General features: G+C 45.9%; 2 protein-coding genes and 1 long non-coding RNA gene across 4 annotated transcripts; all 3 read right to left on the bottom strand.

Annotated features, from left to right (window-relative positions):
• Positions 1 to 23,385: 23,385 nt before the first annotated feature.
• Positions 23,386 to 37,487, bottom strand: LOC118150925 (RNA-binding motif protein, Y chromosome, family 1 member B-like). Its single transcript, XM_078364536.1, has 12 exons — positions 37,350 to 37,487; positions 35,094 to 35,206; positions 33,824 to 33,927; positions 31,299 to 31,476; positions 29,541 to 29,693; positions 27,458 to 27,572; positions 26,482 to 26,592; positions 26,302 to 26,390; positions 25,509 to 25,626; positions 24,539 to 24,649; positions 24,366 to 24,454; positions 23,386 to 23,975 (listed from the first exon to the last, which is right to left on the bottom strand). The coding sequence occupies exons 2-12, from the start codon at positions 35,197 to 35,199 to the stop codon at positions 23,686 to 23,688; spliced, it is 1,464 nt and encodes a 487-aa protein (XP_078220662.1). The 5' UTR covers positions 35,200 to 35,206; positions 37,350 to 37,487; the 3' UTR covers positions 23,386 to 23,685.
• Positions 37,488 to 44,597: 7,110 nt separating this feature from the next.
• Positions 44,598 to 47,572, bottom strand: LOC118142805 (testis-specific Y-encoded protein 3-like). 2 transcript variants are annotated; one of them, XM_078364524.1, is made up of 6 exons: positions 47,208 to 47,572; positions 46,499 to 46,576; positions 46,259 to 46,370; positions 46,006 to 46,124; positions 45,817 to 45,898; positions 44,598 to 44,811 (listed from the first exon to the last, which is right to left on the bottom strand). In XM_078364524.1, the coding sequence occupies exons 1-6, from the start codon at positions 47,472 to 47,474 to the stop codon at positions 44,789 to 44,791; spliced, it is 681 nt and encodes a 226-aa protein (XP_078220650.1). In that variant the 5' UTR covers positions 47,475 to 47,572; the 3' UTR covers positions 44,598 to 44,788. The 2 variants fall into 2 exon arrangements, with proteins under 2 accessions (XP_078220650.1, XP_054107660.2); XM_054251685.2 differs by having other exon boundaries at positions 46,006 to 46,151.
• Positions 47,573 to 51,248: 3,676 nt separating this feature from the next.
• Positions 51,249 to 54,020, bottom strand: LOC128930763 (uncharacterized). Its single transcript, XR_008479097.2, has 3 exons — positions 53,501 to 54,020; positions 52,139 to 52,271; positions 51,249 to 51,612 (listed from the first exon to the last, which is right to left on the bottom strand). It is a non-coding gene; the product is annotated as an uncharacterized LOC128930763 (long non-coding RNA).
• Positions 54,021 to 72,089: the final 18,069 nt, after the last annotated feature.

Consider the following 72,089-nt stretch of genomic DNA (forward strand, 5'->3'; position numbering starts at 1 on the left):
GACTCCCAGGACCCGACTTTCCTGGGGGTCCGGTGGGGCCCTGGCCTTCCCAGGCCCGAGATTTCTCAGCAGGGGACGGCCTGCAGCCCAGACCCACTACCGCCAAGGAAACTCCACCATGCCGGGGTCTCCCTCCAGGAAGGATGCCGGGGATGCTGCCACACAGGAGCTGTGGCTCTTCAGACATCTAAGAACATCCTCAGAGAAAAAGCAAATGCCCTCTTTCCTCGGGACCCCGAGTTTTAAGTCCCATGGTGGACGAACGGCTTTGAAATTATTCGTTTCCAACGCGGGAGCCGTTTTCCTCTATGCCAAAGACACTGTGTTTGCTGAGAGTTTCTGGGTGGGAAACGGAGGTGGTTCTTCTGTAAAAACCGGACTCTGTCTCGGGGACAGGCTAAGTGGGGGGCCCCACTCGCCCCTGCCCCCCAAAAGCGCTCTCCCATCTCTTACCAGAAGCTTAAACTAAATTCTAACTGTGACTTTAAATTCAATTACAGGGAAACAGAGACCGAGAGACAAAGAGACGTAGAGAAAGAGAGACAAGGACAGAGATACAGAGACACAGGAAAAGAGAGAGAGACAGAGATACAGAGGAGGAGGAGAGGGAGAGGGACAGAAAGAAGCAGAGAAAGATGGACACACAGGGACAGACAGAGACACACAGAGACACAGAGAAAAAGATAGACAGCAGAGACAGACATGCAGAGACACACAGAGACACAGGAAATAGAGACATTGGAGACAGACATGCAGAGACACAGAGACAAAGGGAGACAGGGGAGACACATATAGAGAGAAAAAGAGAGAGACAGCAGAGACAGAGATGCAGAGACACACAGAGACAGAAAAAAAGAGAGACAGTGAAGACAGACACACAGAGACACAGAGAAGAAGAGACAGACAGACAGTGGAGACAGACGCAGAGACACACAGAGACACAGAGAAAGACAGTGGAGACAGACCTGCAGAGACACACAGAGACACAGTGGACACAGAGACACAGAGACACAAAGAAAAAGAGAGAGTGGAGACAGACACTCAGAGACACAGAGAAAAAGAGAGACAGCAGAGAAAGACACACAGAGACAGAGAAAAAGAGAGAGATATTGGAGACAGACACACAGAGACACACATAGAGAGAAGAAGACAGAGACAGCAGAGACAGAGATGCAGAGACATACAGAGACAGAAAAAAGAAACAGACAGTGGAGACAGAGACAGAGGATAAAAGAGAGACAGTGGAGACAGCCACAGAAACACAGAGAGAAAGGACAGACAGTGGAGACAGAGATGGAGAGACACACAGAGACACAGGAAAAAGAGAGAGACAGTGGAGACAGACACGCAGAGACACAGAGAAAAAAGAGAGAGACAGTGGAGACAGAGATGCAGAGACCCACAGAGACACAAGAAAATGAGACAGACAGTGGAGTCAGAGACAGAGGATAAAAGAGAGAGACAGTGGAGACAGATACACAGAGACACACATAGAGAGGAAAAGACAGAGACAGCAGAGACAGAGATGCAGAGACACACAGAGACATAGAAAAAAGAGACAGACAGTGGAGACAGAGAAGCAGAGATACACAGAGACACAGGATAAAAGAGAGAGACAGTGGAGACAGCCACAGAGACACAGAGAAAGAGGACAGACAGTAGAGACAGAGATGGAGAGACACACCGAGACACAGGAAAAAAGAGAGAGACAGTGGAGACAGACACGCAGAGATACAGAGAAAAAAGAAACAGTGGAGAAAGAGATGCACACAGACACAGGAAAAAACAGACACAGTGGAGACAGACACACAGAGATACAGAGAAAAAAGAAACAGTGGAGAAAGAGATGCACACAGACACAGGAAAAAACAGACACAGTGGAGACAGACACACAGAGACACAGAGAAAAAAGAGAGAGACAGTGAAGACAAAGATGCAGAGACACACGGAGACACAAGAAAAAAGAGAGAGACAGTGGAGACAGACACACAGAGACACAGAGAAAAAAGAGAGAGATAGTGGAGACAGACATACAGAGACACACAGAGACACAGAGAAAACAGAGACAGTGGAGACAGACACACAGAGACACAGGAGAAAAGAGAGAGATAGTGGAGACAGACACACACAGAGACACAGGGAAAAAAGAGGCAGTGGAGACAGACACACAGAGACACAGGAAAAAAGAGACACAGTGGAGACAGATCCCCCCACCCCCTTCTAACCCTCCCCAAACCCCCCACCCCCTGCTATCCCTCCCCAATCTCCCCATCCCCTGCTATTCCTCCCCAATCCCCCCAACCCCTGCTATCCCTCCCCAGCCCCCCACCCCCTGTTCTCCCTCCCCAGTTCCTTCACCCCCTGGCACCTCTCCCCTAGAACTCCACCTCTCAACAGGCCCCAGTGTGTGATGCTCCCCTCCCGGGGTCTGTGTGTTCTCATTATTCAACTCCCACTTCGGTGTTTGATTTTCTGTTCTTGTGTCAGTTTTCTGAGAATGATGGTTTCCAGCTACCTCCATGTCCCCGCAAAGGACGTGAACTCATTCTTTTTCATGGCTGCATAGTATTCCGTGGCATCTACATGCCCAATTTTCTTTGTCCAGTCTCATCGATGGGCATTCGGGTTGGTTCCATGTCTTTGCTATTGTGAACAGTGCCGCTAGAAACATACGTGGGCACGTGTGTTTATAGTACCATGATATGCAGTCTTCCAGGTCATATACCCAGTCATGGGATTGCCGGATCAAATGGTATCTGTCATTCTAGATCCTTAAGGAATCGACACACTGCATTTTTTAAGAGAAAAGATTAAAATTTACAATCGGTCACATGGAAAAAGATCCTGACAAGTTAATACATATTTAGTCATTATTTATTTTGAAGACAGAGTCTTTTGTTGACAGGAGAATTTACACCGTGGTAAATTGGTTTCCCCAGAGCAAGGGCAGAGAAAAAGAGAATGAGAGAGAGGATTAAAAGACAGATTGAGGCAGAGAGACGAGAGAGAGAGAGAGGCAGAGACTGAGGGAGAGTAGCTGAGACAGACATTGAGAATGAGACGGACAGAGACTGAGTGAGAGAAAGGTTAACACGGAGATTGAGAGAAAAGTTGATAGACGAGAGAGAGAGAGAGAGAAGAGGAGCAGGGGATAACTGGACGCCATGCCGACACGTTTCTTTAGAGGTGGGATCTCACTGTGTTGCCCAGGCTGGTCTTGAACTGCTGGCCTCAAGGAATCCTCTCACCTCTCCTGACTAGCTGGGAACACAGGAGTGCACCACCAGGCCGAGATATATATACTTATTTATGTAATGTGTATTTATTAACATATTTATATGTATTTATATAATACATATATAATATAGTTCATATTATATAATACAACATATAGTATAATATATTTTAAATATTTTTATATAAATATATATTTACATATATTTAAATTTCTATATTATATATATATATATTTATATATTATATATATTTATATTTATATATAATATATTTATATATATAAAATATAATATTTATATAAATATATATTTTTTTCCGTAGAGATAGGGTCTTGCTATGTTGCCCAAGCAGGAATTAAACTCCCGACGTCAAGCAACTGTCTCACCTTTCCTAACTAGCTGGGACCACTGGCATGCACCACCCAACCCAGATACAAACAGTTATTTATATAATGTGAATTTATTAACATATTTACATGTATTTATTTATATAAGAATTATATAAATATACTTATATACTTATACAATATACTTATAATATATATACTTATATAATATATGTGATATAATATAACATATAATATATATATTATATATTATACAATACAAATATACTATATATAGTATATGTATTTATAATATATACTATAATATATATTGTATATATAATATATATTACTATACAATATATTATGTGTAACGCATTATAAACTATACATATATATACAATATATGTCATATAATATATATAACATTTATAATATGTCACATGATATATGTAATATATATTATATATTATATAATATATGAAATATCATATAATATATCATAAATTATGTATGGTTTAATGTATTTACGTTATATTATATATGGTATATTGTATATTATATTATATTATATACGATATAATATATATGATTTAATGTAGCATAACGATATATTATATATGATCCAGTATTTTATATATGATATATCATATTATATGCAATTTAATATATTATATTTGATTTAATATATGATATATTATATATGATTTAATATGTTATATATATGTTATATATGATTTAACATATTATGTATAATATACTATATATAATTTAATATAATATGCTATTTATGATTTAATACATTATATATGATTTAATATATTATATCTAATTTATTATATATGATATATTATATAAAATGTAATATGTTATATATTTGTTATCTATAATTTAATATATTATATATAATATACATATATAATTGAATACATTATATGATATATTATATATAATTTAATGTTATGTATGTGTTATATATTATTTAATATATTATATATTATATATAATTTAATATATCATATATTATATGTTATATCATGTATAATGTAATATGTTTTATATGATATGTTATATATGATTTCATATAATATAGGATATATTAAATCATATATAACATATCATATGTTAAATTATATATGATTTAATATAACATATAGAATCATATTATATTATATATATACTTTTTTTTTGTAGAGTTAAGGTGTTGCTATGTTGCCAGGTGGTCTTGAACTCCTGACCTGGAATCACAGGTGCACACTACGATCCCCATATACCTATGTATATATGTATGTCATATATATTTATTGCTATAATTATACGCATTAGGTCCTTTGATATCATGATCATATGTGATATAATTTTGCTTGATTTCGAGAGGCAGAGGTTGCAGTGAGCCGAGATCACGCCACTGCACTCCAGCCTGGGTGACAGAGCAAGACTCCCTTTCAGAAAATATTAGTGCGGCCGGGCGCGGGGGCTCACGCCTGTCATCCCAGCACTTTGGGAGGCCGAGGCGGGCGGATCAGGACGTCAAGAGATCGAGACCATCCTTGTCAACATGGTGAAACGCTGTCTCTACTAAAAATACAAAAAGTCAGCCAGGTGTGATTGCATGTGCCTGTAGTACCAGCTACTCAGGAGACTGAGGTGAAAGGATCGCTTGAACCCGGGAGGCGGAGGCTGCAGTGAGCTGAGGTGGCACCACTGCACTCCAGGCTGAAGGACAGAGCGAGACTCTAATCTCAAAGTGAATAAATAAGACCAAGACTGGGCCTTAAAATACGTAAATAAAGCAATAATTTTATTTATTTTTGAGACAGAGTCTCACTCCGTCACCAGGCACCAGGCTAAAGTGCAATGGTGCGATCTTGGCTCACCGTAACTTCCACCTCCTGGGTTCAGGCAATTCTCCTGCCTCAGCCTGCCCAGTAGCTGGGATTACAGGCATGAGTCACCATGCCCAGCTAATTTTTTGTATTTTTAGTAAAGACGGGTTTCACCATGTCGGCCAGGATGGTCTCGATCTCTTCACGTCATGGTCTGCCCGCCTTGGCCTCCCAAAGTGTTGGGACAGTCATGAGCCACCGCGCCCCGGCCCAGCAATAGTATGAATAACTTAAACATTGTAGGTTTTCTTCTGTTCACAGAGTCTGCCTCACCCTCATGGTGAACTTTAGGATATCTTTATCAGCCCACAAGAAGCCGAGTTCCCATCATCAGACACCCCCTCCCCATTTCCCCCATCGTGGTCCCCCATCCCGCCCATCCTAAGCAACCACTGATCCATCTTATTTTATCCTGAAATATTTCCCTGTTGGAAATAGACACTCGGTGCTGCAAAGAAAAAATCAGGCCTGAGACAAAGGAAGTTTCAGCAATGCAGTTTTTACCTCCTGGGCTGCAGGGAGGAGACCCTCACTAGCCATCGTGCCATGAGAGTACAATGAACCAAGGAAAACGCATACATATATCCCCGACACACGTGGGGTCGTCCTTCCTACCGTGCCTGAGCTCCGTGGGCCAGAGCCAGACTCACCGTGTAAACTAAAACCTGACTGGCTGACAACTTAAAACTTTTCTAATCAGGTGACAGCCACGGAGAGCTGGGACCCGCCTGTGAGCACGTCCAGCTCTGATATCTCAGTGAAAGTACAAGGATGTGGAATGTCTTACGTGCCTGTGAGCTCGGCATGTCTAACAGCCATGTAGGATTACTATGGAATACTAAGCAGCCATAAAAAGGATGAGCTCGGCGTGTCTAACAGCTACATAGGATGGGGCCTCACAGAGAGTTATTGGCACAGTTATGATTTTTTTTCAATTGTACTTTAGGTTCTGGGGTACATGTGCAGATCATGCAGGATTGTTGCATAGGTACACACATGGCTAGGTGGTTTGCTGCCTCCATCCCCCTCAACTATATCTGCCATTTCTCCCCATGTTATCCCTCCCCAAACTCCCCACCGCCAGCTACCCATTGCCTAGCCCGCTCACCACAACAGACCCCAGTGTGTGATGCTCCCGTCCCTGTGTCCATGTGTTCTCATTTTTCAACACCCACCTATGAGTGAGAACATGAGGTGTTTGCTTTTCTGTTCTTGTGTCCGTTTGCTGAGAATGATGGTCTCCAGATTCATCCATGTCCATACAAAGGACACGAACTCATCCTTTTTCATGGCTGCATAGTATTCCACGCTGTTCCTGTGCCACATTTTCCCTGTCCTGTCTATCATCGATGGGCGTTTGGGTCGGTTCCAGGTCTTTGCTCTTGTCAACAGTGCCGCAATGAACATACATTATTTCATTTTCTGTTCTTGTGTCAGTTTGCTGAGAATGATTGTTTCCAGGCTCATACACGTCCCTACAAAGGACATGAACTTAGGATTTTTTCCACTTCCGACATGGCTCAGGAGTGGGTCGGGACCGCCTGTGCTGTGACATTCTGTCTTTTAATTCCAGGTAACACACACACACACACACACACACACACACACACAGACAGCCCGTCATCCCCAGCACGGCACTTAACAGTTGGCCTTATTCTATCACCTCCGACACAATCAATTAAAGAGGCAGAATTGCAGAGATGCGGGTTTCATGCGCTCTGTCCTGGAGGTGAGTGAATTGGGTCTCAGAACCGGAGACACTCTCCTGAGAGCACCCACGGGCCACCTGCTGCCAGGAGGATTTACGTCACTTAATGGGGTCTTCCATTAGGCCTTTTTTCCCTGTAATTACCCTCCTTGACGCTTTCTGCATATTCTCCGGGGCACGTTTGACAGCGTAACACACCCTCCGATTTTTCCATCATTCCTGCACATCGCTCGACCCCCATTCTCCTGGGACTTTACAATTCCCACAAAATCTCAGCCACACATAATTCCCAGGAAGTATCATGTCCATTCGGCCGATTAATTACCTTTCTCTCTGGCAACTGGGTCACCGGAGAAGCTTAAATAGGGGGCTTCTGGGGTCAGGGTGGCAGGAGGGGACACATATTCCATCCGAAGAGAATTCCTCTCCCGGCTGCTCCCTGCAACAGCCTGTTGATTTTGGCTTACGCAGAGGACAGGACTTTCTCTCAGACACATGGGAGAGCTTTTCTGGGTGAAGGAGGAGAGAAATTCTCTTTATTTCATACTTCCTCAGCCCCCAAGAGACACTCAAACTGGGAAGATCAAGAATAGAACTAGAGGCAGGGCGCGGTGGCTCAGGACTGTCATCCCAGCACTTTCGGAGGCCGAGGAGGGCGGATCACAGGGTCAGGAGATCGAGACCAGTCTGCCCAACATGGTGAAACCCCGTCTCTACTAAAAATACAAAAAATTAGCTGGGCACGGTGACGTGTGTCTGTTACCCCAGGTACTCGGGAGGCTGAGGCAGGAGAATTGCCTGAACCCGGGAGGCGGAGGTTGCAGTGAGCCGAGATTGAGCCACTGTACTCCAGCCTGGGCAGCACAGCAAGACCCCATCTCAAAAATTAAAAAAAAAAATAAAAGCAAAGGCATACATAAGAAATGCTTCTATCCAGACCAGAGCCTACGGACATGGCTAAACTATTTACCCCAAATTGGAGCAAAGTCACTTTCTCATCAGTAGCATCAGAGTCAGCTTCCTCAGAATTTTAACAAGTACAATAATTTAAATAACCAGCAAATGTGCAGCAGTCAATGTCTCTAAACACACGAGAGGTTGGGTGGCCAGGGGGATACGGGAGGACATTTCTTTGTTATCCTTATTCTTTTTTTTTTTTTTTTGAGACAAAGTTTCGCTCTTGTTACCCAGGCTGGAGTGCAATGGCGCGATCGCGGTTCACCGCAACCTCCACCTCCCTGGTTCAGGCAATTCTCCTGCCTCAGCCTCCCGAGTAGCTGGAATTACAGGCACGTATCATCATGCCCAGCTGATTTTTTGTATTTAGTAGAGATGAGGTTTCACCTTGCTGGGCAGACTGGTCTCGAACTCCTGACCCTGTGATCCGCCCTCCTCGGCCTCCGAAAGTGCTGAGATTACAGGCCTGAGCCACCGCGCCCGTACCATCCCCGTTACTTCTTAAATTCTATTTCTATTCTATTCTATATATTTATTTATTTATTTGAGACAATGTTTTGCTCTTGTTACCCATGCTAGAGTGCAATGGCATGATCTTCGCTCACCGCAACCTCCGCCTCCTGGGTTCAGGCAATTCTCCTGCCTCAGCCTCCCGAGTAGCTGAGATTACAGGCACCTGCCACCATCCCCGGTTAATTTCTTGTATTTTTAGTAGAGACTAGGGTTTCTCCATGTTGGCCAGGCTGGTCTCGAACTCCCAACCTCAGGTGATCCTCCCGCCTCGGCCTCTCAAAGTGCTGGGATGACAAGCGTTAGCCACAGAAACATCTGAGTCGCTGTCTGAGGGCTCTGCCTGACCCCTGGGGACTGGGACCCACCTCTCTGTAGACCTACCTCCCCGCAGCACATGACCCAGCCCTCCCCCACGACCCCCTTTTCAATATCTTCCCAGTGTGGATGAACTGCAGAGATAATCGCCAAGAGCAGAGTCGGAGGGTTGGGGGAGGACGGGGGAGAGAGAATGAGACAGAGAGAGAGAGAGAGAGAGAGAGAGAAAGAGAGAGAGAGAGAGAGAGAGAATCAAGACTCAAAATTACCTATCACTGCTGGCTTGTGACAGGTGACCTGCATCTGCTAATTAATTCCACACTCGGGCCAGACACGGATTTATTTTTCCTCTGTCTCTCTCTCTCCACAGCAAAGACCTGGGTGTCTCTTCATCCTGTTTCTAGGACGTCCTGGAAAATTCCAGAAGCGGGAGGCTTCGACCCCTTATCTCCAAGCACCTGTGGACTCCCTAAGTTCACCAGGGAATTCAGACGGGGTTTCACCATGTCATCCAGGCTGGTCTCGAACTCCCGACCTCAGGCGATCCACTTGCCTCAGCCTCCCAAGTAGCTGGAGTTAGAGGTACATTCCACAGCACCTGGCTAATTTTCTTTTCTTTTCCTTTTAGTAGAGACGGGGTTTCACCACATCATCCAGGCTGGTCTGGAACTCCCGACCTCAGCCGATCCCCCTGCCTCAACCTCCCAAAGTGCTGGGATGGCAGATGGGAGCCACCTTCCCTGCCCACCTGCCCAGATTCCGGCTGCATCCTGCCAAAGCTGCCAGACAAAGGGCCCCACCGTAAATAAATAAAAAATAACGCTTGGTGGAGACCGCCCCTCTACAAGGATGTCGGCTGCATCCCAGGGACAGGTTTCCAGGGTAACTGTTTTCCTTACCTGCCAGGGGGTGGGTCTGGGCTGGACCAGCTTGTGCTGAGGCTGAACACCCCGTGCCCAGGATACCCTCCCACATCAGCTGTGCCTCCTGAAATGTGTCAGAAAACATTACATCAGGAGGGAAAGGCCGGTGTTTGTGGATTCCCACAGATTTCTAGATAATCAGGTCCTCAGTGGCAGCCTGATAGCAGAGACGGGTGGAAGAGTGTGATTGTTGGGGGGTGCGGGTGTGGTGGTCAGTGACCTGGGCTTGGTGGGGAGAGGAGGAGGCTGAGATTCCCACACACACGTGGAAGGATTATTGGGCTAAAAAAATGCAAAATTAGCCGAGTGTGCGGATGGGCGCCTGTAATGCCAGCTTCTCGGGAGGCTGAGGCTGGAGAATCGCTTGAACCCGGGAGGCAGAGGTCGCAGTGAGCTGAGATCGTGGCACTGCACTCCAGCCTGGACAACACAGTGAGGTGCTGTCTGAAAATAAATAGGTAAATACATAAATAAAGAGATAGATAGACACATAGAGAAATAGGTAGGTAGATTTTTACATGGATACATACATATATACATAGACACGAAGATAGATAGATAGATGGATAGATAGATAGATAGATAGATAGACACATAGATAGATGACAGATAGATAAATAGACAGACACATAGATAGATACATACATACATATATAGATATGTAGATAGATGATAGACATATAGATGAACAGATAGATACATAAATACATAGACAAACATATAGATAGATACATAGACAGATACATATGTACATACATAGACATGTAGATAGATGATAGATACATAGATAGACACGTAGATGGACAGATATATACACAGATAGGTAGATAGACACATAGATAGATGATAGATAGATAAATAGACAGACACATAGATAGATACATACATACATATATAGACATGTAGATAGATGATAGACATATAGATGAACAGATAGATACATAGATAAATACATAGACAAACATATAGATAGATACAGAGACAGATACATATGTACATACATAGACGTGTAGATAGATGATCGATACATAGATAGATACACAGATGCATAGATAGATAGGCACGTAGATAGATAGATACATAGATAGATAAATAGACACATGGATAGATACATAGATAGGTGGATAGATAGATAGATACATACATACATATATAGACACGTATGTATATATACACATATGTATATAGATAGACACATTGATAGATAGATAGATAGATAGATAGATAGATAGATAGATAGATACATACATACATACATACATACATACATACATACATACATAGATGGATGGATTCCTTTTAGTTGATTTTTATTGCAGGTGGAATGTCTATGAATTGAGGTTCTCTAATTTCTTTTTAAATTTATTTATTATACTTCGAGTTCTGGGGCACATGTGCAGAGCATGCAGAATTGTTACACAGGTAGACACATGCCAGGGTGGTTTGCTGCACCCATCAACGCGTCATCTACATTAGATAGGTCTCCTAATGCTGCCCCTCCACAATCCCCCCACAGCCTGCTGTCCCTTTCCTAGCCCCCCACCCCCTGCTGTACCTCCCCTAGCTCCCCACCCCCTGCTATCCCTTCCCTAGCTCCCCACCCCCTGCTATCCCTCCGCTAGCTCCCCACCCCCTGCTCTCCCTCCCCAATCTCCCCAACCCTGCTGCCCTTCCCCAATCTCCCCACCCCTGCTACCCCTCCCCTCCCTGTGTCCATGTGTTCTAATTGTCCAATGCCTACTTATGAGTGAGAACATGTGGTGTTTGGTTTTCTGTTCTTGTGTCCATTTGTTGAGAATGATGGTTTCCAGCTGCATCCATGTCCCTGCAAAGGACAGGAACTCATCCTTTTTCATGGCTGCATAGTATTCCATGGTGTGTATGTGCCACATTTTCCCAGTCCAGTCTATCATCGATGGGCATTTGGGTTGGTTCCAGGTCTTTGCTATTGTAAACAGTGCTGCAATGAACATGCGTGTGCACGTTTTGTAACCTTGACCCTCTGCTGACCTGTAAACCATGCTGGAGGTGAAAAAGTGTCGAATGTCAAATACCGGCTCAGGAGGACGAGAGTTATGTAGGAACCTTTATAACAAATACACGTCTACTGGGCCTGGTGGCTCCGTAATCCCAGTCCTTTTGGAAACCGAGGCAGGAGGATCGCTTGAGGCCAGGAGTTGGAGACCAGCCTCACCAACAGCAGAAAACCCCCATCTCTATAAAAAAAGAAAAATACAAAACTGATTGGTCCAACGCACTTGGGAGGCTGAGGCAGGAGGATCGCTTGAGCCTGGGAGGTGGAGGTTGCGGTGAGCTCAGATTGCACCACTGAACTCCAGCCTGGGCGACAGAGCAAGACCTTGTTGAAATAAACATTTTTTTGTTTCTTCTTGAGATGAAGTCTCATGCTGTCACCCAGGCTGGAGCACACTGGTGTGATCTCGGCTCACTGCAGCCTCCACCTCCCGGGTTCAAGCAATTCTCCCGCCTCAGCCTCCTGAATACCTAAGAGCACAGGCACGCACCAACTCACCCAGGTAATTTTTGTATTTTTAGAAGAGACAGGGTTTCACTGTGTTGGCCAGGCTGGTCTTGAACTCCTGACCTTGTGATCCGCCCGCCTTAGCCTCCCAAAGTGCTGGGATCACAGGCTGCAGTCACCTCGCCCGGCCAGAAATAAATAAATGAATTGAACGAACACTCCTCTGTCATCACTCTCACACCCCAAAGAGCCTGTCTCTAGGGCCGGGCGCGGTGGCTCACGCCTGGTATCCCAGTACTTTGGGAGGCTGAGGTGGGTGGATCACGAAGTCAAGAGATGAGATTGAGACCATCCCGGTCAACACGGTGAAACCCCATCTCTACTAAAAATACAAAAAATTATCTGTGCAGGGTGGCGCGTGCCTGTAATCCCAGCTACTGGGGAGACTGAGGCAGGAGAATTGCCTGAACCCAGGAGGCAGAGGGTGCGGTGAGTTTAGATCACGCCATTGCACTCCAGCGTGGGTGACAAGAGTGAAACTCCGTCTCAAAAAAGAAAAAACTGTATGATCATAAATTCCAGCTATAGAGTTCGACCGTCCACCAGGACCGGCTAATTTTTGTATTTTTAGTAGAGACCGGGTTTCACCATGTTGGCCAGGCTGGTCTCGAACTCCCGACCTCAGGGGATCCTCTGGCCTCGGCCTCCCAAAGTGCTGGGATGACTCTATTTCCATGTAACGTCCGATTCACAGGTGCTCAGTGGGATTTGTGTTTTCCGGGGCCACCGGGGTGAATGGTCCCAGGTGTCCTCCCCCCCAAAAACACACCTGGATGGTCCTACCCGATTTCAACACCATGAAATAACAGACTCACTGCTGGCAACTCGACCCACCCTTCACCACCACGGTCCTGCCAGGATGATGATTTTTCCAGAGGCACCCTGGGCACCATCTGTGCGCACTGTTTTGGGGCGCAGGCTGCCAGGGCGAGACCAAGGACACGCAGGTCTCCATCCTGGTGACATCTTGGCCCGAAAGTGCAGTGAGGACTCAGGGCACAGTTCTCTTGGATTCCAGAGGCGGGTGGTAAGGTGGAGGGGGGGGTCAAAGGCATTTCCTGTCAACACAGCAGGTGGCCATGGGCGCGTGGCGTACAAGGCATGGTTCTTAGGGGAGTCTGCCTGGCTCAGACCCTGAGTTCTGCTTTTGGGGATGTCCTGCCTCCCGTGAGAAGTTGGCCCCAGTGAGAACAAGTGGGGAAGGATGGGGGTGCCATTAGTTGGCCGGAGGCGGGGGCCACAGAGAGTACAGGGACAGGGCGGTCCGGGGGTCCAGACCCCTCCAGGACCCCGATGCATGGTCTGCTGGTTTGCGGGGAGGGGGGAACGGAGTGTAACGGCCCAGGGCTCCTTCTGACCCGGGTCAGCAAACATGGTTTCCATTACCCCGGAGCTTGTCAGAAAGAAGCAATTTCCTCTCCACTGCGGCGTCTATGCTGGGACGGCGGGTCCTGCCCTGTCTCTGGCTTTTCTCATCCCCTCGCCGTCTGCTGCATTTTCCTCTTTGTGTCTCTGAATCTCTCCTGTTCTCCTTCTGTTCTTCTTTTTCTCTCCCTCTTTCGCTTTTCTCCCTCTGACTCTGTCTGTGTTCCCTTCTCCTTCCTTCTCTGTCTTTGTTCTTTTTCTTTTTTCTTTCTTTCTCTCTCTCTGTCTTCTCTCTGACTCTCTCTCTGTCTGTCTTTGTCTCTCTCTGTCTCTTTCTCTCTCTGTGTGTGTCTCTCTCTTCTCTCCTGTCTCTTTCTCTTTCTGTTTCTCTGTCTGTCTGTCTCTGTCTCTGTCTCTCTCTCTTTCTCTCTTTATCTCTCTCTGTCTCTCTCTCTTTCTCTCTTTCTGTCTCTCTCTTCCTCTCTTTCTCTCTCTCTTCCTGTCTCGCTCTCTTCTTTCTCTCTCTCTCTTTCTCTTTCTCTCCTTACCTCTTTCTGTCTTCTCCTTTCTCTATTTCCATTTCTGTTTTTATCTGTATCTCTACCTGTATCTCCATTTCTATTATTATTTCTGTCTCTAAGTTGACCTTCTCTATCTCTGACTCTGTATCTATCTCTATCTCTATTATTATTTCTAATGAAGGTCCTTGACACTTGTGAATTAGACACTTTTAAACATCCAGAAATATATATTTATGTTTACGTGACTCATACAAATATTTAATAGATAAAAGTAGTTTAAAATTGTTCAATACAAAAACGTACATGGTACTCAGAGAGGAGACCCTCTCCACTCCTCCAGCTTCCTGGCCTCAACCTCCTCCTTCTGCCCTCTGGATGGAATGGAGGGTGAGAGAATAAATAAAATTCCAAACAGTTGGTAAAACGACTCCCTTTATAGTTCACAGAGTCTCTGCTATACGTAAGCATTGAAAGATTTGCAAATGAATGTTATCTGTCATGGCTGAAGCCCAGCACTGGGTCACCACCACCACCACATCTGCACGGTCCAGTCTCCATCCTGGAAACACCCCTGCCAACTAATAATTTGCTGGTCTTTTCTCTCTAAGCCCCCTCCCCTGCGTGTTCATGCTCAAGCTGCATATGAATTAGGAAATCAGTGAAGCCAAAAGTTTGTAAGGTTGGATATTCAGTAAATACCCCGTGACATAGTTTCCACTTTAGCGTTGTAAGCCTGTAAAGGAGGAGACAAGCTACTTCTCGAGGAGTTTAGTGAATGAGGCTGTAGCGCCCCACAGCTCCCAGCCAAATAAAAAGCCCCTTCCTTTTTCAGTTCAATGTTCAAGAGGCTTCATCCTCATAACTCCTGCTTCATTTTGGTACCCTGACCTTACAGGAGGCAGAAGAGGACACGCAGACACAGAGGAGAGGGTCCTGTGGAGATGGAGGCAGAGAATGAAGTGATGGGGCCACAAGCCTTCTGAGTAGCTGGGAGTACAGGTGTGTAGTCCCACAGGTACTAGGACTAGAGGCTCTTTCTACTATCTTTTTGTTTTTTTCTTTTTTAAGAAATGTGGTTGTTGCTATATTCCTTAAGCTTCTTTTGGACTCCTGGCTTTAAGATCTTTCTGTCATGGCCCTGCAAAGTGCTGGAATTAGGCGAGAGCCAGTGCATCCGGCTAGAGCCTCATATTTTTTGGTAGTATCAGCGTGGTTTGCTTCTCAAAGCAAACCCCACTTTCAGAAGAAAACCCCACTGGAGAGGTGTTACATTTCTGATAGAGTCAGCTTTGAAAGGTCCATTTGTCTCTTACTTCGCTTCCTGATATGTGGAAGGGCAGCAAATCCTGTCCGTAAAATTTACACTTACTGAAGCCTGCCACATGAAGGTAACAGAGCACATGATGACCTCTTTGTACGGTGCATCTGAAAGAAAACTCAAAAATGTGTCTGGGTGTTGGGGCTGACACCTGTAGTCCCAGCAGGTTGAGAGGACGGGGCAGGTGGATTATTGAGGTCAGGTGTTCGAGGCCAGCCAGCACCCCTGGACAAACCCTGTGTCCAATAAAAATACAAACATTAGAGGCCGGGTGTGTTGGATCCCTCTTGTAACCCCAGCACTTTGGGAGGCTGAGGTGGGTGGATCACCGGAGGTCAGGAGTTTGAGACAAGGCTGACCAACAAGGTGAAACCCTGTCTCTACTAAAAATACAAAAATTAGCCGGCCGTAGTGGTGAGTCCCTGTAATTCCGGCTCCTTCACACGCTGAGGCAGGAGAACGCTTGAAGCAGGGAAGAAGATGTTGCAGTGAGCCGAGATTGTATCTCACAGGTTATTTTCTGTTTCCCATTCTATTAAATTCTTATGAACGAATTTCACATGGAGATGATTTAGGAAAAATACTCCTATGGTCAGGTTATCATAGACACTTTTTGTATAAACCACGTCTCCCTTGTCTCTGAAAATAACATGCAGTGGAGCGAGCTAGCAAGCTCACTGCAGACTGGTCCTCATCTCCTTAAGCTACATCCCAAAAAGTAGGAGGTACACTGACGCACAATGTCAGGCAGCACCGGGTGGGCTTCCAGCCTCCTGGAACAGGGCAGGTGGGGAAGGATAGCCCAGAGGCAGGTCCAGAGTGTCAGGACAGTGAGGGGGTAATGGGTGCGGGATACGGAGGGAAACTGAGGCCAGAATCCTCTAGAGAGGAGGGCAGCTGGCTTGCCAGTGCCGTGAGAGCAGATGGTCCAGGCCAGGAGACAAGGACAGCACTCGCAAGGGAGAACAGCAGTGCCAAGGATGCTTCATGGCCAGCAGAGAGTCCAAGGGCACATTTCGCTGAGAAAGGAGTAATGGGAGTCCACATGCCCATGCCAGCCCCTGAACCAGCCCTGTTCCCTGTGCCTGTTTCCAGCAAACTCACCACAAAAACGCAAGTGACTCAGGACACAGGTTTACCGTGCACAAGGCTGCTGTCCTCTGTCGGTGCTGCACAAAAAGCAGTGTAGGCCCAGAACAGTGTCAGCTCCCTCTGTTGCGCCCATGTGAGCCCAGTGGGGAGCACCGGACACAGCCCTGCAGTCCCTGCAACCCACAGCGGTTCCCTCCTGGGGAAATGCCTACCCCTCAGGGAGACCAGGAGAAGAGGACACGGCACACCCAGTCAGCAGCAGAGCCTGTCTGGCACACAGCAATGCAGGGGCCACCTGCAGGTCAGGAATGCTGAGGAAGCAGCAGCCTTACAACAGACAACACCACCCCTGCTACCTGCTGTCCACTTCTTCTGCACCCTGCCCCTGGTCAGTGCAGGCTCTCTCAGCCTGGCTCCATCAGCCCCCAAAACCACCACAGCCATGACGGTGTGCCCCCAACACAGGGCAGAGGCAGAGGACCAGCATGGGAAGGTGCCAGGCCAAAGGGCTGGAGGATAGCCCTGCCCCACACTCTCCAGCTCTTGCAAAGCTCCAGGGTGTTTGCTGGCACGCCCACCACCCAATCATCTGGAGGCTCCTTGGCCAGAGGCAGACTGTGCAGCACACCCAGATGTCAACCTGCATCAGAAACCATGATGAATTCCTGCACAGCTGCATGCTGGGTTTGCAGGTCCAGTAGGGGGAGCCTGTTTCTGGGGGAGGGGTCCGAGCTCTGGGTCCCATTGAGGTCCCCCTGGTTGGATGGCGGGCGGGTTCAGCGGGAGAGCTGGGAATGGGGGAACACATGCTTCGCTCTGGCTAGTGGGCCACCTCAGCCCAGCTTGGTGGGCGAAATGGGCCCTTTGAGTCCCACCTCTTTATCTTCCTTGGCCAGGTAGGTGGAGAAACTCAACCACCCCAGGTGCCGGCGCCAGAACAAAGTTTTCCATTTGTCACAACCTTTCCTTCCACAGGGAAGTAATCATTAAGGAGTATGGCATTGGCAACCATGGTAATGAGTGCCTCCGGCCTGGTAGGGGAGGTGGTGTGAGGGAGGTCAGGCCTCCCATGAGCCTTGCCGACTCCTCTCCCTCCTGGATACAAGGTATCTGGTTCCACTTCAGTCCAGTGCTTCTTGGGTCATGAAGCTCAAGCCCCCACCTGCAGGCAGGACATCGCCTGTGTGAGCTTCTTCAGCTGTTTGGCTGACTGTGACTGCCCAGGGTCTGGAGGGATTTCTCAGGTGGGGCCACCGTGAGGCATCATGGGAAAGCACCTTGCTGGTTGGTCACTCTTTGGCCCCTGGGGAATTGGCTTTCCACCATGACCCCACCTGTCCTGGACCCATTTCTGCAGTCCCCCAAATCATCAGTCAGGGCCTTGGGCTCAATCCCCTACTGCACTACCTGAGGCATTTAGACCCTCAGAGAGAGGCAACAGGGAGGAGGCCAGGTGAGCTCCCCAGGGCTCTGCTCTGAGAGGCCAAAAAATGGGTCAAAGAGAACTATGACTAAGGTGACCTTTATGTCAATCAGCTAAACACTAATAATACAAAAATCTTTGGGGAATGGTGGTGCACTCTCATCATCCTGACTCCTCAGGAGGCTGAGGCAGGAGAATCTCTAGAACCCAAAGGACTGAGAAAGCAGAGAGCCAATATCATGACACTGCACTCCAACCTGAAGTGAGACTACATCTCAAAATAAATAAAGACGTGAGAAGAAAGAAAGAAAGAGAAAGGAAGGAAGGAAGGAAGGAAGGAAGGAAGGAAGGAAGGAAGGAAGGAAGGAGAAAGAAAGAAAGAAAGAAAGAAAGAAAGAAAGAAAGAAAGAAAGAAAGAAAGAAAGAAAGAAAGAAACTGGGTCACAAAGAATTGGAGCCAAGCAAGGTGACCATTATCTAAACCTGTCCTTGAATTGGTCCTGGGGGTTCATTCTTGTAGACTCATCAAATGGAGAGGCCGTCGCAGGTGGATCACCTGAGGTGAGGATTTCAAGACCAGCATGGACACCATGGTGAAACCTCATCTGTACTAAGAAAAAAAAAAAATTACCTGGGTGTGGTGGTGGGCACCTGTGATCTCAGCTGCCCAGGAGACTGAGGCATCAGAATCACCTGATCTTGAAAGGCAGAGACTGCAGTGAGCCGAGATTGGGCCACTGCACTCCTGCCTGGATGACACAGCCAGACACTGTCCCAAACTAACAAACGAAAAACGTGAGTGGCTAGAATTTATTCTCAGAGTCATGGTACCTGAACTTATGCCCCTCTGAACGCTGAGCAGATGGAAATACCATAGTGGAAGGTGCCTGTAATCCCAGATACTCTGAAGGCTGAGGTGAGAGAATCCCTTGAGCCCAGGAGATTCAGGCTGCAGTGAGCCGAGATTGCACTACTGCACTCCAGCCTGCATGACAGAGTGAGACCCCGCCTCAAAAAATAAATTAATTAATTAAAATTCCATTTGAGGGAGAAGTTAATTAAAGTCCACACTTCAGCTTTGAAATTACTTCAAAATCCTTTTTATTTTATGATTTGGGACAGTGTCTGGCTCTGTCACCCAAGCTGGTGTGCAGTGCCTTTATCTAGGCTCTCTGCAAATCCACTGCCTCCTAAAGAAGATTCTCTTGCTTCTGCCTGTAGAGTAGCTGTCATTATTCGTTCCTGGCAACACACACGGTTAATTTCTGTAGTCTTTTAGGAGAAATGCGGTTTCGCCACGTTGAGCAGGTTGGCCTCGAACTCCTGACCTCAAGTAATCTGGCTGCCTTGGCCTCCCAAAGTGCTGGGATTATAGGTGTGAGCCACTGCGCCCGGCCTCCAGTTGGCATATCTTGCTGTTAGGTTTGAGCCTGAATGAGCCCAATTTGACAATAAAGGATGGCAGTATCTCTTTCCAGATGCAGAGAGTGTCACAAATGAATTGAAATTGATCTTCAGTATTCTAGGCAGTCGAATGTATTCTGGTTTTCAATTTTGACTAATCTGGTACGTTTGACTAATCTTTTTGTTTTTTAGATAAAATCGCAATTGCACATCTCACGAGTGCCAAAGAAAATGCATGTTTAATATTTTCCAACAAATTATGACATTTTTGTGGTAGAAGTATCATGTACCAGAAAATCAAACCTTTGTAAAATCTCAAATGCATATTATAGTTAGCATACATGCCCATTGCTGTCCAGTCATGAGGTAATTGACGTTGATTCAAGTTCAGTCTCTAAGAATGTGTAACAGCTGTTCAGCGGGTTTTACTTTTTCAGGTAATTGTATTTATTTATTTATTTTTGGAGACAGAAGGTTCTCACTCTCACCCAGGCAGAAGTGCATTGGTGTGAACTGAAGCCTCATTGCAGCCTCAGACTCCCGGACCGAAACAATTCTCTTGCCACAGCCTCCTGAGTACCTGGGAGTACAGGTGTGTAGTCTCACAGGTACTAGGACTAGACGCTATGTCTAATTTTCTTTGATTGTTATTGGTTTTATTTTTTAAAGAAAGGTGGTTGTTGCTATATTGCTTAGGCTTCTTTTGAACTTCTGGCTTTGAGATCTTTCGGTCTCGGCCCCCCAGAGTGCCGGAATCAGGCGAGAGCCAGTGCATCTGGCTAGAACTTCCTATTTTTTTGGTAATATCAGCGTGGTTTGCTTCTCAAAGCAAACCCCACTTTCAGAAGGAAACCCCCACTGGAGAGGTGTTACACATTGTTGGAGAGTCAGCTTTGAAAGGTCCATTTATCTCTTCCTTCAACTTACAGATATGCGGAAATGCAGCAAATCCTGTCCGTATAATTTACACTTACTGATGACTTCCAAGTGAAGGTATCAGAGCACATGATGAGTTCCTTGTACAGTGCATCTGAAAAAAAACTCAAAAATGTGGTTGGGTGAGTTAGCTGATGACTGTAGTCCCAGGAGGTTGGGAGGCAGAGGCAGGTGGATTATTGGGGTCAGGCGTTCGAGGCCAGCCAGGACCCCGAGAAGAAACCCTGTCTCCTCTAAAAATACAAACATTAGAGGCCGGGTGCGTTGGATCACTCTTGTAACCCCAGCACTTTGGGAGGCTGAGGTGGATGGATCGCCTGAGGTCAGGAGTTTGAGACAAGGCTGACCAACATGGTGAAAGCCTGTCTCTCCTAAAAATACAAAAATTAGCCGGCCGTAGTGGTGAGTCCCTGTAATTCCGGCTACTTCACACGCTGAGGCAGGAGAACGCTTGAAGCAGGGAAGAAGATGTTGCAGTGAGCCGAGATTGTATCTCACAGGTTATTTTCTGTTTCCCATTCTATTAAATTCCTATGAACGAATTTCACATGGAGATGGTTTAGGAAAAATACTCCTATGGTCAGAGTATCATAGACAGTTTTTGTTTAAAACGTGTCTCCCTGGCCTCTGAAAATAACCTGCAGTGGAGCGGGCTAGTAAGCTCACTGCAGACTGGTCCTCATCTCTTTAAGATATCCTGCTGCCTTAGCATCCAAAAAAGAGGAGGTACACTGATGCACAATTAAATGCAGCCATTTCTGCCTATTTCCTAGAGACTCTATTTGTCCATGTCGCCCAGCCTTTGTCTCAAATGCCTCAGGTGAAGCGCAATGCCTGCCTCAGCCTTGCAAAGTGCTGCCATTAAGGACCCGAGTTACCACACCTGGACAGACACTATATCTTGATTTGCCACTGTGAAGACACACAAGACTAGGGAGTTTTATCATTTTATTTAATCTTCAGATTTCTACGCTGTATGTGAACGAAAATGCAACATCATAACATGAATAACCCACCCGAAGGTCAAAGGTGCTAACTTCTCTCTTCTGAAATTATTTGCACATTTTTACCCTAAAAAACAAATCTGGTCCAATTTTCTCATGAAAATACTTCCTTCCACAGATTAGTTTGTTACCTCTAAACGCTACGGATTATAAGAGTTCTCTTTCAATGGAAAACTAAAGAGCACTCACGTAAGCATTCTTACATGTTTAGTAGTTATTTGTATCTTTGAATAGCATATTCATCCATTAATTAGATTTTTATTCATTATATATTCCATTTCGTCAGGCGGTGTGATCCAGTAAATTAATTGGTTTACCTACTGGGGTCCAAATCTTTTTATCTGATAGCATCATTGGGTTTCTCCACCACCATTTTTATTTTGATTACCAGATAATTTCTTGAACCTTTAAGCAATCTGGACTCTGAAACTTTATGCCGATTTATTGTACACTTAACTGTCCCAAAGTGACGACTTTTAAAGCACTCCTGTCCATAGTAAATTAAACCCGATAGGCTGAGCATAGGGGAAAGCTGACAGGCTTTGCATGCTGGCTTATGCCTGTATTAATAGCACTTTGGGAGACAGAAGAGGGTGGATCCTGATTGAAGGGAAGACCATTCCCAACAGGGTGAAATGGTCTCTGTACAAATTACAAAATACTAGCCAGCTGACAGACACCTGAAATCCCACTTACTAAAGATGCAGAGGGAGAAACATAGCTTGAAAACAATACGTGGAGATGGCAATGAGCTAAGTTCAAGCCACTGCACCCTAGCTTCAGTGACAATGCTAGTCTGCGTCACAAAAGAAATATATGAACAAGTCAATAAAATAAAAATAACTTCACAAAACACCAGCCCTTCTGGATCATACGTATTTGTGAGAATGTATTGCTACACACTTATTTATAACCATTGCAAGTATTTCAAGAAATAATTAATGTTAGTTCATGAAAGACATTGATTTTCCAATTTTTCGGAACGATTAATATCTTTAAGCTATGTATTTAGGAAATTTAGCTGGCTCACTTTTGAGTAAGGTGGAAATAGTTTTTCATAACCATTGTGCCCTCTAGTCACAGAATGCTACAAGAAGAATGTTCTGGGTACCTTCAACTTCAGCAACAAAACCCACCTAATGCTTTCCTTTATCCTTTAGTATCCCTTAAAGGGCAAATCGTTTAGTTTGAGATTAGTTCAGTAGTCTTTCTGAAGCCTTCTGAAAATTAACCTTTTGATGTGTCCAATGTGTTGGGGTTACAGGAGTGAGCCACCTGGCCTGGCCAAAACCGCTACATTTTTCTTTGAGACACATTCTCACCCTGTCCCCCAGGTGGAAGTGCAGCAGTGTAATCCTAGCTCACTGCAACGTCCGCCTCCTGAGTTCAAGCAGTTCTCCTGACTCGGCCTCCAGAGTAGCTGCGACTACAGCCATGTGCCACCATGCCTGCCTAATTTTCTGTATTTTTATTAGAGACTGGCTTTCACTCTGTAAGCGAGGATGGTTTCAATCCCCTGATCTTGTGGTCCACTTGCTTAGGCCTCCCAAAGAGGTGGGCCGCCTGCTGAGTTCAAGCAGTTCTCCTGACTCAGCCTCCAGAGTAGCTGCGACTACAGCCGTGTGCCACCATGCCTGCCTAGTTTTCTGTATTTTTATTAGAGACTGGCTTTCACCCTGTAAGCGAGGATGGTTTCAATCTCCTGACCTTGTGGTCCACTTGCTTAGGCCTCCCAAAGTGCTGGGAATACAGGGATAAACTAAAGAAACACAGCCCAGGTAGGAAACCTGTACACATTCCAACGGAATCTGGACAGAGATGCCTATTCTTGTTTCAGCTTAGGTGCAAACAAATGAAGAAATCTCTCAACACCGCAGTTTACTCTCCTCCGTCATTTGCGTTTAAGCATGTGTAGCAATAAAATCAGGCATTTTATATTACATGGAAAATTTTATTCCGGAAATGTTAAAACGGACATTACATCAAAGCAGAATAGTTTTCAATTCAGTTGGCACTAACAGTTGTAAAATTACTTGCAAAAAATAAGCTTTTAGCTTAATACCTCAAAAACATTCATGAAGGAAGTATCTCCCCTTCCTCCCCAAAACAACCTATTTCTTATAGTGATACTCAGGTAATAATGCAGAAACCACATATTGATTTGCCATTCAACAGCAATGTCTGGTATGCAATAATCATGATTTTTAGCAGCACCTTCAGTCTCCTTTTTCAGATCGCCTTCCCCCATCCTCTCCCTTAGGTGTCCCATCTCTTGAGCTCCCATGTGCTTCAGGAGAAGCACGGTTCATTCTCTCCACAGACGGTGGACACGTTGGTTCTTTTCTGCCACAATGCTCAGCATCAGTGGAAGAGAAATCACCATGGCTCCTTGAGTACTTCTCCCGACTTCTGCCATACCTATCTCGCGCATTGTTATCATCAGGGAAACTGCTTCCACCATAAGTCTTCCGAGGCCCCTGTGCAGGTGCTGCACCACGAGACGTCCCTGTGGGGTTAATAAAATTACGGAACTTATGTTAAAATACATGTAAACATTTTTACTGGCATCACTAAAGCATGAATCAGATAAAGTACTATTTGGAAACATTAGCATTCATCTGTCTTTATTGACAGGAGACTCTTTATTTCTGCATTGTTCACAAGGCTCTACTGAAAAGAGCCGTAAGAGCAGTATTTCCAAGTTCAAGGAATTTCATTCTGAACCGGCCCTCAATTAAAACTGAGGTTTTAAGCTTCGTACCGTTCTCTAAGCTTTCTACTGTTCAGAACGCTCAATATTTAAACATGTTGTACGTTTCCTTTATACTTTCTCGTTTAAAAACTCTGGTCTATTCAATATAATTCTGTAACTGGAAAATCAAACGTGGAGTCTTACTATGTATCTGATATGACGCTCTGTTAGAACTGCTACTACGACGTTCAAAATGATCTCTACCACCATGCCTTCCGTGGCCATCATGATCACTAGATTAAACAAAAAAAGTTTGACACTGTCAGAATGAACAATTTAAGACATCTATTGGACAAAACCGAAAAATGTTATAATACCTGTATCCTCTAGTGGAACCTTTATCCTGTCTAGAAGGAGCGTGATCACGGTATGCATTGTGTCTACTCATCGAAGCATATTCCATGGTGTCTCGGAAACTTGGATTATTTCTGATTGCAAAAGTTGAAGAACAAATTTTAAGTTGTCAACTTCTAGTATCAAAAACACAACTTATCTACAGGTTAAATACAATAAAGGCCAGACATATATAAAGGCCTAGTCACTTCTCCAAGTACAACATGCGAATACCCAAAAGACAGGTGGAACTGATACCCATAATTGGTTATTCTCAAAATGCATTTCAAAACCCAAGAGATATCGTATTTCAGCCATACTAAAATGGCTATACATTTTAAAATGCTAGGAACACCAAGACTGTCAGAGAATGCAGATAAACTGGAATCCTGATACAATGCTTGCCGGAACGGAAAATGATGCTGCTACTACGGAGAAATGTGGTGGGGCCTCAAAACAAAAAAATTAACATCAGACCAAGAATTATCCCTCGTACATACCCAGCACTGAGTAAGTGTACTAAGACAAACGTGTGTATAAAAGTAGTGTGGAGGAAACACACAAACAAAAGAATGGCTTAACAGCCTGTGAAACAAGGGAAGTGCTATGATGTGAATGAAAGTTCAGGACATGAGGCAGAAAGAAAAGAGATACCAAAGTCGAGTCGTGTTTGAGCCCAATACCATGAAGCAGGCAGAACAGGTCAGTTCACGAACAAAACAGACTGGAGTTTTTTAGCAGCTGAGGGAAAACAGAAGATGAAAGGGACTGCTTAACTGGCAAGGGAGTTGCAGTGCGGAGTGATGAAGAGGTTCTGGAACTAGAGGGAGGTGGCTGTCGCACAACACAGCATGTAATAAATGCCACTTAATGGTTTACCTAAAAGTGTTCAATTTCCTTACGTGAATTTCATCACTAAAACCACAACACACTAGTTTTTCATTTTTCTGTTACCTAGTCTTAGTTGCATAACCATCATCTTTTCCTGACACACGGTCACGTCTCCAGGAAGAGACTGACATTCCGCGTGAAGGGCCTCCTCCGTAAAACTCTCTTCCACGTGATGGGGGACCTGCAAATTTAACATGATTAAACGTTACGGAAACAGCAGAGAACCTGAAACACTATTACCTGTTCACTGAGACAACTGTTATATTTCTTCAAGGAATCAATTCTTCTTTCCCTAAGTCGCCAGAAATGCATGACATCATGAATACTTTTTACGGCTCTGAATTATCCCTTGATTCCTACAAGGCCAGTTCTTACAAACTTAAGCCACACGCTAATACTTGGGTAGAGGTTCACTTTCTATGGCTTATAACTATTAGTTATCATTTTCCTTCTCATATGAATCGCCCACGTCTATTAATGACACAGGCAAAACACGTAAAACCATCAACGTCTTCGCTGATTGTAAACATTCCACGTTCGTGCTTTCTCGGCTCAAGAAAGGAAATTTACCCATGTTGTTCAGTGCATCTCACTCACACACATACTGCAACCCTCGAATGGCTGCATGCTATGATTCCAACTGAATGCTCTCCTTGGTCTCTACGTGGTTGCCCCTATCTTAAAGGTGGAAAAACTAAAATGTACTACTGCAGTTTCGTAAAACTCTCTAAGCCTTCTACTGTTCAAAACTCTCGGTGTTTAAACATGTTATATTTTTCCTTTATCCTTTCCCTTTTACAGACTCAGGTCTATTCAATATGATTCTGTAATTGAAAAATCAAACGTGGAGACTTACTATATGTCTGATATGACGCTCCGTTAGGACTGCTACCAGGACGTTCAAAATGATCTCTACCACCATGCCTTCCGTAGCCATCATGACCACTAAATTAAAAAAAAAAAAAAAAAAGATTGACACTGTCAGAATGAAAAATTTAAGAAATCTGTTGGACAAAAGCGAAAAATGTTATAATACCTATATCCTCTGGTGGGACCTTTATCCTGTCTAGAACGAGCGTGATCACGGTATGCACGGTGTCTGCGAATCGAAGCATATTCCTTGGTGTCTCGGAAACTTGGATTACTTCTGATTGCATAAGTTGAAGAAACAAATTTTAAGTTGTCAGCTTCTAGTATCAAAAACATAACTTATTTGCAGCTTAAATGAAATAAAGGCCAGACATATACAAAGGCCTGGGCACTTCTCTAAATGCAACATGGAAATACCCAAAAGACAGGTGGAACTGACACTCATCAATAGTTATTGAGAAAATTCACTTGAAATTCCAAGTATGAGATCATATTTCAGCCATACTAAAATGGCTATACATTTCAAAATGCTCGGAACACCAAGACTGTGAGCGAATGCGGATAAACTGGAATCCTGATACAATGCTTGCCGGAACGGAAAATGATGCAGCTACTACGGAGTGCATCAGTGGTGGGGCCTCAAAACAGAAAAGATTAACAGTAGACCAAGAATTATCACTGGTACATACCCGGCACTGAGTAAGTGTACTCAAACAAACGTTTGCATAAGAATAGTGTGGCGGAAACACGCAAACAAAAGAATGGGTTAACAGCTTGTGAAACAACTGAAGTGCTATGTATGATGTGAATGAAACTTCAGGACATGAGGCAGAAAGAAAACAGATACAAAAGTCGAGTCGTGTTTCAGCCCATGACCACGAAGCAGGCAGAACACGTCAGTTCACAAACAAAACAGACTGGAGTTTATTAGCAGCTGAGGGAAAACAGAAGATGACAGGGACTGCTTAACTGGCAAGGGAGTTGCAGTGCGGAGCGATGAAGAGGTTTTGGAACTAGACGGAGGTGGTTGTTGCACAACACAGCATGTAAACCACTCGACGGTTTACCTTAAAATGTTCAATTTCCTTACGTGAATTTCATCACTAAAACCGCAACAGACTAGTTTTTCATTTTTCCTTTACCTATTCTTAGTTGCATAACCACCATGTTTTGGTGACATACGGTCACGTCTCCAGGAAGAGACTGACATTCCGTGTGAAGGACCTCGGTAATTCCCTCTTCCACGTGATGGGGAACCTGCAAATTTAACATGATTAAATGTCATGTAACCAGCACAAAACCTGAAACACTGTTACTTGGTTTCTATGACAACTGTTACAAGATATTTCTCCAATGACTCAGTTCTTCTTTCTCTAGGTCGCCAGAAATTCATGACACCATGAATACCTTCTTACGGCTGTGAATTATCTCTTCATTCCTGCAAGGCCAGTTCTTACACACTTAAGCCCTACACTAATACTGAGGTAAAGATTCACTTTCAATGGCTTATAACCCTTAGTTATTATTTTCCTTCTCACACGAATCGCCTACGTCTAGTAATGACACAGGCAAAACCTGTAAAACCATCAAAGTCTTCGCTGATTGTAAAGTTTCCACGTTTGTGCTTTCTCGGCTCAAGAAAGGAAACTTACCCATGTTGGTCAGTGTATCTCACTCGCACAAACACTGCAACCCTCGAATGGCTGCATGGTATGATTCCACCTAAGTGTTCTCCTTGCTGTCTAAGTGACTGTCCCCATCATAGAGGTTGAAAAATTAAAATGTACTAGTGCAGGTTTTCTAATGATGGCCAAGAATTCTTCTCCTGGCAATAAGCAGTACTATTACAGTGCTAATTACATCATTATGCTGCTCTCAAAATAGAAAAAGCCTCTTTAATATACTCTTCATGTGCAGATTCTTAGAGGTCAGCCTTCTACCTATGATGTGTCCGGTGGCTAAAGTTTTAAAGAAAATGTGCTGACTTGTGCATGTTGAGGTCGGCAGATACCTAACTTCACTGATCCTCCACTACAAAAGATAAAGTTGAAAATGCAATGTTTTCATTTTCTCCATATTATCATGGAGGGCTAAGAGTAAGAATTTTAATGTGTTCTGCCTAAAATTCTCTGCTGAGAGCTGTTACTTTGCTTAATGAGTTCTTTGCTGAGAGCTGTTACTTTATTGTCTGGTTTTCTTCTGTTCGCTCTGAAAACTTACACTTCTCCTTCGCACAACTATTACTTCTATTCAACCCTACTGCTTGCCTCACGTTGCTTAGTTCGGAAATCTCCCCTCAAACAACTTCAAGTCCTACACTAAGTATCTTGTGTTAATGTTTAAACATCCCTGTACCGTCTTAATTGACAGCCCTTCCTATATTTCACAACTCTGCATTTCTGTGACATCCACATAGCTCAAAATGTCGGACGTGCTCTTGTCCAACATGCATGTCTGAGGATGCTCTTAGCATCCTAAAAACCGGTCAGAATGCCTCTCACATAAGCATTGCTGGGGTCTCAGAATCTGGATGGCCAGGCACAATGGCTCACAGCGTGGGCCAGTGTGGGAGACTGAGGCAAGTCGACTGCTTGAGCTCAGGGATTTAATGTCAACTAGGACAAGGTAGTGAGATCCTGTCTCTACCAAAATATGTATTTAAAAAACAATTTCATAGGTGTGCTGGTGCATGCCACTAGCTGCAGCAACAGCAGGCAGCTTATGGAGAGTAACCGCTTGAGACCCAGAATGTGAGGCATCAATGAGCCATCATCTGGCCAGTGCACTCTGGCCTGGTGAAGGCAGTACTTCAACCCAACAAAGAAACTGAACATACAATTTGGACATCGGAACACCAGTGGTCCAATGCAAAGGAACCTAGGAAATGGAAGAATTGATAGAATTAAGAAGATGACCTCAAAGTATACTACCAGGAACTTCAAGAAAAATTAAAAGGCATTCTCTAGCGAATACAGCGTTAAAAGGAGTGTTGCCCTCACTGTAATCCCTTTTTTATGTGACATTTGAAGCTCAAGTGTTTCTTCACCATAAAGCTGTAACTTAGGCAGTGAGATGGAAAGTGTTATATCAAAGTGTTCAAACAGTAAATATGCCAATGTATGTGTCACATCTGTTTTGTTTCTCGAACTTTAAGTTAAGCCTTCAGTTCAAAGGGCTCATTTTCAGTCATACAAAAATGACGGAATTCCATCAGGTGGCATTTACCTCGACCTCCCATCCCACTATTGCTTCTAGCCACAGTAAAAGGAGCAGATCTTTTAGGATGAGGACCTCCGCTCGCTGAAGATGGACGGCTCTCGACTGGAAAAGTTCCCCTGAAAGAACTCACGTTGAGATCACGAGTGGATTCACCACCATCTGTATTTCAAAGAAAATCTTGTCAGTTCAGTAACACCAACATTTCTTAAATGGCTGAGCAGGAGATACTTCTAAATCTTCCCTACGTATTGTAATCTTAAACATTCACGTTGGTCTATGCTAAGGAATGTAGAATTGGTATACCAAATCAGTGCAGTTTCAAAATATCAAAATCCATTTAAACATCTATAAAATAAACACTCAAGGAACACTGTATATTGGTGTGAGAAAGACAAGTGGGATAAGTGGAGAGGGAGCTCACAGCAGAAGCCTATTGCCTAAATACAAAAATATAATCAAACAAAAAAAAAGTTAGGAGATCAACGATAAATTACTGTTCATATCCTTCTGATATTATGAAACCATTTTCAAATCATATAATAAACATAAACCTAACTACACTCAAGGAATCTCAGTTATATATACAACGATACAGTGACACCTCAGAAAGATATGTCATCTGCAAATTTATGAACGTAACACAGAATTCTTATAGTTCTTTATAACATACCACTTTTACTCTTAGCCCATGATCAGTTTTAATAATCTTTAAGAATCACGTATTAAATAATAATATTCTTTTACGTATCTACAAACAAGTGTGAGGCATATTCCAATTCCTTGGTGGTGTCACATGTAAAAATATACACGTTCTCATGCATGCACAGTATTAATAATCTTCACCCTCGAGATTAATTGCAATCAAAAATGACAAAAAGACCTGCCTCTTAAAATGAAGTGAACACCGCAGTTTCAAATTTAGAAAATATCTCTCCCATATATTACATGGCTAGCAATTAAAATTCCAAACTAAATATTAGATCTTTGATGGTTGGTTAATTGATAAAACAAGTTAACCAACAGGTATTTTCTCAATACATGGTTTCTTTTTCTAAGTAAAAATTAAGCCCTCTGTCCTACTGAGTAAACCAATCTTAAATACCATTTTCAGAAGCTCTTCCTCCAGCAAAGAAAGACACATACGTATCTGTGAAGCCACGGTTTCTGGCATTTCTGAGTCACAGAATCATTTGAGACGTTGCAGTTCTATACTCCATGAATGGAAAATGCTTTATGGCAGGCCTATTTACACATTCTCCGTATCAAAACCGAAACGGTTCTGTATTGTGTACATGTTTACACACACACACGCGCGCGCGCGCACGCACACTCACACACACAAACAAATATTGTTAAGTAAGTCCTCTACTGCGCAGTTACTAATGTCCCATTGGAAGGGCTTCTAGGTTTCATGGTATTTGGATAACACAACCCACATGAAATTCTGAGACCCAAAATAAGAAACTCTAAAGTACAACTAATGGAAACGTGTTGAGTGGAAAATCTGTGGAGAACATGTAATCAAGATTCATAAACTCCATTCAATTTGAAACGTGTCTTACTTCGATGCAAAGTAATTCGGAGTTTAGAACCAGTTTCAGATATTAGTTTAATCATTCCACTTTTAGTATTCATCAATAATGTTGCTCATTAACAGTTAGTTTTCTGTTCATAAAGGATATAAATAAATTTCAGAAATTTCCACGTTTTCAAGCTTTTTGTCTTTCAGTCCTGTGCTTCCGACTTTATATTTTATAACGTTACCCAAGCGTTCTCCACGTGAGGGATGCCGACGTCTCGTCTGTCCTCTACTTCCACTTGCAGATCTCTGCTCTCCTGTGGGTCTCCTCTTTCTTGAAAAACGCAGTGTTCCCTGCCTGCCACCACTTTGAAAAAACGGTTCCTTGGCTTGTTCTACTTTCATTGTTTTTCCATCCACAAACTGAAAGGATTAAGTATACCATCAGCAACAGTGCCACATTTGAACTAATCATATTTTACAGACGTTTTTACATCAACTGTATTAACATTCTAGATGTCGTCTCCTAAACAAACACAAACTTTCTTTTTCCTGAAATGCCCACATTGCGAACACTGCAAAACCTGCAACAATCACTGGGACCATGCATTCTGTTAAGAAATGAACACCAATTCCATTATTCGATTCCCTCGAAAAGGCCTCCGCTACTAAAAACTGCACCTAGAAAAGTTAAACCATGACAAATTGTACGGGACAATGTCGCCCATCTCTTCTTCACAATACAGAATCTCTTTCACCTTTGCACTCACATCACATATTTAAAAGCCTCGGTGTCTGGAGCCCATACGAAAGGATGTGTCATTTGAAAACATAAGGTTATTTATTCAAAGTGATCAGTCACATTATACATTATGAATACTTTCTTGATCCTGCTGCTGTCAATCACACAAAATGTCCCAATATGATTTACAGTTCTGTATCTACTCTAGTTCTTTCTCAATAAACGTGATCCCTGTTTAGTCTCATTCATATTTTCTGCCTTACTCATTTCTTACTTTGCCTAGAGGTGTCCTTAAAACAAGACCCTTAATGTAGTACTTCATGCTATTTCTGAGAAATGGTTTACTGTCCTAATTAAATTCACAAAAACTTTCTTCAGTTCCATCTTTTCTGTAGGCCCAAGTAATGTTTGACCGAGTTCTGCTAATAACTCTATTTGAACGTTACATGGCTTTTGTTATTTGGGAAAAGATCTTAAACTCCGTCCAAGACTTGCTGCATCCAAATCAGCAGTTCTTCCTATCTTGAGACATCTTGTGTTATTTCTCGGCCCAGAATAATTTCCCCAGTTTTGCGCATGGTTGCTTCCTTCCCAGTGTTCCAAGTCAGACACAATTTCTTAAACTGCAAGCTCCCTGTGAAAACTCTATAGGATCTTCTTTATTTCCCTTCTCAACGTTTGTCTGCATATGACATTTATATTAACTTTTCCATTATAAAATATGTGAGACAGGTAATTTGGAAAAGATATCTACACAGATGAACTCTGCTTGAGCACGAAACCTGGGGGGAAATACCAAAATATTACGATACCTAGGTCAAAACTGTCCCCATACCAAGCATGAAACCACGAACCGAAGCAACTATCAGGTTGTACCACACCTTAAAATATGAGAGGATATGGGTGAATAAAGATAAGTTAGTGATCAAGTGATTAATACCTAATACAGTGAGCACAAAATTTCTGTAACAGACACTGAGGGAGAACACAGGAAACCTAACTTGTTCTTAAAGGATAAACTGCCATTTGCGCAACATTTACGTGGAAGAGTAATACTCAAGAGGTCCAGGAAAACATACTGGGAATGGCATCCATATAGCAGGAACTAAAAACCGATTGGGATAACGTTGTAAAATAAAAAAGCTCCAGGGCATCTCCAAGGGAATGATCCTGAATGCAACGTAAAGGAATTCAGTAGGTAAGAGACTTGCATAAAAGTTTAAAGCTGTAACAAATACAGAGTCCCTAGAATTTAAGACTCCACAGGACGTGATGCACTGTTCGGACCGAAGCAAGTGCTGGAACACACTGGAAGAGTTAGCAACAAGGTATGCATGTTACCTAGTGACGAGGTATGCATGTCACCCCGGTTACAGAAGGAAAAAAAAAAAAGTTCTCAGGAGAAGGGCGCAAGGATGGGCAAACATGTCAGTTGCTTGTTGTGTTATCCGGCTTCAATGTTCTCGCATTATTTTCTATTTTCAAGTACCTAACACTTCCTTAAATGTAACGGTCTTGTTTAAATGAACTTTCTCAAGAATGTATTTTCAGAAAATGGCAGAGAATCGTTACTTCTTGTGAGAGTCTGTCTAGACGTCGATCTACAAAAGACTTATATTTTCTACGTCTGTCTAGATGTCGATCCACCGTTTCTCTGTGCTATAGACGTTTCCCTACGAGTTGGACGTGTGATTCCTTTAGCAGCCATTTAATAAACTTGACTGATGTTTCTTATTTTCGTCAGAGTTCCTTCTAAGTTTTAAAGCTGTTCAAAAGCTTTCAAACCCTATTTACACTCAGACTGAAATAAAAACATAGAAACTGGATTACCATAACGCAATTTATATAATGTTCCTTCCAATATCCTTCCAACTACACTTGCATTGATATGTCCAAGAAAGAGGATAGCTAATCCATTTCCATTCATACGTCATTATATTATTTTCAAAGTGTACTGGTACTGAAAAGACCTAGATATGCTGTTAATTGAAGAACAGGCTTAGAATAGCACTAATAAGGGAAACTTACCTTTCCATTCCACTCGCTGGCAGCAAGTTCAGCATCTGCAGGGTTCTCAAAAGTAATGAACCCGAAGCCTCTGCACTTCATGCTTCCATCTTTCTTCAAGAGAACTAAAATATATGAAAACCTTTTCATTTATAGAATGGACCTACTACGATAGTACTAACTATCTGAATGTTACATCAAGAAACAAGAAAATTCCAATTCACATCCTTCCTGTGATTCTTCACACTGAGTCACCCCTATCAACAGCCTATTTTCTTCCATTTTCCTAACTGACTCCATCTTAGCTGTGAGCCTGACATGCTCCATTTAGCTTCTCCCTCCCTGCCTCGGCCCCCTAGAGGTGCATTCCTAGGTCACACTGCATTCAAAGCTACTCCCAGTACCTGTAACCACTGTAACCACATCCTGTTTGGCAAGTCTACCTGCTACTCTCAATACCCTCCTCGGGGTTTGAGCCTATGAAAAGTTCCCCCTGCTACCTCCTCCATGCTTGGATGCAAATACCCTTAGCAACCAACCATCCTGGGAACCTCCTGCCCCCTGGGTACCAGGTTCCTTATCTAACTTGCTTGTTCTGCGTCTGTAAAATTCTGCTTCAGCTAGGCTCCACCTCCCCTACCTAACGCAAGGTATAAAGGGAAATCAAGCCCCTTCGTCTGGCCTGAGAGATTATCAGGGTGAGCTGTCTCTCAGACAAATAATGGGCTCTTAATTTGGAACTCAGAGTCTCCTTCTCCTTCTCCCTCCTCATCCTCCCCCTCCCCCTCCCCCTCCTCCTCCTTCTTCTTCTTCTTCTTCTTCTTTTTGAGACTGAGTGTCTCTCCTTACACAGGCCGAAGTGCAATGGCCCCATCTGGGCTCACCACAACCTCCCCCTCCTGGGTTCAGGCAATTCCACTGCCTCAGCCTCCTGAGTAGCTGGGATTACAGACATGTGCCACCGTGCCCAGCTAATTTTTGTATTTTTAGTAGAGACGGGGTTTCACCGTGTTGACTAGGATGGTCTCGATCTCTTGACCTCGTGATCCACCCGCCTCGGCCTCCCAAAGTGCTGGGATTACAGGCGTGAGCCACCGCGCCCCACTGGCCGTACTATGCAGGTGAACTTTACCACAGACCCTTCACCTGCTGCCATGAGAATATCCTGAATACCGAATAGAAACTTCAAAACAAGAGCTTAAAAACAAACAGAAAATTATGTAAACAATTACAGATATTAAGTATATGTTTACTTTGGGGACAAAACCTGTATGTTGGTTTTAAGTGTTACCTTCAGAAACAGGACCATGTCTCTCAAATACTGCTTTTAGCGTCTCTTCCGTGGCTTCTCTAGTGAGCCCACCAACGAACAGCTGGCCAAGGCAACCTGCTTCCATAATTTTGCTGTAAATGGTAAAAAAATAAATCTATATTTAGATAACAATAACAAGGTGAAAATATTAAATATTTTTACATCCTGTGTTGAAAACTGATGTGAAATTCCCTTAACGGGGCTGTCCTATTTTAATGTATCTTACTTCCTATACCGGTAACATAAAGAGCACAAGGGGGAATGGCTTCATGGCTTAATGGTACATTTCACTGCATACCTGAGAAAATCTCTTTAGTAAAACCAGAAAAGGGAAGCTATTCTAATTTTACAAAGTGGAAATACACAGGATTCCCCAATTTAAATAGTTTTCGTTGAAAATTGTAGCTTTTATGAAGTACAATCGTTGTAAAGAGGTAAGATTCCTGATGCCAATGTGCACTGCTCCCTGCAGCCTCCTCTGGCCAGCCTCAAGTGATCCTGTCACATGTCAGCTTCCCAAGTAGCTGGGACTACAGTGGCCTGCTACCAGAGGTGGGGTGTGCGTGTGTGCGTGTGTGTTTTCAACATAGATCCAGGTGGCCCCATGTAGCTAACAGAGCTGTGTAGGTGTGTTTGTGTGTGTATGTGTGCAGGGGTGTGTGCAGGGATGTGTGTGTGTGTGTGTGTGTGTGTGTGCACGCGCGCGCGTGTGTGTCTTTAAATAGACCCAGGTTGTCCCATGCTGACCACCTTTGAATCTTCTGGGCTCAAGTGATATGCCAGCAAGAAGCTACCAAGGTGATGGTTTCTTTAAGGGGGAACTGCCACAGGAAACCACCTGATATCTTGATAAATGATTTAATGACACGCTTAACCTACATGCTTTCTTCGGGGAGAACATTTTAAATATTGTACAATCTTTTGGTGATTGGAAATATACACGAGATCGGGTATCTACAAACTCTGGCTTTCTGCCATAAATATCTTTGGCCTTTCAGGGACCGGGCTGCAAATTAAGGGGTGAAGCACTCTAAGTCTCTGAGCCCCGCCTCCGTGAGGTCGGCAGAGGCTAGGAGCAGTACTCTGGCCGGGAGTACTGCTCCACTTTTACAAAGTGGAAATACACAGGATTCCCCAATTTAAATAGTTTGTAAAAAGGCACGCGAGAAATCTCAGTGGCCATCTCCTTATGAGAAGGTAGCATCTGAGAATGACGTGAGGTGCCACAGCTGCATGACACCATCCACCCTATCACCATGCTGTCACACACTGCACTCCATTCCACCCCGCTGCCGCCAAAACTGCCCCATCACGCCGTTCTGAGCAGAAGCCCCGCCGCACCCCGTGCCCCTTGGCAAGCGGCCGACTCTCCGCTCGGCAGCATGTCCACTCGCCGCCTTCTTCCCCCTACCAACCCCTCGTCTGTGAAAAAGCTGCCTTCCTCCAAACCGGTCCCTGGTGCCTGAATGGCAACAGGTTATAGGACCCCCGTTATGTTACTCAGGCTACTCTCCAACTCGTGACCTCGTCATTCTTACATCTTCACTTCCGAAAATGTTGGGATTACAGGAGTAGGTCAGTTTGCCAGGTTAATACAAAACCTTAAGCACATCTCTTTGTTTCCGTTTTCGGCTATCTACCGCCATTTATCTCCCTTACAAACACGTCTTCCATTTAAATTACTTACGGTAGCAGAGATACATGAAAAGCCTTTCAAATACTGTCATCGATTACACGTTTAAAAGAGGCAAATTTAAACTGATTATTCATGGTTCCAGACTTGTACATACCCGAGAGTAATGCAATTTATGTGAAAATTTGCTAAGTCCTGTGAAGAAAATCAGAAATTTGCAATGTGCTAGGTAAAAGTACAGGTTGTTTGTTTGTTTGTTTTTCTGATCACAGTGCTTAAGTACACTGCCTGTGCATTTGACTTATGACCGCATTCACAGAGAATAACCGTTTCCATAAAAAGTGCACGGGACAACAATGGCGCCCGAGGTCCGTCTCCCACACCTTGCCCCCACATCGGACTTGTCCAACCGTAAAGGGAAGAATCCTCAAGAAACATCAATGAGTTTAACCAACATGAGTTTCTCACGAGCACTAAGGACGACCCCCTCTCTACCGTCTCCTCCCATATTTCAACACCCACACACTGAAAACCACAGCAGCCCCTTTCACTGAAGACGTCCGAACACCTCGCTGCGTTTGTATTCTTGCCGAGAGACCAACCTGAGCGGAGAAACAAAACCACAGGTGCTTCTCAGTAGGACAAACAGCCTCTGGGTCACCGGGCCCTCAGGGTGCTGGCACCTGGCTCTGGAACGCCTCTAGCCCCGCTGCCGTGTGAGACGCCTGGAACCGGACTGCGCGGGAAAGAGCCCCCGGCAGCCCAGCGGAAGAAGCGGAAACTGCGCCTCTCCGCAGCAGCCAATCAGTGCGACGGTGGGTGGGACGCGGTGGGGCGCGGTGGGGCGGGGCGGGGCCGCATCCGGGTGTCCTGCAGCTCCACCCTCCTCGGGCAAGCCACGTGTGACGAGCTGTCAGAGTTTCCGCCCAGTGGCGCTGGGTTCACGCGCAGGCCTGGCGGGCAGGGAGCCCTTTGGAATTGCGGGCATGGAAGTCCCACGGCCTAACTGCCATCATGAGTGTGGCAGGCCACTGACCCACAGCCAACACATGAAACATCTCACTTCATTAGGCAGGCCAGGCAGATGGTACTGAATGTTGCAATTCCAGAGGAGAGGGGGAGGGACCAGCGCGGGCTGCCGGGGCAAGGGCGGCAGCGGAGCAGGCTTGGGGGAAGTGGGGCGGGGCAGGCCCCTGGGAGGAAAGCCGCCTGGAACCTCGTTGGGGTGGAGTTTGTCTGCACCCCTGGCAGGTCTAGGCGAGTGCCATGCTTCCTCCCTAAGGATGCTGGACTCCTGGAAGCATTCCGCTCGTGCTGGGTCCTAAGCACACCTGAGGCCAGCTGCCAGGGTCACCCATGGATGCACTGTGTACACACTGTGGCATGCAAGATACTGCATTACCGACCCAGAGGTTCCCGCCAGCGGGCAACAGCAGCGTGCACTTCTGCCATCAGGGCTTTGCAAGTCCAGGGCCTGGCCCTGTGTACTCTGGGCTGCTGGGCATAGCTGATCCCGCTGTGGCCCAGGACCCCGAGGTGCGTGCGTGGGACTGCAGCCCAGTGGGGCCTCCCAGGTGCCCTGGGTCCACGTAGATTTAGCAATGGTTTCTCAGTCCATGTGTTTTTCAAGGACTGCTCCCCACAGTGTAGGGGTTCCCTGGCGTGTGTCCAGCAGCAGAGGCAGGTGTCTTTGGGATGCCAGAGGAGGCCATTGTGTTCAGCCTGCAGGTATGGGAGGGTGACTAGTGTACAGAGTCAGGGGGCGGCCTTGTGGTGGGAGGTGCTGCTGGCGGTGGACGACGTAATGGCGGTAGTGGATGTGGTGGCTGTCAAAGGCGGAGGCTGACATGCGGCAGCAGGAGGGCCAGTGGGCACAGCATGGCCCCGGCCCCAGCACTCCTGGGCCAGATGCAAACTCGCTGAAGCCACTTGACTTGAAGATGTGCTCTGGGGATTTTGGACCAGAGCAGTCTCCTTGCAACTGCCCATGTGGGATGGCTGGCAGCAGAGGGTGAGCTCAGGCTTCCCAAGGCAGGCTTTGGTGGGGCCAGGCCAAAGGTGCAAGAGTTCCGGGTTGGGGGGCGGCGGGGGGGGAACCAGAGGGGGGCCATTGCTAGAGTCCGGTAGGTAGGATGGCAGCTTGTTTTTGCCCGCCTGAGAGCACAGGGTAGGGACGGGGAGCCAAGCTCATCCCTAACAAGGGGGAGTAGCCTCATCAGGAAGCCTTCACCCCCAGCCGAAAGTTCAAGGACACATTTCTCTGGCAAAGCCCCTGGAGGAAAGGAAGTCTGGTTGCCTATGGCAACCTCTCAACTACCCCTGCTCCCCATGCCTGTTTCCAGTATGCTCACCTCAGAAAGCCAAGGTAGTCCAGACTGTTCATGCTGCACGGGGCTGCTGTCCTCTGCAAGGCAGGCACCGGCACCCCGCACGCATTTTATTCCCTCCGGCACACTTTTTCTGTGCTGCACCTAAAGGGGTGCAGGCCCTGAACACGTGTGACCTCCGTTGCACTCCTCAGGGAGGCCGGGAGAACAGGACACTGCACGCCCGGACAGCAGCAACACCCGTGCAGCTCAGGAACCCTTAGGAAGCAGCTACCTCACACCAGGCCACCGCGCCCACTCACTTTTTCTGTGCCTGGCTGCCTGTTAGTATAGGCTTTCTCGGTCATGCTCCACCTGCCCCCAAGACCACCACAGCCACATCAGTGCCCCAACTCCGGACAGTGAGAGAGGACCACCACGAAAGGGTTCCAGGTCAGAGTTCTGGGGATAGCCCTGCCCTACACTCTTGGTGCTCCGGCAAAGTTGGAGCACCAACCTTGGACGCACCAACAAAACTTCTGTTTTGTGGCACGCCCAGCCAATCGTATGGAAGCTCCTTAACTCCAGGCAGATTGTGCAGCCCACCCAGATCCTGATGCTTCCCGCATCAGGAAGCACAATGAAGTCTTGCTTAGCTACATGATGCATTTGCAGGTCAGGCAATGGGGACTGGGTCTTGGTGAGGGCTCATGTGTCTGGGTCAGGGTGGGGTCCCCCTGAGGCCCCAGCATATGTCAGGGGAGAGCTGGGAAGGCGAAACACATGTGCCACCTCAGTCCAACTAGATGGTATGGTCCCTTTGAGTCTGTCCCCTTTCTCCTCAGCCATGCAGGCTGAGGAACTCAGACATCTCCAGTAATGGGCCACAGGATGAGGGGTTTTCTTCTCCTTACAGCCTTTACCTCCACAGTGAAGTGATCATTAAGGATTATCCTGTTGCACTTTCAGTAAGGAGTGCCTCCCGGCATGGTATAGGAGGTGGTATGTGGCAGGATATGCCTGGCATGGGCCATCCCGACTCCTCTTTCTCCAGGGTACAGGGTTTCTCATTCCACTGCAGTCCAGTGGTTCCGGGGTCATGGAGGTAAAGCCCCCAGCTGTAGGCGGAATACCGCCTACCTCAGCTTCGTCAGCTGGTTGGTGCACCATGACTGCCCAGGGTCGGGCAGGATTGCTGAGGTGGGGCCACTGTGGGGATCCTGGGAGAGGACCTTGCCGATTAATCCCAGGCCTCTGGAGAATTGGCTTCGAACCACGGCCCGATCTGTCCCCCAAAATTTCCCCAGTAGCCCAGATCATCAGCCAGGGCCTGTGTCTCAATCCACTGCAGTACCACCCAAGGGAGTTTGGCCATCTGAGATGGAACAGAAAAAAATGTCAGGTGAGCAGTCCAGGTCTCAGGGCGCATCTGAGGTCAGAAGTTTGAGACCAGGCTGACCAACACGGTGAAACCCCATCTCTACTACAGATAGAAAACTTAGCCGGCCGTAGTGGTGGGTGCCTGTAATCACAGCTACTTGGCAGGCTGAGGCAGGAGAATCGCTTGAACCAGGGAAGCAGAGGTTGCAGTGACATGAGATCCTGCCATTGTACTCCAGCCTGGGTGGCAGAGTGAGACTCCATCTCAAATATACAAACATATATATATAATATGTATAAAATATACTATATATAAAATATACTATATATTATATGTTAGTATATATATATATATACTAAATATATATATAATATATATAAAATATACTAAACAAATATATAATATATATAAAATATACTATATATAAAATATACTCAATATATAAAACATATGTATATATGTTTTAAATGTTGGGCAATGTTCACTGTTGCCAGCTAAATGCTATCCTTTTCCACAAAGAAAGCATCTTTTCCTGTCAATAGCAATATAATTTTTCAACATTGTGGTAGAGCACAGATAATGTGATGCCTATCATTTCAGCCAGTTTACAGTCCAAGTCACTGGTAATAAGTACCTTGAAATAATTATGCAACCATCATCACCATCGCCTTCCATCTTCCCAATCAGAAACTCCGTCCACAGTAAGCACCAATTTCCAGGCCGGGCAAGGAGGCTCAGGCCTGTAACCCCAGCAGATCAGGAGGTCAAGAGGTCAAGACCATTCTGGCCAACAGGTGAAACCCTGTCTCTACTAAAATGCGAAAATCAGCTGAGCGTGGTGGCACGCACCTGTAATTCCAAGCTACTCGTGAGGCTGAGGCAGAGAATTGCCAATTTCCAGGCCGGGAGACGGAGGCTGCACTGAGCCAAGATGGAGCCACTGTACTCCAGTCTGGGTGACAGGGCGAGACTGCCTCTCAAACAAAGAGAAAGAAAGAAAAGAAGAGAAACACCAATTCCCCATTCCACCTTCCTAGTCCCTGCCACTCAAGAGTTCTAGTTTCTGTCTCTGTGAAATCTGTGGCTGTTCTAGACATTTTAGATAAATGAAGTCATATGCTATGTGGCCTTTCATGTCTGTCGTCTCTCACTGAGCCTGCTGTCTTCAAGGTTCATCCACACTGCCACCTGTGTTTGAGCCTCATCCCTTTTCCTGGCTGTATAGTATTCCACGATGGAATGTGCACAGAGCCCATTCCATTCACCTGTTCATCCATGGATTGACACGTGGCCTACTTCCATCTTTGGGCCGTTGTCAATCATGCTGCTATGTATGTGGGTGTAGCAGTGTGCTCTGTCTTTCTAGGAAAGCCTGGAGAAATACGTGCACACATGACACCATGTCCTTTGCGAAGACGTCTGTGGAGCTGGAAACCCTCATTCTCGGCAAACTAACACAGGAACGGAAAGCCAAACACCGCATGTTCTCACTCCTAAGTGGGAGCTGAAAGATGAGAACACATGGGCACAGGGACAACAATATCACACACCAGCACCTCTCAGGGTAAGTAGTGGGAGGAAGAGCATCAGGAGCCATAGCTAAATCGTGGTGGCCTTAATACCTAGGTGATGGTTTGGCAGCTGCACCAAACCGCCGTGACACACTTTTACCTATGTAACCAAGCTGCACACATGTCCGTGTTCCCCAGAGCTTAAAATACATTCTTTTTTAGATGGGGTTTCAGCCTTGCTGCCCAGGCGGAGTGCAGTGCTGTGATCTCGGCTCACCTCAACGTCCTCCTCCAAGGTTTCAAGTGATTCTCCTGCCTCAGCCTTCCGAGTACCTGGGATTTCAGGCATGCACCACCACGCCTGGCCAATTTTCTGTTTTTAGTAGAGATTGGGTTTCTCCGTGTTGGTCAGTCTGGCCTCGAACTACAGATCTCGGCTGATCTACACACCTTGGCCTCCCAAAGTGTTGGGATTGAAGGTGTGGGCAGCACACTGGCCAAAGTAATATTTTCCAAAAGTTTACATAGCACCAAGAAAAGATGTCTGATTGTTTTTATTAGACCGATGGTACAGTTGAGCACTTTCTCTGATAAGACATTATGACTTCGGGACCCATGTGAAATCACTAGACTGAATTGCAAGCAGGAGTCGAAGAAGGCCAGTCAGCTGCATTCACTTTGAGGGGTGGCCAATATGCCTGAGGCACCAGGCCCTGGCACTCCCGTCCACAGGGACAGTTGCTGGTTTACTCTCTTCCCTGGGGCAAGGTCTTCCCCTACCACCACTTTACAACAGACCAATCCCAAAACAAGTCCTGGGATTTACTTATGATCTTCTCGTTACGTAGCTCCCTCCTAGAAAAATCATGGCAAGACCCTTTCCTCACTTTTTTCTCAGGCACTAAGGTTGGGGCAAGACCCTTCGTGATGTCCTGGTAACAGGCAAGTCCCTAGACATTTCCCAGTCTGAGCTGCCCTGAGTGTAAACACCAATCTGCTGCCGACTCCCACCGTCGGGCTACTCTATTGTGCAGGAGTGTCCTTTGACCAGCACAGGGAAGCATAGAGGACAGCTTGAGGGAGCCAAAGAGTTCCCGCTGTTTACAGAGTAAGTTGCTGAGAAAACCCGTTTCTCCTGCCTTGGTGGGTCATGGGGACAGCAGTCAGAGGAGGCCAACGCTCTCACTCAGGAGCCTCAGCTGTCTGCATGGGAACAGGGGCAAAACTGGGCTATGGATTTTCAAAGCTCAACTGCTGATACCCAGCAGGAGGTCCGTAATGCATATGGAAGGCAGCACAAAAACTGCAAGAACTTTGACTGTTCAAACCCTCTTCCCTGAGACAGCACAGCTCTTCTCACAGAAGCTGTGGTGACCAGAGTCCGTACGGCACAGGAACCTTAGCACTCCCTTAGTGCCTCGCCAACGCGGATGCTCCTGTTGGAACTGTTTTATCTGAGATCGGAGAAGCAAGTTCTGGACCCACCACTGAAATCCCCCTCCCCCTCTGCGGCAGAGACAACTCCTTGTCCTGTGCATGGACGCAGATGTTCCTGGCTACCAGTCACTCACTCCGGAATGAAGGCTGTTATGTTTTGTCCTCCTGCGTGAGGCCTGTAACACATGATCTGCCACTTCGGGTTCCTTCTCTTTACATTATTAACCTTCTGCAAAGTACGCTGGAAAAAAAAAAGCATGCCCACAGAAAGTAAAAGGGCCCTGGGCTCCAGAAACAATATACAGTGCCCTGCATTAGCGAGAAGAGATCCTCACTATAGTTGGCAAGGAACAAAATGCACCCGCAATGTGTTAGTTACAAACAATATTGACTCCTGACCTAATAATCTTGGAGAAAAGCTTAATCCATCTGAAGATGTAAACATCAACAACACTGTCCATATCCTGGGTCATCAAGGGACAGAGAGTCCATGCATGGACCCGCTGGCATTCTTGTATTTCATGGATCCACCCCCATTACCCTCACCTCTGCATGTCTGTGTTTTCCCTTAGTCATCTATGCTGGAAAAAAAAAAAAACAAACAAACAGAAATTAAAAAGAGAAAGGCATATCCCAAATGCCTTCCCACATGCGTCTGTATCCTTTCTCACAGTCCCTACACACACCTCACATGCGCATTTCTTACCATGTTGCTGGGACCCGAGAGGATGATTGTCCCAGAAAATCACCAGAGAGGTGATTATGCATTCACCAATAAAACAAGAACATGTGAACTCAACGCACAAGTGAACTTCAAGATTCCCATCATCCTTGTCTAGCTTAATGTGTCTTATGATACCCCAAACAAAGGACTGTGGAGGTACCTCCGCCCAGCAAACTGGGCCCTGGATATCTTGGTGCGCACTATCCCCTTTCCTTGAACCACTGCTGCTTTTGCAGCACAAAGCAAGCCTCCAACTGCACTTCCTTTGCTTTCTTTTGCCTCTCCAACTCTGGCTTCTAGGAAGAATCCCAAAATGCGCCACACCCAGTCACTCTATAACTTTAGCGGCCCGTCTCCACTGCAGATGATGCAGAGAATGAAACACATGGAATCCACTGGGTACACACACACACACACACACACACACACACACAGACCCACACAACCCTCCCCCCCCGCCCACAGACACACACACACAAGAGTCACACGTCCTTGACAGTGTTTATTTTCACTCCATGAAATCCAAGTTTACCCCCTCTTCCTATCTGCATTTTTCTATGACAGGATCTGTCTTTCTTTTGCTTCCTGTGCATAAGACCATGTTGAGTACTGACATCCTGAATAATGTAGTAACTTTTCAGGAGTTCTGCCGTTTCAGGTGAAGTCCGACACACCATCATATTCAACCCGAAAAATGGGAGTCCCCTAAAGAAACACAACTGCGTGTCAAAATGCATTTCCTCTGAGCAATAGTTTTAAATGCTTTAATTTTAGGGCCCGCCCAGAAAAGACTACCCCTTCCCCGTTTGTGATCTCCTAAACTTCCTCCTACCATATGTTACCAGCTGTTCTCTGTCATACCTGCCCCACTGCCAGCATTTTCTCCCTGTGACGGAAGTCAGCTAACAACAGTGACTGGGTGTGGCGCAATCTGGGATTCTTCCAAGAGGACAGAGTTGGAGAGGCAAAAGAAAGCAAAGACAGTGCAGCTGGAGGCTTGCTTTGTGCTGCAGAAGCAGCAGTGGTTCAAGGAAAGGGGATAATGTGCACTAAGATATCCAGGGCCCAGTGTGCTGGGATGAGGTACCTCCACAGTCCTTTGTTTGGGGTATCATAAGACACATTAAGCACATTAAGCTAGACAAGGATGATGGAAATCTTGACGTTCACTTATGCGTTGAGTTCACATGTTCTTCTTTTATAGGTGAATGCATAATCACCTCTCTGGTGATTTTCTGGGACAGTAAGAGCACACAGAAATCTGATCGGGCTATAGTATAAGAACAGCAGTCTAAACAGTCATTGTGGTTTGTGGCAAGGAGGCATATCCAGGGAGCCCAATCTTAAGGGGCTGGTAGGATGACTGCCAGTGGGGTTGGCAGCCATGGAAACAAGTGCCACAAATTGAAGGTAATGATTCAGCTTCACTTCTCAGTGAGTCTGGACAGCGACTATGCTTGGCTGGGCTTAAGACTCCCCAGCTCTAACCTGCCTTGCAGTGCCGTCTCTGATGTGCCTCTTTGAGCCCAAATGCCCTGGATGTACTGGATTCTGTCACTCTCTGTCTCCCTGTCGAGGTATTCCTACGTGTATGAAAGGAGCCTCAATTTCTACATTTCCGAATGCAGCGTCCAGGCTCCCTGCATACAGGCATGTCCACCTTCCTCATCCTGAGGATCAGTCAGCTCTAGCTCCAACTGAACGGCTTACCTGAAATCTCTGTTCCCTCTTCGGGTGGCCTGGTCCTCGTGTAGTATTGCAGGGGATTGCGCCACAGGTCCTTACTTAGGATCTATCACAGGAATCAATTGGGAAAGGCCTCATCAGGGCTGAGACTGGTGAGCCAAGCAGCTGGGAACACACCGGGGTCATTCCTGATGTTTTCCAGCGAGGACCCACCTCAGCGATCCTGTTAGATCCTGCGAAGTTGTGGTCAGAAAACCAGTTGAAGAAGTTAAGGCTGCTGTTCTGGTGTCTGCGGCGGTAGGCCACACGTTCATAACGCTGATGCCACTGAACTGGAGTGGAATGAGAAGGCCTGTATTCTACAGAGAGGGGATTTTGTGGGAAGTGGGCTGGATCACGTTGGCAATGATCCATCCACCTACCCACCACCTTCCTTCCACTGCCCCTCCTGGGAGCCACCAGTCACCTGTGAGGTTCACGAGATACTCCTTGGTAACCACGTTATTCTGGAAGTAGGGGTTGCTCCGAAAGAACAACATGATCTTGCAGACGTGAATAGGTTGCTTTGTTTCTTTCACCTGTCAGGACAAAGTGGAGAAAGCTTACGTATCTTTCCAGGTGAGGTGCCCACTGTTGCTGACAGCAAGGAGTTGCTTCCCTTCCCCCTCCCCACTAAACCTTCTAGCCTCAGTCCTCGTGGCCTCACCTCCAAGTTGATCATGTAGCTAAGCATGCGTACATCTTGGTCAGTGATCAGGGCTGACATCTGGGGGTGGTTTGCAATCTGAATTAGGTCAAAGAGCCTTTACAGGGATGGAAGGAAGAGGTACAAGCAACAGGGAAGCAGGTCTAAGAGCCAGAAGGAACACGGAAGAAGCTCTAAGGCTGGGGTACGGGATTTCTGAGATCTGCTTCAGTGTGTGACCTTCATTTCCCCACCCCCTGCCCGGAATTAAGGCCTCGTGGGTTCTCGGAGCGTGTATAATTCTGAGGCTGACTGGGGCAATCTGCAGAGGGCTGCTGGCGTCTCAGGAGGGGCAGAGCCAGCTTATACCCGAAAATGTCCTGTCCCAGATCTGACTGGCAAGGGGGAGCGATCACACTCCCTTATCAGTAGCTTGATTCTCCGAAAAAGAAACTCTGCTGGGGAGAACTCGCTTCTGCTCTTCAAAAGGATGACTCAACCACCTGCTGCTCGGCATCTCGAAGGGTTTCTGTGCCGCCCGCAGGCAGGAAAACAGTACCTGCGACCGCTCCGGCCTTCTAAAGCCAGACTTTCACGCCGCAACTCGCATCTCGCAACTCACCGTTGTTTCCAGAATAGACATATCCATGCTGAGCTGCCCCTAAGTTATTTACAGTTCCCCTAGAGCATCTTTCAACCGGACGAACAGAAAAAGTGCTGAAAAGGATACGACATTGGCCCAGAAGCCGGGGATGCCCCGGATGATGGCGCCTCTGCGATCCAGGTGGGGCTTGCGCCTGCGCTCCAGCTTTTCCCTCTGCTGAGAAAAGGCCCTCCTGGCTCGGGCGTTAACAGGCTCCAGCTCCACCTGAACAGCCCGGAGCTCGTCCAGTGCGGACTCTGGCGTCAGGGGCCCAGGCCCCGGCTGTGCCCCTTTGTCCTGCCGCTCCCGCTCGACATCGGCTTCCTCCTCGGCCGCCGCTTCCACTTCCGCCATTATGTCGTCCTCCACCACCAGCACCGCCTCCTCCTCCTCCTCCCTCAAGGCGTCCTACTTGCTCTGCTTCCCTTACTGGAGCCTGCGGGTGGCTTGGCGGACGCCCAGGGCGCATGCGCGGGACTTCCAGGCGCCGCCGGGCCCCCCGCCGCCAACCCGTTACTCTGCCGCGCTTACGGGAGCCTGGGCGTGGCTTGGCGGACCCCCAGCGCGCATGCGCAGGACTTTCCGGGCGAACCCGTGGCCAACTGCCTCCAAATGGGTGGCCGAGCTGGAAGCAGGCTGTAGGCCTCTCCCGGCGGCCAGTCAGTGCCAGGGCGGTGGGCGTGTCCATGGAAGCCACGCCCCCGGCTGGGCCTGCAGCCGCAGCCTCCTCGGGTAAGCCTGGGTGAGAAGCCCTGGGAGCTCGCGGCAGGCGGCGGTGTGTGCGGGCACACGCGGGCTGCCCGCCCTTTGGAATTGTGGGCATGGAAGCCCTGTGCCCTAACTGCCATCATGAGTGTGGCAGGCCATTGATCCACAGGGAACACATGAAGCATCTCAGTTCGTTCGGCAGGCCAGGTAGATGGTACTGAGTATTCCAAGATCCAAGATCGAGAGGAGAGAGAGAGGCACCAGCGCTGGCTGCTGGGGCGAGGGCTGCGGAGAGGCTTGAGGAAGTGGGGCGGGGCAGGCGCCTGGAAGGAAAGTTGCCTAATATCTTGCTGGAGTGGAATTTGTCTGCTCCAGAGGTGGAAACTCTCGCTCGGACTCCTGCAGGTCTAGGCGCATACAGGCTCCGAGTACCTTGCTTCCTCCCTGAGGATGCTGGACTCGCAGGAGCATTCCAAAGCACCTGGCGTCCAGTGCCCTGGACACACCTTGTGGACCCAGAGGCTACCGCAAGCGCAGCAGCGGCCGTGGTACCTGCTGGCTGGGCTCTGTAAGACCAGGGCCTCCGCCTCCTGCTCCTGGGCCCCGGTTGGGGACCTGGCTCCTGTTGGGGACCTGGGCCCCACGGCAAGTGCCTAGGGCAGCCAGCCGGGTGGGGCTCCCCAGGAACCCTGGGTCCAGGTAGGCACGGCACGGGGTTCTCAGCAGGGGAGTCTAGGGCTGCCGGGGTCTTGGGGAGGACGCCGCAGGGCATGGTCTGTGAGCGCCCCCAGGAGGGGCCGAGTTCAGGCTGGAGGCTCTGCAAGGGTGGGCGGCTGGGGCGAGGAGCTAGGAGGCAGCCGTGCGGGAGGAGGCAGTGCTGGTGGTGGACGACGTGGTGGTGGACGACGTAATGGTGGACGTGGACGCGGTGGCCGAGGAGGGGGCTAACACCGAGGAGCGGCAGCAGGTGGACCAGCGGGCCCAGCCTAGCCCTGGCCCCAGCAAGCACTGGCTGGCAACGGACTCGCCGGAGGTCCTTCAATCGGAGCTGGGCTCCGTTAATGCCCCAGATGGCAGGGCATCTCCGGCTTCTGGGGAGACCCATATCCTTGCAGGTTTCAAGACTCGGGTTCCTGGGACACGGGGCTGCCCTCCTCTGCAAGGCAGGCACCAGCTCCCCAGACACGCTCTCCTCCCTTTTGCTGGCCCTGCCCCCAAAGGGGTGTCGTAGGCCCCTTGGGAGCATAGATAACCTCCGCCGCACCCACGAGAGCCCCTTGGGGAGCACCAGGCACAGCCCTGCAGCCCCTTCTACCCTCAGCGGTTTCCTCATGGGGAGTCATCCACCCCTCAGGGAGTTCGGGAGAGGAGAACACCATACAGCCAGAGAGCATCAGACCCTGTTCAGCAGCCAGCACACGAGGGCCTCGTGCGGCTCCGGAATCCTGAGGAAGCAGCCGCCTCATACCACCCAGCCCGCCCCCTAACCTCCTGACCACTTCTTCCGTGGGTGGCCCCTGGACAGCGTAGGCTTTCTCGGCCTCGTTCCACCCACGCCCAAGTCCACCACAGCCGTGAAGTGCCCCCACGCCGGACACAGTCAGAGGACCACCAAGAAAGGGTGCCAGGCCCAAGGTCTGCCGGAGACCCCTGCCCCACACTCTCTGCCCTCTTGCAGAGTTCCACTGTGTTTTATGGGACATTCACTCAATCATCTGGAGGCTCTTTGAGCAGAGGCAGATTGTGCAGCACAGCCAGATATTTCCCCCCCAGATCGCAAGCCACCATACAGTCTGGCTTACTTGCTTAGCTACATGATGGATTTGCAGGTCAGGCTGGGAAGCCTAGGTCTGGGGGAGAGGTCAGGACTCAGGGGTCGGCCTGGATCCGGGTGCGGGGGTGGGGTTTCTGGGGGGAGGGGCGAGCTGGGTGGAGGAAATGCCTGCTTCTCTCCAGCAGCTGGCAGGCCGCTTCAGCCCAGGTAGCTGAAATGGTCTCTTTGTGGCCCTACTCCTTCTCCCTTCGTCACCAGGCAGGTGGAGGAACTCAGCCATCCCAGGTACCAGCAGCAGGATGAAGTTCTCCTTTCCTCACAACCTTTACTTCGTCCGTGCGGTGATCATTAAGGAGTATCCCCTTGGTGTCCTAGGTAAGTAGTGCCTCCAGGCTCCCCAGGGGAAGTGGTGCGTGAGAGGCTAGGCCTGGCATGAGCCTTCCCCACTCCCCTCTCTCCAGGATACAGGGTGGTTGATTCCACTGCACTCCAGTGGCTCTAGGTTCATGAGGGTGAAGCCCCCATCTGCAGGCAGGCGGGACACCAACAACCTGAGCTTCTTCAGCTGCTTGGCTGATAATATGATAATATAGGGAAATAGACTCAAGAAAAGTTTTGAGTGACCTGCAGATTCCTTTAGAGTACTTACTTGTACATTTTTAACTTCTTTCCCCTGTGGCTCTGTTTATTATTTGTGATGTATATTTGTTTTCTTACTTGCCTCTTGTGGAATGTTTGTTTCAAAGGATTTTTTTAAAATTTTCCTGTTGGATATGTGAGTTTGCCTGTGAGCACTTTTTCGTGAACAGAATATGAACTTATGTTTATTTTTTCAGATGGAGTCTCACTCTGTTGCTCAGGCTGGCTGGAGTGTAGTGGTGTGATCTCAGCTCACTGCAACGTCCCCCTCCCAGCTTCAAGCAATTCCCCTGCCTCAGCCCGCTGAGGAGCTGGGATTACGGGTGCGTGCCACCATGCCCAGCTAATTTTTGTCATTTTAGTCAAGATGGGGTTTCACTATGTTTGGCAGGCTGGTCTCGAACCCCTGACCTCAAGTGATCCACCCACCTGGGCCTCCCAAAATGCCGGGATTTAAAGGCATGAGCCACCATGCCCGGCCTCATTTGTTTGTTTACGTATTTTAACTCTTGTTCTGTATTCTTCACGTACACATATTGTAGAGTGATTGTAATATTTTATCTATTGACTCACTACTTTAGTAGGATTTGAAAAGCAATGTTTTCATTCACTGAATACAGTGCTGCAAATAGGTTGAACCTTGCTTGGGTAGCACTGTCATTCTTTCCTTCATAAATTCTTCAGGAACTCTGATACTATTTTCCCCCACCTGAGGAGAACGTGCAGATATGAAAATTCGTGTGAGTGAGTAGGTGTGAAAATATAATCTGAAAGACCAGTGAAGTTCAGAAGTACAATTTCGCAGTGTTTGCATTTTTAATTCACATCGTTTTGAAAACGCTATTTGCAGAGAAATGAAATCCTGTATTCACGTTCATGTTAAAGACACACTCGTGAATCGTTTTCAAGAATGAAATGGAAACAATCCAAGGCCATGCGTTAGTTTAGGAAGTAATAACACGGCAGTTGTTATGAAGAAACACCATATTTATTGAATGTATGTTTAGAGAGATTTTAGAAGGCTTAAGTCAATATTTTAGCTTTTGTTGCTCTGGGGTTTTATCAGACTGTGACCAGACTGTAGCGTGACTAGTTATAGTCGCTAGGCTACCAAAGTCTCTGGGCTGCAGTAATTATTGCTGAAGAAAGTGGCAATGAGTTTGGCTGTTTAAGGAGAGTAGATGAATGAGCAGTTTCTACCCGAGGCCTGGCTTACTGGGTGGCCTTCTTTTGCTGACGTAGATAAGATCCAGGGAGCTGTGGACTCACTATAGTAGCTAGGGCTTTGAGACTGGCGAAGCCTATTTGCCTCCAACTGCCATAGCCAGTTATTGGCCTGCACATAATGGCACTTCCTGGACTCACCGACTCCTGTGAATTCAAACACAGAATTTGGATTTAAACTCTATCCCAACTTCTAAAACTTAGATTTAAATTTAAGTGGATAATAAGGATCTATTCAGAAGAAAGGGAGACATCAGTTAAGTGCATAGGTAAATTATCCTGATCAAATACATTCAAAAATATCACTGACAACTAATCCTTAAAACGTTATTTTCACTAGGGAAACGGAAAATGTTAAGCTCACCTTAAGCTCTGAGGTATAAAGATAGAATTATTAGAATAAGGGAATTATGTAAAATATCTATTTTGTTTGAAGAGCAGCATACTAGTGATTTAGCATGGCTAGAGATTAACAACCCATGTAAGAAAACTCAGATATTAACAAAGGTTTTTTTCAGAAAGTTTGTTCTGTAATTAAAGAATTTGAAAATTTATTCCTACTGATCTATGATTCATTTGTACTTCTCATTTAGGCATAGGCTCTATATCCATTTATACAGAAACAAAGTGATAGTTTCTAACCTGTTAAAAGACAAAAAGAATGACCGCATACCACATTTGCATCAGAGTCTTTGGCCTGAGTGATGAAGCAAAGGACAGAACTGCCTATGTCAGGGTACAGATGGGCACAACTTGAAGCTTCCATCACTTGCATCTTTAACATCCTGGACTCTCATCGGTCTCTCCTAGAAAGACAAATGGACTATAACTATCCCAAAGAACATACGTTACATGTAAACACTAAGCATTGAGATGAGACCACGATTTGTCTTATTCCTAATGTCCTGTAAACACATTTGCATCTGTAACTTATACAAAGAAATTCAGTTTATTTTATCATTATTATTTTATACCCTACATTAATGTATTTCATTCTTTTTCTAGTCTTTTTTTTTTTTTTTTTTTTTTTTTGAGATTGAGTACTGCTCTGTCACCCAAGCTGGAGTGCAGTGGCGTGATCTCAGCTCACTGCAACCTCCACTTCCTGGGTTCAAACAATTCTCCTGCCTTAACCTTCTGAGTAGCGGAGATTACAGGAACACACCACCGTACCTGACTAATTTTGTATTTTTAGTAGAGATGGGTTTTCCCCCATGTTGGTCAGACTGGTCTCGAACTTTTGACCTTAGGGGATCCACCCGCCTCACCCTCCCAAATTGTTGGCACCACGCCTGGCATTTTTTCTTGCTTTTTTTTGAGATAAGTTCTTGCTTTTACACCCAGGTTGGAGTGGATTGGCATAGTCTTGGCTCACTGCAGCCTTGACCTCCTGGGTGCAAGCTATCCACCTGCCTCAGCTTCCCACATAGCCACATAGCTGTGCAACATCATCCCTGATTATTTTCCTTAGGTGAAGTCTTCCTATATCTCCCAAGATGGTATCAAACTCCTGGGCTGAAAGGCTCCTCCTAGTTAAATCTGCCACAGTGCTGGAACTATCCATAGCTCAGCCACTGCGGACAGCCTACTCACATTTTCATCGCTTTATAGATGCCACTCTTCAAAATTAACAAGTCAAGTTTAAATTATGCAATTTGAAATTCCGAGTGAAGTTCCACTTCATTTTCATGTAAAGGTAAAAAGAAACAAAATAACAAAACTCCTGTTTTTCCTTTGTCCAAAAGTTGGCCGAGTTGGGAATCAAATCATCTCTACTTTGGTTTATAAAACTTGACTGTACAGAGAAAGATTTTCATATAATTTTTTTCAGATCTGAATTCCTGTGACGTTATCATCACTATCATCGTCGTATAAAACATATACAAATTTCCTAGTGGGTATCTGATGAGGATTAAATGCATTATAGTTAATAATGAATACAGTTGTACTCATAGTTATTCTCTGAACCATAATATTAAGAATATGAACCTCATGTCTTTGAGCTACTACCCTAATGAGAAAAGTAACCGCTGACCTGGAATAAGATTTCGTGGCCCAGCGAGCCAGCATTCTGCACCATTCAGGTTCTTCAGATAGCCCAAGGGTGCTAAGAGCTGAGTGGGAGTCTGGACCTCTTGAAGGAGAAGTAATGCCAGGTCATTCCTTGCTGCCCCACTCCCCATCCGGAATCTCTCATGCAGTTAAATGGTAGACACCTTAACAAGTCTCAGGGATGCTCCTGGGTACCTCAGGCCCAGTGTCACAGCAGTGCCTTCAAGATTCCTGTGTATGTAGGCAAAGGTAATTAAAGTACATCCACTGGAAAACCTGAACCCTTCAAGACGACACCAGGATTTCCAGCATATATTTTTAGCCATGATACAGTAGGCAGGTTCCGAGTTCATCAGAGAAATCGGAAGTTTATGAATGGAGAGTCCACACACAATGGGATTGCAGAGGAATTAACCAACAGAAGTACCAATTAGCCAAACACAGAGAGGCAATTTATTTTTAGCCTAAAACAAGAAAGTTTTCTGTGTAAGTGAGATGGACCACTTGAACCAGGGCCGGGGCTTGTGAGATTTTTCTCAGAAAAACAATCAAGAAAGAGTTTTATTATTTCCACATTTCGATGTGAAAAAAGCCCGCGAGGTCGTGTGAATCAGATGAAGTTCAAGTAAGCACTCATGTACAAATAGCAGTTTCGCACTACGGAAGTTAATTTGCACGGAGAATCCTTCAGCAATATAATTAAGGGATAATGAATTATAGGGTATAGGAAGAGGCGCACAAACCTACATGTTCCGGACACAGTGGGCAGCTGTGAGAACCCAAGAGCTACTAATTGTGGAACCACTGCAGATCTGACTGCCACAGCTGATGATCACAGCCTGCCAAGGCATGGCATATCACAGAGAAATGTGATTTGCCAAAACTGAGGGGAAAAATAAGCACAGTTAATCTGTAGACCATTTTTTAAAGTTTTCCATCCCTCCTTGTAGGAATTCACTCAGGGTGGTGGCACAAATACTAAGCGAAAATATTTAGAGAAAGTTATTGAATAGTGTCGCAAACCCCTTTGGAAGACCTAAGGGTTTTTCTTTTTTCTGTAGTTTTTGGCTGAAAGCAGCCTAAATTCTTTTAAAATTTATTTAATAAGCAAAGCAAATAGCTAAGGTTTAATGGGGCAGTTTAGTTAATATCTTGTTTACTCATGTGGTTTTAAAAGTAACTTCTGAGCTGGATGGCCCTCTCAAGGAGAGGTCGACCAGGAAGATTACCATGTAATGCTGTTTACTGTGGGCATCAAAACCTGTCCTTTTAACATATGGTGGTGTTGACTCAAGTTTAATTTGTCAATTTAATTTGACAGGTGGCCACTGAGTCAGAAATAAAATGACACGAAAACTGATCGGCGCATAAATGCCCTGGGTATAAAGTTGGGGTATTTTCTTTTTTCTCCCTTTTTTTTTTTTTTCTGAAGACGAAATCTCGCTGTGTCGCAGGCTGGACTGCAGTGACAGGGTCTCGGCTCCCTGCCACTTCCGCCTCTTGGGTTCAAGCGATTCTCCTGCCTCACCGTCTTGAGTACCTGGTTCTACATGCACGTGCCGCCGTGCCCGGCTCATTTTTTGTATTTTTTAGTAGAGACCGGGTTTCACGGTATTGGCCAGTGTTGAACTCCTGATCTTGTGACTCACCCGCTTCTGCCTCCCAAAGTGCTGGATTAGAGGCCCCCGGATAATTTTTCGCATTTTCTAGTAGAGATGGGGTTTCGCCATGTTGCCCTGGCTTGTCTCGAACTCCTGACCTCAGGTGATCTGCTCCCCCCTCTGCCTCTCGAAGTGCTGGGATGACAGGCGTGAGGCACTCCAAGGTCTCACAATAGCTCAACTAAAATTCGAGGAGACTTTGGTAGGCTGAGGCGGGTGGATCACGAGGTCAAGAGATCGAGACCATCCCGGTCAACATGGGGAAAATTCGTCTCTACTAAAAATACAAAACCAGCGGGACACAGTGGCGCGCGCCTGTAATCCCAGCTACTCGGGAGCCTGAGGCAGGAGGATCACTTGAACCCAGGAGACGGAGGTTGCGGTGAGCCGAGATCATGCCATTTCACTCCAGCCTGGGTCACAAGAGCAAAACTCCGAAAAAAAAGAAAGTCGAGTATCAAGAAATCCAGTAGGAAATCCCATCCACGTCCCTAAAAACCTCAGAAGCACTGAGACCCTCTGCTGTGAGTCCAAGAGTCCAAAAGCTGAATAACTTGGGGTCTAACGTTTGAGGGCAGGAAGCATCTGTCTTGGCAGGAAAGACTAAGGCATAGATCAGAGGACTCAGGCAGCCTAGATTTTCCATGTTCCTTTGCCTGCTTTTATGCCAGCTGAGCTGGCACCTGATGAGACGGTGCCCACCCAGATGGCGGGTGCGTCTCTTGTCCCAGCCCCCGAGTCAGATGCTTGTTTCATTCCCTGTTTTGAGACACAGTTTTTGTCTTGCCACCCAGGCTGGAGTGCAGTGGCGCCATGTCGGCACACTGCAGCCTCCACCTCCGAGGTTCAAGTGATCCTCCTGCCTCGGCCTCCCAAGCAGCTGGGATGACAGGCGTCCGCCACCACCCCTGGTTGATTTTTGTATTTCTAGTAGAGACGGGGTTTCACCACGTTGGTCAGGCTGGTCTCGAACTCCTGACCTCAGGTGATCCACCTGCCTCGGCCTCCCAAAGTGCTGGGATTGTAGCAAGAAACCCAGTATTTTTCTGGAGTCCCCTTGGTTAAAAAGGCAGTCAATTCAATGGATTCCAGGCCTTAACATTTTATTTTTGCCGGGGCACTGGTGGCTCATGCACGTAATCCCAGCCCTTTGGGAGCCCGAGGCAGGCGGATCACCTGAGGTCAGGAGTTCAAGACCAGCCTGACCGAGACAGTCCAATCCCGTCTCTAATAAAATCCAAAAAGTTACCCAGGCGTGCTGGCGGGTGCCTGTAACGTCAGCTACTTGGAGAGCTGGGGCAGGAGAATCACTTAAACCAAGGAGGTGGGGGTTGCAGTGAGCCCAGATCATGCCAGTGCACTCCAAGCTGGTGACACGAGGGAAACTTGGTCTCAAAAAAAAAAAAAAAAATATATATATATATATATATATATATATATATATATATATAGACACTATGACACAGAATATATCCCTTCTCCATGTTCTGCACATGTACCCCAAAACCTAAAATGCAATACACACTGGGGTCTATTGGGGGGAATATGGGAGGGATAGTGGGGTGGTGGGGAGGTCAGGGAGGGATAACATGGGGAGAAATGCCAGATGTAGGTGACGGGGTTGGGGGGCAGATGGAGGCAGCAAACCACACTGCCCTGTGTGTACCTATGCAACAATCCAGCGTGATATGCACATGTACCCCAGAACCTAAAGTGTAATAAAAAATAAATAAAGTAATCATGTGAAACAGAAAATAAAAATATGCGTCAACGAATCATCTCATTCCATCATCTGAATGGCTCTGCCTCAACTTTCCTTTTTAGAAGAAGAGTTCTTCTATTCGTGTTTTTCTTCTGGTCCCGTTTGGAAATTTATAATCAGCCTGAAAACTTCTAATGCGATTTATGTGTCCCGAAATGGGATGCGGAAATCTAAAACAATGGATATTCTGCCAGCCTCATCAAAGGCAAGATAATTCACGTTGGGGGTTATTCCTTTTTTCTTTTAATCACTTGATAATTTCTGGATTAAGATTCAAAACAGGGGCAACAATAAAAATCCGTGGCAGAATTCTCCTTAATTATAGAAAAGGGGGGCTTCATAAATATGGAAATCCGTCCTTATCTGCGGATGCCCTGATTTTTCTATACTTGGGTGCGCTCTGAACGCAATTATTTGGTGATTAATCTATTTTTCAGACTTTCTGTTCATCGGTTCCTTTTGATGAAAGTTTATGCAAGCAAAGATCACACAGAGTTAGCAGACAAGGATAATGGAATATAAATCATTGTACAAACAGAGAAGGAAGACAGAAAAACGTCTGTCCTGTTGGCTTCGTTAAGGGTGGATCTTTAGGGGAGAGGTGAAACCTCAATGTAACATTTCAGCCGCTTGAGTTCCATTTTTTTCCCTAAACCGTTGACAATATATAAATAATAATAATATAGTTAGAATGTAGAAAGGAAAACCATTTATAATATATAATATGTGATGTTATGGGTTGAACAGGGGAATAGTATATAATACACAATGGTGTGGGTTGAAGAGAGGACTCTCCAAAATACACACACACACACACACACACACACACACACACACGTTGAAGTCCAAAACCCTAGAAATGGGGAATGTGCTCTTATTTGGGGGAAACGGTCTTTGCCAATGTAATAAACTTAGAATTACATCATTGGGATAAGGGTGAGGTGTAAATCCAATGACAGGCACCCCATTAAATGATGGAAGTGAAGACACAGACACAGAGGAAAAGGCCATGTGGAGAAGGAGGCAGAGACTGGAGCGATGGGGCACTCCAGTTGGGGTGCAGTGGTCCCCGTGAGATTCTGCAGGCTGATCCCAACCTCATCTCCCTGTTTCTGACCCTTGGCATAGGATTTGGTATCTCTGGTCTTGCCAAGTCACCTCTCCCACACCAATCTGCCATTTAGTTTCCAAAAAAATCGTTGCTACTTGGCTCAAGCCTGTAATCCCAGCACTTTGGGAGGCCGAGGCAGGTGGATCACGAGGTCAGGAGATCGAGACCATCCTGGTCAACAACAAGGATCTGTGCTAATGACACACTCCCACCTGTAGGATCTGTGCTAACGACACCCTCCCGCCTGTAGGATCTGTGCTAATGACACCCTCCCACCTGTAGGACCTGTGCTAATGACACCCTCCTACCTGTAGGATCTGTGCTAATGACACTCTCCCACCTGTAGGATCTGTTCTAATGACACTCTCCTACCTGTAGGATCTGTGCCTACCTCATGGGTTCATTCCAAAGGGAAGGAGAGATCTACACTCATAAGTCACTGTGAAGATTCTGGAAAACAGCCTCAGATGTCAGAATACACCCCTCAACCATGTACTATCTCACCCTCACCTGACAAATTCCCTTTTGGTGACAGACACACTGAGGGTCACCTCTAAGAACCATGGCAAAATCAGTTTTTCAACCTTCTCTGATGCGTTTCTGCTACCTTGGTAGGGACGGAGGCTGAGTCTTAATCTCAGTAACTGCCGTCTAGAGAGTGAGGGAGTGAATCGGCATAATTTTTATCTGCATAAGAAAGATATCTTATGAAATGCTAATGAAGAAGGTGGAATCTTGAGGACCACAATTAGGGACACATAATTAAATGCTTACCTTTTCTTTTTCTGTTTTGATTCTTTGAACATCAGCCTCAACGCTGTCTGCACGGATAAAATATGGCATAGGGAAGACAAATTGGAAGCCTGGGCTGAAAATGCAAGCCTGGGCTGATGAGACCCTCCTCAGTTCATGGATTCCTCACACAGGGAAGGGGAGGTCAAGTGTATTGAGCTCAGTGCTGTGCAGACTCTGGGCTGATGACACCCTCTTTACAGCATGGATTCCCCGTAGCAATGAAGGACAGGTCAAGTGTATTGAGCTCATCCTCCTGTGCAGGCTCTCGGCTGGTGACACCCTCCCTGCTCCATGAACTCCCCACATCAAGGAATGTGTCTATTAAGGTAAAGTGTATTAAGGTCATTATTCCTGGACAGGTTGATGTGACCCTGTTTGGATCACTCACTTCTCACAGGTGAATTTATCCACACTGGGTCACCTGCAGTGCTGGGATTAACTCCACCACGGGGTGTTCCTCTCACCTCACTACATCCTCAGGACACTCACCCCGGCTCTTCTGGATGGTAGAGGAATTTCAGGAGGCACTTCAGCCACCAGTGATTCACCCACAGGCAACGTAAGCCTATGAGGTCGTAAATGTAATACCTCGAAGGATGGAATTAACTATATTTTGGTAAAAGTGAAATTGTCCTGGACACTGTATAAATAGGGTGTGCTCGGTGGCTCATGCCTGGTCAGGCTGGTTGATGCAACATGAGTACAAGCTTGTCCAATAACTTAGGGAGACAATAGAAGGTAAATATATCCATTAAACAAGAACAGGGTGCTATGAAAAAGGAACATTCACAGTGGCTCACGCCTGTAGTCCCAGCATTTTGGGAGGCTGAGGCGGGTGGATCATGAGGTCAAGAGATCGAGACCATCCTGTTCAACATGGTGAAACCCCGTCTCTACTTAAGATACAAAAAATTAGCCGGGCACAGTGGCGCATGCCTGTAATCCCAGCTACTCGGAGGCTGAGGCAGGAGAATTGCCTGAACCCAGGAGGCGGAGCTTGCGGTGAGCTGAGATTGCGCCATTGTACTCCAGCTTGGGTAACAAGAGCAAATCTCTGTCTAAAAACAAACAAACAAACAGGAACATTCAGAGAACAAACAAGAGCCTTTTCTGAAATCATATGTTTAAAACTCAATAGACAGATATTTTGCTTCTAAGATGTTGGAAATAGACGCTCGGTGCGGCAAAGAAACAACAGCCCTGAAACAAAGGATCTCTCAGCAAAGCAGTTTTTACCTCCTGGGCTGCAGGGAGGGGACCCTCACTAGCCATCGTACCACGAGAGTACAATGAACCAAGGAAAACACACACGTGTATCCCTGACGCACGTGGGGTCGTCCTTCCTGCCCCGTCTGAGCCCCGTGGGCCGGAGCCACAACTCACCATCCAAACTAAAACCTGACTGGCTGACAACTTAAAACTTTTCTAAACAGGTGAAAGCCACGGAGAGCCAGGACCCGGCTGTGAGCACGTCCAGCTCTGATATCTCAGTGAAAGTACAAGGACGTAGAATGTCCTACCTGCCTGTGAGCTCGACGTGTCTAACAGCTATGTAGGATTACTATGGAATACTATGCAGCCATGAAAAAGGATGAGCTCGGCGTGTCTAACAGCTATGTAGGATGGGGCATCACAGACAGTTATTAGCACACTTATTCTTTAACAAGAAAGGAAACTTTAAAAAGGAACTTATCTAATTCCCACAAAGAGCCTCCAGTCAGGCAGTGGTGGGTATAGCCTGATTCTCAAGGAGCTAAGAGGCCACACAGCAGAGCCCTGTGGCTCTGGGAGTGGCCAGTTTCCCCTTAGAGCCGTAAGGGTGTTGGCGAAGACTGAAGATGATGCATGTTGACTGTTACCTGAGCAGAGTCCTAGCTGCTTTCAAGCAGCCTGTCCCATAGCAATAAATAAATAAACAACCCATCTCTAAATTCTATTCTAACCCATCACTAAATTCTATTCTATCTGTAGTCAGGACAGACAGAATAGAGTGCAGCTGTATCCATGTCCCTGCAAAGGACATGGACTCATCCTTTTTTGTGGCTGCATAGTATTCCACGGTGTACACATGGATGAAGCTGGAAACCATCATTCTCAGCAAACGGACACAAGAACAGAAAACCAAACGCCGCATATTCTCACTCGTAAGTGGGTGTTGAACAATGAGAACACAAGGACACAGGGAAGGGAGCGTCACACACCGGGGCCTGTTAGGGGGTGGGGGTTTGGGGAGGGATAGCAGGGGTTGGGGGGTTAAGGGAAGGATAGCAGGGAGTGGGGGGATTGGGGAGGGACAGCATTAGGAGACATATCTAATGTAGATGACGGGTTGATGGGTGCCGGAAACCCCCCTGACACGTGTATACCTGTGTGACAATCCTGCATGCTCTGCACATGTGCCCCTGATCTTAAAGGATAATTAAAAAAAAGTTTTTTTAATAGTATTTAGATCCAGGCTGGGTGCAGGGGTTCACGCCTGTAGTCCCAGCACTTTGGGAGACTGAGGCAGGAGGATTGCTTGAAGCCAGCCTGAGTGATACACACACACACATGCACAGACACACACAAAACCCAAAGTCCATCAAAACCACGAAACTCAGTATTTCCCTGCTGAACCACGTCTTTATTCCTTGTGAACAAGTGATAATTTTTAAGAAGCAGGTGCTCAGTCTTTCTTCATAGAATCAAGATCAACTCAAGAGGCAGATAGACCTTGTTCACTAGGAATGCAGAAAGACGCTCTGTGAGTCAGCCACAGCCACAAGCTCACACACGCTGTGTCCTGGGCGCCCCGATTTAACCCGTTCCTGACTGGGACCTTACAGCTTCCTGCTGGGGGTGCCCCGGTGTTCCTTGGCCTCCCCTCGAAGCAAACACACATCGAGGCCTCCTCTCAGCAGAAACCCTGCCTCAAAAAAATACAGAAAAATATAAAGACCCCCTGTGAGTGCTGCTGGTGTTGGCTCTCTCGGCTCCCAGCTTGGGGAGGGTTAATTGCTGGCAGGTTTATAAAGCGCCTAATGGAACTGGACACGTCTGTGACCCCTGACCCCCAGGCTGCTCGAAAAAACGTCCCGGAGCCTGCAGATTATTTAGTGCATGTGACGACTGTGCATTCTTCTGTTTCCTCCATGTGAAAATGGTTAAGCTCAGGGAGATGTCCCACAGCCCTGCGCTTTGTGAAAAGGTGGCGTTGCGTTTTTGCACTGGGAGCCGGGGAGGACAGAGGCACACGTTCCTGGAAACAGACTCTTCATTGATTCTTAAAGCAACTCTCTCATGGAAAACAACGATAACCTTTCAGAAAGATTTGCACAGCAAATCTCACACCCCATTAAAACGCAAATGGTTGTTCTCTCTCTTTTTTTGTTTTCTCTCCATACGAGAAAAAGAAACTTTTAAAACACAGAGGGCTATTAATAAACAATGGGGCTCTTTTTTTTTCCTTCCTTCCTTCCTTCCTTCCTTCCTTCCTTCCTTCCTTCCTTCTTTCTTTCTTTCTTTCTTTATTTCGTTCGTTCTTTCTTTTTAATATAGGAAAGGTCAGACATCAAACGCAGGCCTTAAGGTCTATCAGACACGGCGTGTGGAATCCAGGGCCTTAATTGTGAAAGCAGAAACCGTCTTGTTTTTATTAGCTGAACAAAAGATATTTTATCAGCTGTCACGTTGTAATCTGATTTTAAAAGGAATGGAAAAAAGATGACATTTCCCTGAGCACGTGACACCGCAAAAAAATAAGAAGAAAATAAAACCCCAACAGCAGAACGAGAAAACCAGAGCAACAAAACAATGGCTGAGGCTCAGGCAGGCGGATCACAGGGTCAGTAGTTCGAGACCAGCCTGGCCAACACGGTGAAACCCCATCTCTACTAAAAAATACAAAAACTAGCCGGGCGCGGTGGCGGGCGCCTGTAATCCCAGCTACTCATGAGGCTGAGGCAGGAGAATGGCTTGAACCCGGGAGAACGAGCAGAATCGCTGAACCCAGGAGCTGGAGGTTGTGGTGAGCCGAGATCACTCCACTGTACTCCAGCCTGGGTGACAGAGGGAGACTCTGTCTCAAAATAAATAAATGAATAAATAATAACAAATGACAATACTGACTTGGTAAGGTTGAAACAAGAACTTGACTTCTTATAGTCTATATATATATATGTGTGTGAATATGTATATTGGTAAATATATATGTCATTGGTGAATATATATATATATCTTTGGTGAATATATAGATACCTTTGTGAATATATAAATGTTTGCTTAATATATATATATATATATGTTTGGTGAATATATATATACAACTTTGGTGAATATATATATATCTTTGGTGAATATATATATCTTTGGTGAATATATATATATATCTTTGGTGATTTTATATATATATATCTTTGGTAAATATATATATGTTTGGTGAATATATAAATATGTTTGCTGAATATATATATATATGTTTGCTGAATCTATACATATGTTTGGTGAATATATATATATATATATATACAACTTTGGTGAATATATATATCTCTCTCTGGTGAATATATGTGTATATCTTTGGTGAATATATATATATCTTCACTGAATATATATATATATATATATATATATATATATATCTTTGGTGAATATATAGATAACTTTGGTGAATGTATAAATATGTTTGCTTAATATATATATATATATGTTTGGTGAATATATATATACAACTTTGGTGAATATATATATATCTTTGGTGAATATATATATATTTGGTGACTATAAATATCTTGGGTGAATATATATATGTCTTTGGTGATTTTATATATATATCTTTGGTAAATATATATATATGTTTGGTGAATATATAAATATGTTTGCTGAATATATATATATGTTTGCTGAATATATACATATGTTTGGTGAATATATATATATACAACTTTGGTGAATATATATATATTTGGCGAATATAGAGATATCTTTATTGAATATATATATATATCTCTTTGGTGAATATATGTGTATATCTTTGGTGAAATATATATACCTTCAGTGAATATATATATATATATATTTTGGTGAATATGTGTATATATCTTTGGTGAATATATATATCTTTCTTTGGTGAATATATATATATTTTCAGTGAATATATAACTATGTTTGCTGAATATATATGTGTTTGCTGAATATATACATAGGTTTGGTGAATATATTTATATGTTTGGTGAATATATATATCTTTGGTGAATATATATATATCTTTGGTGAATATATATATATGGTGACTATATATCTTTGGTGAATATATATATGTCTTTGGTAAATATATATGTTTTCTGAATATATATATATGTATTTTGGTCAATATGTGTGTATATCTTTGGTGAATATATATGTGTCTTGGTGAATATATATGTGTCTTTGGTGAATATATATATATCTTCGGTGAATATACATATGTGTGGTGAATATATATGTATCTTTGGTGAATGTGTATATATATCTTTGGTGAATATATGTACATATTTGGTGAATATATATATAGGTCTTTGGTGAATATATATGTATCTTTGGTGAATATACATATGTTTGGTGAATATATATGTGTCTCTGGTGAATGTGTGTGTGTATATATATATCTTTGGTGAATATATGTACATTTTTGGTGAATATATATATGTCTTTGGTGAACATATATGTGCCTTTGGTGAACATATATGTATCTTTGGTGAATATACATATGTTTGGTGAATATTCTGTGAAGAGCCTGGTGGTCAGCAGATGAGAAGACAGAGGTGAACGCCGGGCACATCCACATCTCTCAAGATTCTGGATGTGAACCAGTGTTTCCGGATGTGAACCAGTGTTTCCAGGTGAAGAATCAGCACGTTGTTTATCGGTAGGTCGGTGGGGAAATCACTGCATCTGTAATTCGGACCCGAATGGCAAACATAATTTTGCCAGGATTTTGACAGTAGCCTGCATTCGGAAAAGGCTCAGAAGTGAGGGATGTCCCAGCCCAGTTGGGGACCTGTCTGCTTGGCCTGCAAGTTTCTAGAAGGCTTGAGCCTTCTAGAAACTGACACACAGCATGGGGCGTGGATGGCATTTTGGGGCCACCTCTGGGATTCACCCCCCAGATGCAGCAATGTGTGTCTGAAACTTAATGGATCTCTTTTTTCTCTTCAGCTGGGTTCCTGGAGGGGCTCTGCGTCTCCATGGAACCTAAAAAGACCCGTGCCGTCTGCTCATGTGTTCACCCTCGTGGGAAACTGAGAGCAGAGAGGACCAGCAAGTCACATCCAACCAATCTGGGGGTTATTGATGACCAATCACCACCTGCTCAGGATGCCTCTCACCTTAGGAGACCATATTCCAGAGAATTCCAAGAATGCAGCTCTGACCCTCATTTACCTCCTTCACATGCTTCTCCGGTTACAAAATATATATTTTAAATACATATAGTATATATACTATATATATTTATAGTATATAAATATCTATATATGTATAGTATATAAACATATATTTATATAAAGCATAAATATATATATTTATACACTATATATATAGTATTTCTATATATATAAATAGTATATATTTATATACATACTATATATATTTATAGTACTTATATATAGAAATAGTATATATTTATATGTATATTATATATATTTATAGTATATATATATATAAATAGTATATATTTATATATATATACTATATAAATATACTATAAATATATATAGTATATATAAATATAGATGTAGTATATAAATATAGTAAATATATATAGTAAATATACATTTGGTAAATATGTATATGGCGAATAAATATATATTTGGTAAATAAATGTATATTTGGTAAATATATATAAATGTTTGGTGAATACATATATATATTTAGCAAATATATATGTTTGGTGAATATATTTATATTTGATAAACACATATATAATTGCTAAATATATATATGCAGTTGGTAAATTTATATATAATTGGTAAATGTATAGTTGGTAAATATATATATATACATAATTAGTAAATACATATGTATATTCAGTAAATATATAAATACATATTTGGTGAATACATATATATTTGGTATATAGATATATACCAACATATATATTTGGTAAATAGATATATACCAAATATATATCTATATACCAAAAAAGTAAATATATATATAATTAATATATACATATAATTGGCAAATATATATATGTATTTGGTGAATACATATTTGGTAAATACATATATAGTTTGTTATATATATATTTAGGTTTATATATACATATATGTATATAAAACCAAATAAAAAATATATATATTTTACCAAATATATTTGGTATATATCCAAATAAAATATAGATATATTTTACCAAATATATTTGGTATATATCCAAATATAGTATAGATATATTTTACCAGATATATTTGGTATATATCCAAATAAAATATATATATGTGATATATATCCAAATAAAAAATATTCATATTTTACCAAATATATCTGGTTATACATATTTGGTATATATCCAAATAAAATATATATATATTTTACCAAATATATCTGGTTATACATATTTGGTATATGTCCAAATAAAATATATATATATTTTACCAAATATATCTGGTTATATATATTTGGTATATCTCCAAATAAAATATATATATATTTTTACCAAATATATAACAAAATATATTTGGTAAAAAAAATATATATATATATATATATATACATTTGGTTATATATATATAGAGAGAGACAGAGAGTCTCAGTCTTTCGCCCAGGCTGGTCTGCTGTGGTGCGATCTCAGCTCATTGCAACCTCTGCCTCCCGGGTTCAAGTGATTCTCCTGCCTCCCGAGTAGCTGTGACTACAGGCTCCCGCCATCTCGCCCAGCTCATTTCTGTATTTCTCATAAACACAGGGTTTCTGCACGTTGGCCAGGCAGGTCTCGAACTCCCGACCTCAGGTGATCCACTCGCCTTGGCATCCCAAAGTGCTGGGTTGACAAACTAATGTTTGTATTTTTAGTAGAGATGGGGTTCCACCATGTTGACCAGGCTGGTCTCGAACTCTCGACCTCAGATGATTGGCCTGCCTTGGCCTCCCAAACTGCTGGAATGACAGGCCTGAGTAGCCGCATCTGGCCTAATTATTATATTTTTAGTAGAGACGGGGTTTCTCTATGTTGGCAAGGCCGGTCTCGAACTCGCGACCTCAGGTGATCCGCCCACCTCAGCCTCCCAAACTGCTGGGATGACAGGTCTGAGCCACCACGCCTGGGCTAAATTATTATATTTTTAGTAGAGAGAGGGTTCCACCATGTTGTCCAGGCTGGTCTCGAACTCCCGACCTTAGGTGATATGCCCGCCTCGGCCTCACAAAGTGCTGGGATGAGAAGTCTGAGCCACCACGCCCGGCCTAATTATTATATTTTTAGTAGAGAGAGGGTTCCACCATGTTGGCCAGGCCGGTCTCGAACTCGCGACCTCAGGTGATGCGCCCGCCTCGGCCTCCCAAAGTGCTGGGTTGACAATCTAATGTTTGCATTTTTAGTAGCGATGGGGTTCCACCATGTTGGCCAGGCCGGTCTCAAACTCCCGACCTCAGGTGATCGGCCTGCCTCGGCCTCCCACAGTGCTGGGATACAGGTCTGAGCAACCACACCTGGCCTAATTATTATATTTTTAGTACAGAGAGGGTTCCACCATGTTGGCCAGGCCGGTCTCGAACTCGCGACCTCAGGTGATCCGCCCGCCTCGGCCTCCCAAAGTGCTGGAATGACAGGCCTGAGTAGCCGCATCTGGCCTAATTATTATATTTTTAGTAGAGACAGGGTTTCTCCATGTTGGCCAGGCCAGTCTCAAACTCCCGACCTCACATGATCCACCTGCCTCAGCCTCCCACAGTGCTGGGACGTTTCAACAGACACAGGTCGGGGGACTCGTGCGTCTCCATCAGCTCAAGCCCCAAGGTAACCAGAGTGTGCGCCCCACAAATCCATTTTGTACAGACAGTGTCTCCCCGTTTTGTGGGACTAAGTTGAAGTCCCTGGGAAACTGAGGGCAAAGGTGATCAGACGTGGTTCAGCTTGTTTACAGATTTCTTCTCCTTCCCTCCCTCCTTCCTTCCTCACTTCCCTCCCTCCCTCCTTCCCTCCTCCCTCCTTCCTTCCCACGCTCCCTCCTCCCTTCCCTCCCTCCCTCCTTCCTTTCCTCCCTCCTTCCTTCCCTCCTTCCCTTCCTCCCTCCTTCACTCCCTCCTTCCTCCCTTCCCCCTCCCTCCTTCCTTCCCTCCTTTCTTCCTTCCTCCCTTCCTTCCTTCCCTCCTCCCTTCCCTCCTTCCCTCCCTCCTTCCCTCCCTCCTTCCTCCCTTCCCTCCCTCCTTCCCTCTTTCCTTCTCCCTCCTTCCTCCCTTCCTCCTTCCCTCCTTCCTTCCTCCCTTCCCTCCTTCCTTCCCTCCCTCCCTCCTTCCTTCCCTCCCTCCTTCCCTCCTCCCTTCCCTCCTTCCTTTCTTCCTTCCCTCCCTCCTTCCTTCCCCCGTCCCTCTTTCCTTCTCTCCCTCCTTCCTCCCTTCCTCCTTCCCTCCTTCCTTCCTCCCTTCCCTCCTTCTTTCCCTCCCTCCCTCCTTCCTTCCCTCCCTCCTTCCCTCCTCCCTTCCCTCCTTCCTTCCTTCCCTCCTTCCTTCCCTCCTTCCCTCCTTCCTTCCCCCCCTCCTTCCTCCCTTCCTGCTTCCCTCCTTCCTTCCCTCCCTCCTTCCTTCCTTCCCTCCCTCCTTCCCTCCTCCCTTCCCTCCTTCCTTTCTTCCTTCCCTCCCTCCTTCCTTCCTCCCTTCCTTCCCTCCTCCCTTCCCTCCTTCCCTCCTCCCTTCCCTCCCTCCTTCCTCCCTTCCCCCTCCCTCCTTCATTCCTTTCTTCCTCCCCTCCTCCCTTCCTCCACTCCTTCCCTCCTACCTTCCCTCCTTTTTTCCCTCCCTCCTTCCCTCCCTCCCTCCTTCCTTCCTTCCATCCTACCTTCCCTCCTTCCTACCTTCCCCCCCAACCCCTGCTGTCCGTCCCCAATCCCCTCACCCCCTGCTCTCCCTCCTCCATCCCCCACCCCTTGCTCTCCCTCCCCCACCTGCCCACCCCCTGCTCTCCCTGCCCCATCTCCCTAACCCCTGCTCTCCCTCCCCAATTACCCACCCCCTGCTCTCCCTCCCCAATCCTCCCATCCCCTGCTATCCCTCCACCATCCCCCTAACCCCTGCTGTCCCTCCCAATCCCCTCACCCCTGCTATTCCTCCCCAATCCCCTCACCCCCTGCTCACCCTCTCCAATCACCACCCCCTGCCCTCCCTCCCCAATTCCCCCACCCCCTGCGATTCCTCCACCATCCCCCAACCCCTGCTCTCCCTCCCAATCCCCTCAGCCCCTGCTATCCCTCCCTAATTCCCTCACCCCCTGTTCTCTCTCCCCAATCCCCCCACCCCCTGCTCACCCTCCCCAATCTCCCCACCCCCTGCTCTCCCTCCCCAATACCCCACCCCCTGCTCTCCTTCCCCAATTTCTCTGCCCCCTGCTCTCCCTCCTCAAACCCCCAGCCCCTGCTTTCCCTCTCCTGGGCCCCCACCCCTGCTCTCCCTCCCCTATCTGCCCACCCCCTGCTCTCCCTCCCCAATCCCCCAATTCCCTGCTATTCCTCCCCAATCCCCCAACCCCCTGCTATCCCTCCCCATCCTCCCACCCCCTGCTCTCCCTCCCCAATCCACCCACACCCCAGGCCCCAGTGTATGACTTTCCCCTCCCTGTGTCCATGTGTTCTCATTGTTCAACAACCACTTATGGGTGAGAACACATGGCGTTTGGTTTTCTGTTCTAGTCTCAGTTTGCTGAGGATGACGGTTTCCACCTTGATCCACATCCCTGAAGAGGACGTGAACTCATCCTTTTTCATGGCTGCATAGTATTCCATGGTGTCTATGTGCCACCTTTTTTTTATCCAGTCTGTCATGGACGGGCATTAGGGTTGGTCGCAAGTCCGTGCTATTGTGAGCAGCGCCGCCGTGAACACACGTGTGCGTGTGTTCTGTTCCGAGTCACTGCCGAGCAGGACTTCGAGGGGATGCGAAACCAGGGTTACAAATGGCGGAGTCGTCCCCACGAAGAGGGGAGCAGAGCAAAACGAGATGAAAGATGGAGTTCCTCGTGGTGGTCTTTGGCGGTCCTGGCTGTGTTGTCAGGAGAAACCCTCATCTCCAGGGAACTCTGGTATAATCAGAGCTTGAGCTTACAGAGGTCGGGCCTCTGTGTGTCTAACTGAGCCCCAGTTCGTGCCCTCAGGAGCATCCATGTCCTCGTGTCTCTTTCTAATACACATAATTATCAGAAAACGTAGATTGCAATGAGTCCCCCAAAACTGGGTCCTTCTCTTCCAGGTTGCCAGCCGGCCATCTTGAAAGGTGGCTCAAGCCTGTCATCCCAGCACATTGGGAGGCCGAGGTGGGCGGATCCCCTGAGGGCGGGAGTTTGAGGCCAGCCTGGCCAACATGGTGAAACCCCATCTCTACAAAAAATACCAAAATTAGCCGGGCATAGTGGTGCATGGCCAACTTTTGTATTTTTAGAGAGCCTGGGACCTGTAGTCCCGGCTCCTCAGGAGGCTGAGGCAGAAGAATCACTTGAACCAGGGAGGCAGAGGTTACCGTGAGCTGAGGTCATGCCGCTGAACTCCAGCCTGGAAGATAGAGCGAGACTCTGTCTCCAAAAATAAATAAAAATTAAAAATTAAAATTAAAATTAGGGTTGGGCGGGGTAGCTCAGGCCTATAATCCCAGCACTTTGGGAGGCCGAGGCAGGTGGATCACAAGGTCAAGAGATCGAGACCATCCCGGTCAACATGGTGAAACCCCGTCTCTACTAAAAGTACAAAAAATTAGCTGGGCATGGTGGCGCGTGCCTGTAATCCCAGCTACTGGGGAGACTGAGGCAGGAGAATTGCCTGAACCCAGGAGGCGGAGGTTGCAGTGAGCCGAGATCGCGCCATTGCCTCCAGCCTGGGTAACAAGAGCAAAACTCTGTCCCCCCCTCAAAGAAAAAACTAAAAAAAGAGGGCACTTGTCCACCTTTGAAACACACACGGCCGGACACGGTGGCTCACTCCTGTCATCCCAGCACTTTGGGAGGCTGAGGCGGGTGGATCACCTGAGGTCAGGAGTTTGAGACCAGCCCGGCCAACATGGGGAAACCCTGTGTCTACTAAAATTACGGAAAAAAAATCAGCCAGGTGCCGTGGCATGTGCCTGTCATCCTGGCGCTTTCGGAAACTGAGGTGGGTGGATCATGAGGTCAGGAGTTCGAGACCAGCCTGGCCAATATGGTGAAACCCAGTCTCTACTAAATATACAAAAACCTGTTGGCCGTGGGGGTAAACACCTGTAACCCCAGCTCCTCAGAAGGCTGAGGCAGGAGAATCGACTGAACCCGGGAGGCGGAGGCTGCGGTGAGCCCAGATCGCACTGTCGCCCTCCAGCCTGGGTGACCAGAGCGAAACTCCGTCTCAAAAAAAAAAAAAAAAATTAAATTAAATTTAAAAAGCAGATGAGAGCAATTTCGTGCTCCGCCGGGTCTGAGTCATGAGGCCGGCAGGTAACAGGGGGTCCTTATGCCTCGGTTGTGAATGAGGTGCTCCCCCTGCACTCGGGGTGATGACCGCCCATCCTCATCCTCGGCCGTGGAAGGTGCATCTCATGCATTTCACATGAGCCGCGGGTATTGACATAACCTGGGATCAAAGGCGCCCGGGTTGCCCGTGTCTGCTTTTCATGTCCCGGCGGGAATTCCCCAGAAACACACCACTTGGAAAACAAAGTGACGCTGATGTGTTTCAGCTGCGATTGGTTACGTTTCCTCTCCCTGAGTCGCTGTCTCTCTCTCTCTGTCTCTCTCTTTCTCTGTCTCTCTCTCTCTCTCTCTTTCTCTATCTCTATCTCTCTTTCTCTCTCTGTCTCTGTATCTCTTTGTCTGTCTCTGTCTCTCTCTCCTTCTCTCTTTCTCTCTGTCTCTGTGTCTCTCTCTTTCTCTCCCTTCTTTCTCTCTCTTTCACTGTCTCTGTCTCTCTCTTTCTCTCTCTATTTCTCTCTTTCTCTATTTTTGTCTCTCTCTCTGTCTCTGTCTCCCTCTTTCTCTCTCTGTCTCTGTCTCTCTCTCTGACTCTGTCCCTCTCTCCTTCTCTCTCTTTTTCTCTGTCTCTGTGTTTCTCTTTCTCTC

Source organism: Callithrix jacchus, chromosome Y (assembly GCF_049354715.1).
Source record: "Callithrix jacchus isolate 240 chromosome Y, calJac240_pri, whole genome shotgun sequence".
NCBI lineage: Eukaryota > Metazoa > Chordata > Mammalia > Primates > Cebidae > Callithrix > Callithrix jacchus.

Excerpts from the sequence above, each read along its gene's own strand:
- LOC118142805 (XM_054251685.2), bottom strand. The coding sequence starts at position 47,474 with ATGGCGGAAGTGGAAGCGGCGGCCGAGGAGGAAGCCGATGTCGAGCGG. Across the intron at positions 46,152-46,258 it reads GTATCTCGTGAACCTCACAG|AATACAGGCCTTCTCATTCC; the intron begins GTGACTGGTGGC and ends CCCTCTCTGTAG. Across the intron at positions 44,812-45,816 it reads AGAGGGAACAGAGATTTCAG|GGGACTCCCATTTTTCGGGT; the intron begins GTAAGCCGTTCA and ends GTGTTTCTTTAG.
- LOC118150925 (XM_078364536.1), bottom strand. The coding sequence starts at position 35,199 with ATGGAAGCAGGTTGCCTTGGCCAGCTGTTCGTTGGTGGGCTCACTAGA. Across the intron at positions 26,391-26,481 it reads GGTCCCACCAGAGGATATAG|TGGTCATGATGGCTACGGAA; the intron begins GTATTATAACAT and ends TTTTTAATTTAG. Across the intron at positions 24,650-25,508 it reads GGTTATGCAACTAAGACTAG|AAATAATCCAAGTTTCCGAG; the intron begins GTAACAGAAAAA and ends TTTTGCAATCAG.